The sequence below is a fragment of the Arachis hypogaea genome, chromosome 20, assembly GCF_003086295.3.
Source record: "Arachis hypogaea cultivar Tifrunner chromosome 20, arahy.Tifrunner.gnm2.J5K5, whole genome shotgun sequence".
NCBI lineage: Eukaryota > Viridiplantae > Streptophyta > Magnoliopsida > Fabales > Fabaceae > Arachis > Arachis hypogaea.
In genome coordinates this window covers 100,188,352-100,260,440 of record NC_092055.1, presented here as the reverse complement: position 1 = coordinate 100,260,440, position 72,089 = coordinate 100,188,352, and the positions used below count along the sequence as shown (strand labels likewise).

At 38.1% G+C, this 72,089-nt stretch overlaps 3 non-coding genes across 3 annotated transcripts; 2 read left to right on the top strand and 1 right to left on the bottom strand.

Annotated features, from left to right (window-relative positions):
• The first annotated feature begins 40,271 nt into the window (after positions 1-40,271).
• On the top strand, positions 40,272-40,379 carry LOC112787588 (small nucleolar RNA R71). Its single transcript, XR_003194994.1, has one exon. It is a non-coding gene; the product is annotated as a small nucleolar RNA R71 (small nucleolar RNA).
• Positions 40,380-51,349: 10,970 nt separating this feature from the next.
• On the bottom strand, positions 51,350-51,457 carry LOC112788314 (small nucleolar RNA R71). Its single transcript, XR_003195682.1, has one exon. It is a non-coding gene; the product is annotated as a small nucleolar RNA R71 (small nucleolar RNA).
• An 11,714-nt stretch (positions 51,458-63,171) lies between these two features.
• On the top strand, positions 63,172-63,279 carry LOC112788559 (small nucleolar RNA R71). Its single transcript, XR_003195919.1, has one exon. It is a non-coding gene; the product is annotated as a small nucleolar RNA R71 (small nucleolar RNA).
• Positions 63,280-72,089: the final 8,810 nt, after the last annotated feature.

Here is a 72,089-nt window from a genome sequence, read left to right as displayed (position 1 = left end):
CAATTCCTTAGATTTGGGTTCACACTAGTGTCATGGTTTTTAGTAACCCATGCATTAGCATAGAACTCTTGCACTATTAGAATCCCAACATCCTAAATGGGATTGGTTAGGACTTTCCAACCACTTCTCCGGATCCCTCTTCGGATTTCCGGATACTCATTCTTCTTGAGCTTGAAAGGGACCTCAGGGATCACTTTCTTCGCTGCCACTACTTCATAGAAGTGGTCTTGATGAGCTTTGGTGATGAATCTCTCCATCTCTCAAGATTCAGAGGAGGTGGCTACTGCCTTTCCTTTTCTTTTCGTAGAGGAGTCTCCAACCTTAGGTGCCATGAATGGTAATGGAAAGAAAAAAAGCTATACTTTTCCCATACCAAACTTAAAACTTTTCTCGTCTTCGAGCAAAAATAAAGAAAGGAGAAGAATGGAGTAGAAGAAGAAGAAAATAGACGGAGATAGAAGGAGAAAGAGGGCTCGGCCTCAGGGGTTTTATGAGTGTATGAGAGGTGTGTGTATGAAGGGTTATGAAGAGTGGTATTTATAAGAGTGGGGATGGGTACGGTTTGGCCATAGGGTGGGTTTTGGGTGGAAAATTTGATTTTGAAGTGGGTGGGATTGGTGGGGGTTATGATGGTTTTGGGTAAATGGAATGGATGTGATTGGGTTAGGGTTTATAGGGAAATGTGTGTGGGGAGTGTGAAAGTAAGTGGGGTAGATGGGGTAGGTGAAGATGCTGTGGGACCCACTAGTCCTGAGAGGCTAGGAAATTCCAGATTCCCTGCTCTCTGCACTGGCGTTTGAATGCCCAAGGTCTGCTCCCTGGCTGGCATTCAACGCCAGCAATGCTGCCCATTTGGGGGCGTTGGACGCCCAGCCAGAGCTCTCTGACTGGCGTTCAACTTTGATAACACTCCATCCAGAGTGTTTTGTTTTTATTTCTGTGAATTCTGTCTCTATTTTGAATGCTGCATATGATCATGATTCTAATAACTGAAAGAAAAACAAAATGAGAAAATAAATAACTAATTAAGGTTGGGTTGCCTCCCAACAAGCACTTCTTTAACGTCATTAGCTTGACAGTTAGCTCCTTAGGTAGGTGAGTATGGGCTCAAATTTTTGCCCCTTATAGTGAACTTTTTTCCTATCTTCTCATGAATGAGCTCCACATGCTCTAAGGATAGGATACGACTTACTGTATATGGTAAGACTGGTTTCTTAGTGAAGACAACTCTCATGCTAGGTGAGAGGCCTTCAGTTGGGACTTTCTTGTCCCTCCAGCCTTTAAGTACTTTCTGCTTAGTACCTTTGTGCTTAGAGCTTGTTGATGGCTACCCAACACCAAACTTAGAATTGGTGTCTGGGGGCTCTACAAAGCTCTGCATAGAAAGAGAGGGTAGGAACACTAAGTGTTTGATAAACCCCGTTTTCAGGGTTTATCATGCATAGAATCTAAGGATTTTATCAATGATCTTCCACACTTATTTGTATAAAACTGCATGATTTCGTGTCTCTTTCCTAATTTACCTCATAGATAAAAATATGCTTCTTTTGCATCAAAATTGAGATATTATAATCCTCCTCTATTAACATTAGATGCTTTGATCCGTTTGTTAAGTGATTTCAGAAGTTATAGGGTAAAAATGGCCAAGAGGAATAAAGGAAGCATGCATGAATGGAAGGAGCATGAAATAAATTAAAGAATGGAAGTTTGGACATGCACGCGCACGCGCACAGTGCGCGTACGCGTGGATGCGCCCATCCAGAGCCAGCGCGGTGGAGCCGAGCGAGGAGCCGGCGCGCCTATATGGCTGGGCCATATCCCTTATGATGCTCGCGCTCACCGTACGCCCAGATCGCAAAAGAGCCCAAGGACGCGTACGTGTGCAGTGTGCGTACGCGTCGATGTACGCACATAATTTTTTAAATGAAACACGTGCCCAGCGATTTCATTGGGTTCCCAGGCCTTGTTTTGGAGCAGATTTTGGAGGGAAAAGCTTAAGAAGACCAAGGATTAAGGGTGTTAGGACAATTAGTCATAATTCTAGATTTTTTAGCAAGTTAGTTACCTTTTATTTCTAGAGAGAGAAGCTCCAACTTCTCTCTAGGTTTTCATCCTCCATTGCAAGTTTCCTTGGAATTCTAGGTGAGATCTATTGATAATTGACTTTTTGTTTTACTACAAGTGTAGATCTACTCTTCCTCTACTCTTAATTGATGTTATTTTGATTCAATTCTTTAGATCTAGATTTGGTTCATTTTGTTACTTTGAATTTGGATTAATGAATTGAGGTTTCATTCAATTGTTTGATTATTGAAGATTGTTTGGATTAGATAGCTTTGATTCAATTCTCTTCTCTCAATTGCATCATGTTTTCTATAATTGCCTACCAATTGTTTGTGATAATGACAACCTTAGCTATGGAGTAGATTTCTCTCACTTGGCTTAGGGGTTGAGTTATTGGAGACACTTGAATAGTTGATATCAATTGTAGATTATGAGTTGAGAATTGCTAATTGACTTGGAGTGCACTAAAGCTAGACTTCCCTAGGGTGAGACTAGGACTTGTGACTCAAGTTAGTTACTCTCATTTGACTTTTCTCCATGGTTAGGGGGTTAACTAAGTGAAGCAACAATCAATTCTTATCATAATTGAAGGAGACTATAATGATGGAACTTCCAATGCTTACCCTTGGCCAAGGCTTTTATTTCAATTAATTGTTGATTGCCTTGCTAGTTTGAATTCTTGCACCAATTCTCAAAACCATAAAAGCTTTCCTAATCAATGATGCACATTCTAAAGCAATTCCTAGGGAGAACGACCCGGGACCAATACTCTCGGTCATAGATTTTAGAATTATTTGATGAGGTATTCGTGTGTTAGTTAGACTATACTCACGATCGAATTTATCACTAGTTTCTAACCGGCATAAGAATATTTACGTTCATCAAAATGGTGCCATTGCCGGGGAATTGCTTATGTGTGCCATTCTATTGGTTAGTGTGAATATGTTGATATGTGAATACTTGTATTTCTCTCTTAATTGATTGTTTGCTTGTTTGATTGTTAGTTAGGATTAGTCTTTGTTTAGATACCAATTGATGTCATGAGTTTCTTATCTCCTTCATTGTATGACGCGTTCACTACCAAATCCGAGCTTAGCACCTTTTGATTCGGAAATTGAAAGAACCTTGCTTCATATTAGGCAAGCTCGGAGGTGGTTGGTCTTTGAGGAAGGTGAAAAGGTTTTTACCAATTCACCAACCATATCATCGTCATCCAACAAAGGCACCAATTACTCTTCCATTGACACTACTAATAGTTTTTCTTTTGATCTAGGTTTTGACAACATGGCCGCTCCAAGGAGAGTTACTCTCAAGGAAGCAGGTGCACCGGATTTTGTTCTCCAACCTCTACATGTGCTTCATCCCAACTTGAATGCAAACTTTGAACTCAAGACCGCTCTCATCCATCTCTTACCAAAGTTCCATGGACTTCCCGCACAAGATCCAATTAGACACCAAAAGGACTTTCATGGTGTGTGCTCAACTACTAGGCGGGAAGGATCCGATGAAGTGGCTATATGGTTGTTCGCCTTCCCCTTTTCTCTTGAGGGAAGAGCCAAGGAGTGGTTCTATATGTTGCCTAGTGATGTTGTGTCCGATTGGGATTTGCTTAGGAGAGAATTCCTTGATAAGTTTATGTCTGTGGAAATGACGAACAAGCTAAGGAAGGAGATCTCATGTATTGTACAAGGCGAGATGGAAACTTTGTATGAATATTGGGAATGGCTTCGCAAACTTCTTGATTCATGTCCCAACCATATGATTGACACTCAAGTATTGCTTAGCTATGTGTGCCAAGGCATGAGGGAGCAAGATAAGAATTTGTTGGATGCTTCAAGCAACGGTTCTTTGTCAAAGTATAGGACGGCGGAGGAGGCATGGCAACTCATTACCCACTTGGCCGAGTCCACTCAACATGCTAGACGAAGAGTCAACCGTTCAAAGGCTGTAAATGAAGTTTCTTCTAGTGGTGAGACCGCTACCCTTACCAAGACCTTGTGTGAAATGACAAGCCTTCTAAAGCAACTCCAAGTGAATCAACAACAACCTCCATCTCAACAACAACCTTCTCCTCAAAACCAATAATGTCAACAATTGGTCCCCCAAAGAGTGTGTGGCATTTACTCATGCTACTCCCACTACACGGACGAATGTCCAAGTCTCCAAGAAGATAACACTCTAGCGGCTACCCACAAATTTTATGATCGCCCTTACTATGAACGTTCCAATCAAGGATACCATAACCAAGGGAGCAATTATAACCAAGGGTACCCTCAACAAGGAGGCAACTATAGCCCAGGGAGTAACAACTCCAATCAAGGATGGAGGGATAGCTCCAACCAAAGTTGGCGGGATAATTATCAACAAGGAGGAAGGGACAATGGAGGCAACCAAAGATGGAATAACAATACTTCACAAAATCGCTATTCACAAAACCCTCCAAACCAACAACCAAATCAAGGAAGGAACTATCAAACCTACATACCACCTCATAGACAACCACTTCCACCCAACCAACCCCAAGCACCACAAATTACCTACCCTTTCACATCTCCAAATCAAGATGACACACTCTGATCCATACTCCAAGGACAAAAGGAACTCCAAAACACCCTCAACTCAAGTCTTAATGGCCTCACTTCTACTCTCCAAGCTCTCATTGCTCGCATGGAGCCACCTTCTATTCCCACTCCTCAAGCCTCAACCTCTAGTGCCATACCCTCTCAACCTTTGCCCAACCCCAAAGGTGGCATCAACGCCGTAACCTTGAGGTCTGGAACGCAATTGAAGGAAAGAGATTCAAAGGCACCTAGTCCAATGAAAGTTGCTCAAGAGGAAGATGGAGTCGAGATGGAAGAAATTGAAGAGGAGGAGGAGTCACATGTAATAGTTGAAGATGAAGACCCTCAACCAAGGAGTGAAGTCCCTAGAAAGGAGCAAATCTTGGAGAAAATGGCTCCACCAATTCCATTTCCCACATTAGCAAGAAAGGCTAAGAAGCGTGTGGAACTTGACCCAACTATGGTGAAGATGTTCAAGAAAGTGGAGGTAACCATCCCCCTCTTTGATGCTATACATCAAGTGCCTAAATATGCGAAATTTCTTAAGGACTTGTGTATGAACAAAGATAGAATTCATGAGTTGGAAACCATTCCATTGGGTAGTTCCATTTCGGCTTTGATGGGATCCATTCCCGAAAAGTGTGTTGATCCGGGTCCTTGCTTAGTTTCTTGTATCATTGATGGAGTCCAATTCGTTGATTGTATGTGCGACCTTGGTGCATGCGTTAGCATTATACCTCTTTCCGTTTATCATTTATTGAAGCTTCCACCGTTGAAGCGGTCGGCGACTAGGTTTGTCTTGGCGGACAAGAGCATAATAACCGTGTCGGGTATTGCGGAAGATGTGTTGGTCAACATCAAGGGTTTGATATTTCCAATTGATTTCCATATCATTGAGATGCTACCAAGTGAATCCGAGAGGGCATCATCTATCCTACTTGGGAGGTCGTTTTTGAGGACCTCTAGATTCAAGTTGGATGCCCATTCGGGAACCTACTCATTCGAGATAGATGGGAGAGTTGTAAGTTTTAGCCTAGAAGAGGCAATGAGGCACCCACTGGAGAACCATTCTATATTCCGGTGTGATCTAATTGACAACATTGTGGCGGAAGTGTATTATGCAAAGCTAGAAGAGAAACATATGATTGAAGGAAATAGTGAAGATCCAAGTGAAGAAGTTCAAGTGACAAGCTAAGAGCAAAAGCTAGAATTGAAGCCATTACCACCCCACCTAAAGTACTCATACCTTGATGAAGCCCACAAGTTTTCGGTGATCATAGCAAGGGAACTAAATCCTCAACAAGAAGAGAAGTTGCTATGTGTTTTGAGGAAGAACAAAAGAGCAATAGGGTGGAGTTTGGCGGATCTAGTGGGGATAAGTCCCCAAGTGTATGAGCACTGGATCTTTTTGGAAGAAGAAGCTAGACCTGTAAGACAACCTCAAAGGCGATTAAATCCTACCATTTTGGAGGTTTTCAAGAAAGAGGTAACACAGTTACTTGAGGTGGACATCATCTACCCTATTTCGGATAGTGAATGGGTGAGCTCCATTCAAGTTGTACCTAAAAATTCCGGGGTAATCACAATCAAGAACAAAAGTGGGGAGCTCATAGCAACATGGGTGCAAAACTCTTGGCGCGTATGCATAGACTACCGAAGGTTGAATGCGGCCACTAGAAAAGATCATTTTCCACTTCCGTTTATCGATCAAATGCTCGATCGATTATCCGGTAAATCTCAGTGTTGCATAGTTATCTCTCTTTTATATGGAGAATTAGGATGAGGCATCTTGAAGAAGATGTGATCCTCCCCCAATTGTAGAGTCAGTTCTCCTTTAGCCACATCAATGATAGGATTGGCAGTGGCTAGGAAAGGTCTTCTAAGGATGACAGAGTCATCCTCATCCTCTTCAATATCCAAGACTATAAAGTTTGCAGGGATGTAGTGGCCTTCAACTTTTACCAAGACATTCTCTACTAAGCTATATGACTTCTTCATTGTCTTGTCTGCCATCTCTAATGAGATGTTTGCAGCTTGTACCTCAAGAATTTCCAGCCATTACAGAGAGTGGCATGAGGTTGATGCTTGAACCTAGGTCACACAGAGCCTTGTCAAAGATCATGGTGCCTATGGTGCAAGGAATTAGAAAGCATTTAGGATCTAGAAGCTTCTGAGGTAGTCTCTGCTGAACCATAGCATAGAGTTCTTTGGAAAGCAGTGGAGGTTCTTCCTCCAGAGGCTTTGTACCAAATAACTTGGCATTTAGCTTTATAAGAGCACCTAGGTACCGAGCAACTTGCTATTCCCTAGTATTTTCATCCTCATCAGAGGATGAGTAGTCATCGGAACTTATGCACTACAGGAGTGCATTCAAAGGAACCTCAATGGTTTTTACATGAGCATGGGCTTCCTTTGGCTTTGGAATAGTGGGTTCTTGAGTGGGCTTTAAGCACTCAAAGGGTGTGCTTTTGCTGGCGTTCAACGCCAGCTCTGATAGATCTTTGGGCATTGAACGCCCTTGCTGTCCACCATGACTGGCGTTAAACGCTAGTCACTCTAGTATTTTGGGCGTTGAACGCCCAGTAGGGGTATCCTTGCTGGCGTTCAATGCCAGCTTCCCTGGGTGTATGGGCGTTGAATGCCCAGTGAGGGGTTCCTCACTGGCGTTCAGCGCCAAGCTGCCTACATGTTTAGGCGTTGAACGCCCAATGAAGGGTTTCTCACTGGCGTTCAGTGCTAGAGTTCCTGGGTGTTTGGGCATTGAACACCCAGCTAGTGCCGCCAGCTCTGCTGCCAGGATGGGAATTGAACACCCAATGAGGGGTTCCTCACTGGCATTCAGTGCCAGGCTTGCTGCCATATTGGGCGTTGAACGCCCAGTGAAACCTTCTTCACTAGCGTTCAATGCCTTTCCAATCCTCTCAGATTCGGCTTTTACCTCCATAGTTATGGACTTGCACTCTTCTCTTGAATTCACCTCAATATTACTAGGAAGAGTTTCAGGAGGAATCTCAGGGATCCTCTTGCTCAGTTGACCAACCTGCACCTCCAAATTTCTAATGGGGGACCTTGTTTCATTAATGAAACTATGAATGGTCTTAGAGAGGCTAGAAACCAGAGTGACTAAGTCAGAGAGGCTCTGCTTAAAGGTTTTCATATTCCCTTGAGAAGATGGGAATGATGGTCTGTTGTTGAACCTATTTTGGTTCCTACCACCTTGATTGTTTTTGAAACCTTGTTGAGGTTTCTGTTGATCCTTCCATGAGAGGTTAGGATGGTTCCTCCATGAAGGATTGTAGGTGTTTCCAAAAGGTTCTCCCATGTAATTCACCTCTTCCAAGGTGGGTTGATCAGGATCATAAGCTTCTACATCAGGAGAAGCTTCCTAGGTATTGGCAGCTGCAGTTGGTAATCCAGTCAGATATTGAGAGATCATGTTGACTTGTTGGGTCAAGATCTTATTATGAGCCAATATGGTATTCAGAGTCTCAATTTCATAAACTCCTTTCTTCTGAGATATTCCATGGTTTACAGAATTTCTCTCAGAAGTGTACATGAATTGGTTATTTGCAACCATTTCAATGAGTTCTCTTGCTTCTGCAGGTGTTTTCTTCAAGTGGAGTGATCCACCTACAGAGTTGTCCAATGAAATTCTGGACATCTCAGACAGACCATCATAGAACATGCCTATGATAGACCACTCTGAGAGCATGTTAGGAGGACATCTCCTGATCAATTGCTTGTATTTTTTCCAAGCTTTATAGAGGGATTCACCTTCTCTTTATCTGAAGGTTTGAACTTCCACTCTAATTTTGCTCATCCTTTGAGGGGGAAATAATTTAGCTAGAAAAGCATTGACCAGCTTTTTCCAAGAGTCTAAGCTCTCCTTTGGTTGGGAATCCAACCATATCTTAGCTCTGTCTCTTACAGCAAAGGGAAAAAGCATAAGCTTGTAGACTTCAAGATTAACTCCATTAGTCTTTACAGTATCACAGATCTATAAGAACTCAGCCAAGAACTAATGTGGATCTTCCATTAAAAGTCCATGGAACTTGCAGTTCTGCTGTAGAAGAGAGACTAACTGAGGCTTAAGCTCAAAATTGTTAGCTCCAATGGCAAGTACAGAGATGCTTTTGTCATAAAAGTCAGAGATAGGCAAGGTGAAGCACCAAGGACCTTTCTGCCATCACCTTTAGGTTCGGCCATGTCCTCTATTTCTTGTTCAAATTTTCTGAAAAAGGTTTTTTCTGGAGTGTTGTGCTCTAGCTTGTTGTAAGCTTTTCTTCAGAGTCCTTTCAGGTTCAAGATCAAGATCAAAGGGGGGTTCTTTATCCCTGTTCCTGGTCATAAACAAGAAAAAAAAAGAAAGAAAGGAAGAAAACTTTTTGTACCACTTGGACCAAGAGCTTCCAGTGAGATATGAAGAAATAAAAAGAAGATAGAAAAGTGAAGATGGAGGATGGGAGACAAGAAGAGTTCAAATAATATAAATAGAAAAGAGAAGAATTAGAAATAGAAAAGATAAATAAGAATTAAAATATTTTTGTTTTTATTTTATTTATTAATTACTTTTCAAAAATTATGGTTAATAATTTAAAAAGAATTGAAAATTAGTTAATGAATTTTTGAAAATAGAAGAGAGAGAGGAAGAAAAAGTTTTCAAAAATTGAGAGAGAAGAGTTAGTTAGGAAGTTTTGAAAAAGAAGAGAGAGAAGATAGGTAATTAATTAAGAAAATATTTGAATTTAAAATAAGATAAGGGATAAGATAAGAAAAGATTTGAATTTTAAAAATTTCAAATTAAAAAGATAAGAAAAGAAATTGAAAAGATGTAAGAAAGGTTTAATTTTAAAAATTGAGACTAGAAAAGATAAGATAAGAAACAAAAAAGATTTGAAAAAGATTTTAAAAAAAGATAAGATTTTGAAATTTAATTTGAAAAAGATATGATTTTTAAAATTTGAAATTTGAAAAAGATAAGATTTTGAAAAAGATAAGATTTTTAATTTTGAAAAGATTTGATTTTTGAAAATTGAAAACTAGGATAAGATAAGATAAGATAAAAATTTAAAATTGAAATCTGAATTTTTATTTTAAAATTTTCGAAAATTTAATAAAAATAAAAATAGAAAGATATTTTTTTTGAATTTAATGAGGAAAGAGAAAAACAAGTAAAAGACACAAAACTTAAAATTTTTAGATCTAATGCCCCAAGTTTTAAAAAATTTGAAGGAAAAACACCAAGGGACACCAAACTTAAAAATTTTAAGATCAAAACAAAAAGAAAACACAAGAACACTTTGAAAATTGACAAGAACACCAAGAACAAGACTCAAAAACTCAAAGAACACAAGAACATAAAAAAACACCAAACTTAAAATTTTTAGAAAACTAAACACAAATTTTCGAAAAATTTAAAGAAAAACAAAAGAAGACACCAAACTTAGAAACTTGACATAAGATTTAACCAAAGAAAATATTTTTTAAAAATTTTTAGAAAGAAAGACTCAAAGAAAACAAAAAATTAACCAAGAACAAAATAAAAAGACTCAGATAAAGAACAAAGATTAAACAAAGAAAATAAAAATTTTTGAAAAAGGTTTTTAAAGTTTTAAAATTTTTTGTAATTGAAAAACAGAAACCAGGAAAGACTTAAACTAAGAACAAAGATTAAACAAAGAAAAGAAAAATATTTTTGAAAATTTTTTTAATAATTTTCGAAAAAAAGAAGAAGAAGAAAATAAAAACAAAAGACTCAAAAAAATAAAATAAATTACCTGATCTAGGGAGCAAGACAATCCGTCAGTTTGTTCAAACTCGAACAATCCTCGGCAACGGCACCAAAAACTTAGTAGCACGAATCCCCACACCTTCATATAACTATACCAGCAAGTGCACTGGGTCATCCAAGTAATACCTGAGCGAGTCAGGGTCGATCCCACGAGGATTATGGTTTTAAGCAAGCTATGGTTATCTTGCAGGTCTTAGTCAGGCGAAATCAGAAGTTGATAGATAAGTACTTGTGAGATCTAAACTAAGTTGGCATGTAAATAAAGAAAAGGGTAATCAGTAATAGGAATATGGTAAAGGATTGGAGTTGCTTTGTCTTTCTGAATTAACTCTGATAATACTGTCTTCTTTGCTTGTGAGTGATCTCTTCAATGGCAGGCTGTATGTGATCAATGCCTTTATTGAGAGGTCATCAATACTCCTCCGGATCTGAACCCCCGGGTTTGTGTGGATCCATCTCTACTTGAGGGTGAAGTGCGTACAGTCTATTCTCCTTAATGATCCTACTCAAAATGCCACAGAAAAGGTCAGATCTTCTGAATCAGAGAATGCTGTATCTTTGGGTTCTAGCCTCTACCACAGAGACCCTAATCTCCCTGTAAATTGGCTGAACTGGTGTCTCGAGAAATCCCCAACGAAGTCGTGGATTAGCCGTCTGAGAGATGTATAATCAAGCTGGTGGTCCGTGCTTTCCACTGAAGTATTCACACGAACCTAAGTAGACGCGAGTGTTTGTCAGGCACGTTCTTCTTAGTATGATGAACAGAGCTGATTGTCACTGATCATCCTATTCACCATGTTGAAGAACGAATATACATCTTAGAATTAATCACACACGGATCGAAGAGAAACAGTAATACTTTTATTAATTCATAGGATTCAGCAGGGCTACTCCCCTCAACCTAGGAGGTTTAGAAACTCATACTGAAAGGAAAATACAAAGTGATAAATAAAAAAAGGCTAAATGATGGGCGAAGATCCTTAACAAAGTGTGATATTCTACTTTAAATACTAGACTAATTACTAGTAAGGGTAAAACAGTCTTTCTAGTGCCAAAATCCACTTCTGGGGCCCACTTGGTGAGTGATTCGGCTTAGCTTTGATGAGATCCACGTGCTATGAGGCTCCTAGGGCATTGAACACTGGCTATGGACTCTGCTCTGTGGGCGCTAGACGCCTGGAAGGGGGCAGGTGGCTGGCGTTGGACGCCAGTTTTGGGACTTTTAATCTAAAGCAAAGTATGGACTATTAAACATTACTGGAAAGCTCTAGAAGTCAACTTTCCATAGCCATTAAGAATGCTCCATTTGGACTTCTTTAGTTCTAGAAAAACTCTTCTGAGTGCAAGGAGGTCAGATCCGGACAGCATCTGCAGTGCTTTCTCTGTCTCTGAATCAGACATTTGCTCCAGCTCCTCAATTTTAGCCAGAAATTACTTGAAATTACACAAAAACTCATAGTAGAATCCAAAAATGTGAATTTAATACTAAAATCTATAAAAACTTAATAAAAACTAAACAACACATGCTAAAAATTATATGAAAATGATGCCAAAAAGCGTATAAAATATCCGCTCATCAAGCAACACAAGGTATAAAAAAAAACAACAAAGAAAAAAAATACTAACAGATCATACAAAAAGGATAAAAAACACAAAATAGACAATGCATCACTAGCTAGTGGCAATCATGCAGTATTATAACATTGAGCATGTGTCTCCCCTGACCTTATCCATGACACTAAATCTCTACTCCATTGGTAGGGAAAGAACTTCACTTCCTCCTCCACTTTCTTTATATTTATATTATAGTTATTAAAAACTATCTGATTTTTGTGCTTTCAGACACACCAGATTATGCTAAAAAAAATATCAACCAATTCTGCCAAACATTCTTTCCAATCCTTATACCCACCCAAGACTCAAACTCTATCCTTGGAGAGATAGATCACACCCATCTCAAATTACAAGAACCCCAGACCGAGCCCTATAACCTGCAAACAATTTTACATGTGAAAAACGAGTGCTGAATAGTCTCGATGCTTGTTGATGCAAAACACAAAATGCCTTAGATTTTGGTATTGTTACATCTATATAGTCTGTCCTTTTGGTGTATTTCATATAAACCGAAAAAATAAAAAGATGTATTTTGATTCTTGATTTCTTATTGAAAACACGCATGTTTTTTACGAAAACAAAAAAAATGTGTTCAATCAATCATATAATTTTTTTTTAAAATAACATACTTTAAATATTAAATTAATATAGAAAAAATTGTATAATTAGAACTAAAATATTAAAACCATGTTATAAAAACACTTGTATTTAACATGTAAAAAATAGAATTAAAATTAGTGTATCCAAAGATATTAAGAATTTTGAATTAAAAAGAATAAAAAACCTTGTGAAGGGACTAATTTGGTGTACGACATTCAATTTCAAGAAATAAAACGAATCACTTAATGCAAAGTCAGGGACTAATTTTGTGCAACTACAATGATGATAGTAGCGGATGACATGTAGCATAAGCTAACACATGGCCAAATAGTATTGTGACATATGGCACATCCATCCACGATAGCATGTCACGTGTCACTAATCGACCTGTCATTGTATCATTATACGTGGCAAAACCATGAAGTAACACGTGTCACTAATGGTCCACGTCATCAAGTTACATCAACACGCTGTTAACAAAAAATGGGTCAAGGACTAACGAAGTATACATTTGCCAATCTCAAGAATGTAATTATTACAATTGAAATTTCAAAAATGATTTTGGTGCACGAGACCAATTTCAGGAACCACGTTGGAGCATAACTCATTATTTACAAATTACACAACTATATCTGGTATTAATAAATTTATTTTATTAGAATTTTGATACTTTTTCTTTCCTTTACTATTCTACATATGGTTTTCAATTTAGTCCATGATTCCAAGTATATCTTCATGGGATTGATTGTAATATAATAACCCTAATTAAGCAAATTTTGATCAACTGGATAAACATTAGGATTTCTGAAAATTAAATAAATAAATTGGATAAAGACTTGATGTCTTGATTGATCTAAAAATGGTTTCATGGTTGTTCCATTGACTAGGACCGACATCAAAGCCATAGTCATAGATGACTAGATCTATGATCTCCATAGTGTCCTAAATTCTATTGCTTTAAACCAATCTACAAAAGTCCAATTTGACCAACCATAATAAGTATTACTTTTTTCACAATGCACAACCTCGATATTATTAAGGCACCATCCAATATACTTCTGCTCCCTTCCCTCCCCTCCCCCCTCTAAAAAGCCTAAACGTTATAGAAGTCTTAGAGAAAGAGGGGTTTGAATCTATGGCCTTCTTTTACTTTGTTTAATTTATCCTTAAAACCAGAACTGAAATTTGATTTCTATTTGAATGGAGTAGTGAAGTATTCAAGAGAGAATTTGGTTTTGTCTCATGAAAATCAGAAAACAGAACAAAAATAGAGAGGAAGAAGTTGACATAGTCATGTATCCTGGTTTAGTTGCCTTGTGCAATGCAACCTACATCCAATCTCTACCAAAACGTTGGTGGAATTTTCACTATAGTCAAAGTATTACATACACCAATTCTCTAGGACTCAACATCATCCTATCTGGACACACAAGTTTCAACCTAAACTAGACTTGGTTATGCTAATACCTAAACTCAATACACTAAGTGCTTACCTAACTTATCAAGAGACACCTCTCAGGTACAGGACACAAGACAAAAAATACAACCAAATGAAATCTGAAATACCTCTTGGCTTTTCTCTCAAGTGTTTCTCTCAGCCTTTTTCACTCTATAGAATTTTCTCAATGCCTCTCTTTCTTGCCTTTTTCCTCTCAAGGAAAATACAGAAAGATATACATTGAAACTAAAATACAAATCTGTAAACCATGAAGGAGATGATGAATAGCAGCATTAACACTATGAATTAAACCCAACAACTGAACTCAAGACTTTGTTCTTCATCTTGGCAGAGTGCTCCCTTTAGTGTAGATGCAATACTTCCAAGACTTTAAACTCAGTAGTGAGGTTTCACACATAGCTCTCAATTTGGGTTCTCTTTCCTTGAGCTCCAACTAGAATCCAACTAGAATCATTTCCCCTTTTGTACCTTATTCTGAGTCACGGTTAGAGTTATTTCAGATTCAACTTCTTGGACTTTGAGCTTTCAGAGATTATCCATTCTCTTTCTTCAATCAACCCCAAAAATTAAGGATTTTGAAACTGGTCTTAACACCGTAGCAGACACAGTAGTAGCACCAATTAAATTTTTCAATGAGCTTAGCAACGTCCAAACCATCAGATTTGTGCTTTGGCTCCAAGAAACATTTTTTACCATTGATATACAGCAGGGATGTTCAGCCACCATTTTAACTTTAATTTTCCTAAAATGGTATCGCAGAGAGTAGGAAAAGAAGTAAAGAAATCAACTTCCATGCAAAAGAAAATTATTTACTTTTAACCTCTGACTTAGCTTAACATGCCTTTGATTAGTGTGATTTGACAACGCTTTCTTGGTTAACCTTTCTCTTTCTTTCTTCTCTGGTGTATGAACTAGAGAAAGAAGCTTTTTCTCTCTCTATCTCTTGCATTTGTCTGAATGGAAATAATGTTGAGACTTAGTGATGCACCACTATTTCGTGGTGCATCTTATGCTGAATTAAGGGAATTTAATCACCTTTTCTCACACTTATTCAATGAAATAGCATGGTTTTGTAAATTCTCCTTAATTTGTGCTTAAGAGTGAAAACATGCTTTTTAGGCCTTTAATTTGTTAATTTTAATTCATCTTTGATTCCACTAGATGTCTTGATGTATTTGTTGGTGAATTCAGGTTGAAAAGGCTAGGAATGGATCAAAGGAGTGAAGAGAAAAGCATGCAAAGTGGAGAACTCATGGAAAATCAAGGATTGGGAGTGCAATCATCGACGCATAAGCGTGGCTTACGCGCACACATTGAATATGAAGTCGCATGGCGACGCGTACGTGTGACATGACGCGTACGCGTGGGAGTAAAATGCCAAACGACGCGTATGCATGACCCATGTGTACGCGTCGTAGCTCGCACGTGACCTCATTAAAGTGAAAATGCTGGAGGCAATTTCTAGGCTTCCTAGGCCCAAATCAAACTCATTTCTGAGCCTATTACATGCAGAAATTAAGAGGAGTCAAGGAGGGGGGAGCACATAGTGGAGTTTTCATCATGTTTTAGTTAGTTTCTAGAGAGAGAAGCTCTCTCTTCTCTCTAGAATTAGGTTAGATGTAGATTAGGATTTCTTAGATCTAGGTTTAATTCATGCTTTGATTTACTTTTCCTTTCTAATTTCTTGTTCCTTTAGCTTTGCTTTCCTAGTTTAGTATTTTAATCCTTTTATTTATTTACTTTGTTGTTGATACACTCTTGTTCCTTTTATTTTCCTTTAATACAATTTATGTTTGATTTCTTCTATTGTTGATTTGAATTGTTCTTGTTAATTTTCTTGCAATTAGTAGTTGTAGATTTACACTTCTTACAATTTTATTTTACCTTCCTTTTATGCCTTCCAAGTGTTTGACAAAATGCTTGGAAGGATGTTAGAATAGATTTTTGTGTTCTTGGCTTGGGATGGTAAGTTAGGTGAAATTGAGTTGCTAATGTCCAAGTCTTGATAATTGGTGTCCATTGACTCTAGCTTCCACTAAGTTAATTAGTGATGTGGCTAGAACTTATGGATTGAAATTGGTGTGGCTCATTTGACTTTCCTCCATTCGTTAGAGGATGACTTAATGGGATTAATCCTTGTAATTATCATGTTGTGGTTAGTAACAAGGATAAAGATCCTTAACCATCAACCCTTGCCAAGACCTTTTTATCATTTGAGTTTTATTTACTTTCTTGCAATTTAGGTTTCATGTCTATTATCACAAAACCCCAAATACTTGTCCCATAACCAATAACAAGAACACTTCCCTGCAATTCCTTTGAGAGACGACCCGAGGTTCGAATACTTCAGTTATTTTATTGGGGTTTGTACTTGTGACAAACAATTTTTTTATTGAGGATTGTTTGTTAGTTTAGAAACTATACTTGCAATGAGAATTTATTTGTGAAATTCTAAACCATACGAAAAAATCCATTCATCACTTAGCTTTGGGGTTATGATAAACCCCAATTTTGTGGTTTATCTTGTGCTTAATTTATGAAATTTTATCACCTTTTCTCATATTTATTCAATGAAATAGCATGATTTTGTAATTCTCCCTTAATTTGTGCTTAAGTGTAAAAATATGCTTTTTAGGCCTTAAAATTGGTGATTTTAATTCACCTTAATTCCATTTGATGCCTTGATGTGTTTGTTGAGTGATTTTAGGCTCATAGGCATGTATTGGATGGAACATTTCCCTGCAATTCCTTTGAGAGACAACACGAGGTTCGAATACTTCGGTTATTTTATTGGGGTTTGTACTTGTGATAAAAAATTTTTGATTGAGGAATTGTTTGTTGGTTTAGAACTATACTTGCAACGAGATTTCATTTGTGAAATTCTTTACCGACACACAATTTTCCGTTCATCAAAATGGCGTCGTTGCCAGGGAATTGCAAATGTGCGCTTGTTATTGGTTATTGTATATATGTGAATATTGTGAATATGTTTTCCTTTTGTCTCTTTGTTAGTCTTTGCTAGTTTTAGGATTTAGTTTTCTTGTTTCTTATTTGATTTTGTTTTCATTTGCTCTTGCTATCATGAATTCTCACCCTTTTGGCTATGAGTTTGGTTACAACTATGTTGTAGGAAGTGGAGATTACAATGATAATATGCATCAAGGATGGAATAATCAAAGGTGGGAGGAGCCTCAAGTATATGCTCAACCTTCATGGCAACAACCTCCTCCGGTCCCTTATAGATATAATTCCACTCCTTATGCATATTAATCTAGTGGATGTGGTAATCTTCATTGCACTTGTCAACAATCACCACCACATGCCTATGAGCCCCATCCTCAACATAGTCCCCAACCATACTCACAAGCCCCTTTTCACCAAATACCTTCCTATGACCCTTATCCATCATATAACCAATCACCTTTACATCATCCTTGTGACCATTATGTTAGAAAATCCATAGAGCCATCATAATTCCAACATCAATATTCCCAAGAACCACAAATTCCACATACACCACCTCCATACCCTTACCAAGAAGAAACACCTTCCTATTATGAACCCTTTCTCCCAAATACTCAACCCTCCTATCCACCCCAAGCCCCAAATGGATGATTCTCTCACTTTGTTACTTCAAGGGCAAGAAAAGATGAAAAGGAAGGTACTAGAATTTACGGCCGCCTTAAACGAGGTGGTAAACCGATTAGCCTCCCAATGCTTGAACACTCAAGGAACTCTCATGGCCATATGTGGAGAATCAAATGAAGAGCATAGCATGAAGGAGAGATTAGAAACTCCAGTGGAGAATAAGGAGTGGGATTTTGTATTGGAACAATTGGAGGAACCTATGATTGTTGAAGAAAAGGAAGAAGTGGTTGAAGATTTAGGAGATGTTGAAAGTCCATGGGAATGTAGAATCATGGAGTCCTCTTCCAAGAAGCTTGAAATTGATGTTGAGAAGGGTGTATAACCTCCAAAGAAAATCATATATGGAGATTTTGAAGAGGTTTATCAAGAGATGAATTCAATCATTGGTGAATTCTTAGCCACAATTGAATTCTTCCTCATTGGACTTGACATGGAGATTAAAGAAGAAGAGGCACAACCTCCCATGCTTTTGGTAAGCAATAAAGAAGAAATTGAATTGGAACAAAGCTACCAAGAGGAAGAGGTTGAAATTGAAGAAGCTTGCTTAGAGGTGGAGCTAATCAAGGAAGAACACAAGGGAGTGGAGCTTGCAAGGACATTGGAACACCTCTCCCCACCATCACCATCCATTCTTACATTCAGGTGGATAAATCTTTCATATCTAAGCTTAATTAGCCCACTTGAATATGATTTTCTTGAGACGGATGGACAACTTAGAGTTCTTGGCGGCTTTAAGAGCAAACGGAGATGGTTGGTGGTTGGCATTGTAAATCAAAGTCCATGATGGTTACATGCTCAAGGCTTAAAAGCAAGGGTTGGTGTAGGAATAGATTGCTTGGGTCTAGGAGGATGTTTGGTCGCTTAAGTGAGAATTCTAAGGTCATGCCACCCGGATGGACTAATGATGATCAATTTAAAGACAGGTGTCAAAACAAAGTGTGGGATCCCGGATCCCACAAGGAGAATCAATTTTGGAAGCTCATGGTTTGTGAAGAACTCCATCAAAGCTTGAAGCTATTGATTTTGAAGTATGGAGCTTATTGGAGACTCAAGCATTGGTGGATGTTTGATGAGTCCAATTCACACCCCCATTCAAAAAGTGGTGAATCAGTTCTTTTGGCAAGCGCACCAAAATTATCGTCAAGTAATAACCCACAGTGGAGTGGGATCGTATCCACAGAGATTGGAAAATTTGAGCAATTTTAATCAATTGATGAATTAGTCAAGCGGAACAAATAGATTATGATTTGCAGAATTATAAATGACAGAAATGTAAATGGCTAGAATGTAAAGGTAAGCAATAAAGTGCAGAAATGGAAATGACAGAATGTAAAGTGCAGAATCATAAATGGCTTAATTGTAAATGGGAATGGGGAATTGTAGAATGTAAAAGCAAGTTATAAAGAAAGTGGTAGATAATAATGGGGAAATTCATTGAGATCAGGAGATGTTGTCTCTTTGGATCAATTTCAGCTTATATCCTCTTCAATCGTACAACTCATTGACCTCTTAGCAATCATGATTGATTGAGCCCCAATCCCTTGGTGACTCAATCTCTCAGATCTTGATCAATAGCCAATTCTTTGGTCTAATTGTTCATGAAGAGAGATATGCTTGGTCCCTGATTATACCACACATCATCGTAGGTCCAAGTAGAGGGAGGATTATATGTCACCATATCTAAACACCAAAACTCAGATCCTACTCAAGTGTGAGAAGGGATTTCAAGCATGGTTTCATGTTTCCTTTCCCAAGGTTCCCATAAAACCCATTTTGCATTCAATCTCTTTTCCAAGATAATTGAACACTAAGCATTAGAAACGAAATTCCTTCTAGCAAATCAAAGAGAAGATGAAGAGAAGAAGAATTTTACTATCATCAATCCATTAAGTACAACAGAGCTCCCTCTCTCAATGAGAGGGAATTTAGCTACTCATAGCTCAAAGAAAAGTACTCCAAAGTAAAGAAGATGATGAAGTCTAAAAGTGAATCCAAGACTAATCTCTCTAACTGCTTAACCCCCTCTTCAGTACTTCTTGGGGGTATATAATACTCATAGCTCTTAAAATAAAAGAATTACAAAAGTGAAAAAGGAAAATTACAATTTGGAGGGAAAAGAAACTCAATAAGCATGACTTCCCAGCTGGCGTGTGGTTGGCGCTTCAGTGGCGCATCACATGCTCCTTCAATTCTGACTTGGCGTGCCAAACCCAGTCCCTTAAGTGGCACGCTCTTCTTTAGTAACACCTCTGGCGTGCCACGCCTTCGAGCTCAAGTGGCACGCCCAGGGTCTTTTAATGCCCATGTAGCATGACGTGCCACGCCTTCGAGCTCAAGTGGCACGCCCTAGCCTTTTTCCTCTTCGTCTTGCCTCTGGAGACTTGAACTAGCGTGGCACGCCCAGGGTATGGCGTGCCACGACCTTGTTGTATGCTTGATCAAGCTCTCTGGGAAGTTGAACTGGCATGGCATGGGCAATGTTTGGTGTGCCACACCCTTTGGAGGCAAGTGATCCTTCTGTTTGGCGTGCCACACCACGAACTCAAGTGGCACGCCCCAATGGCTCTTGCTTTCTGAATGACAATGGCATGCCACGCCTGGGGTTCAAGTGGCACGCCTAAGTAAGGAATAGTGGGTGGCGTGCCACGCCCTCGACACCAAGTGGCACGCCTATGTGTTTGGCCTCCTTCATCCTCTCTGGAAACTTATACCAGCGTGCCACGCCTTGAGGCTGGCGTGCCACGCCCTTGATCTTGCCTTGGTTCCAACAGCTAGCGTGCCACGCCCAACACTCAAATGGCACGCCATAGTGAGATTCTTGCGCTGGTGTGCCACGCCTTCGATACCAAGTGGCACGCTTAGCCCTTGCTTTGGCCTCTTTGTGCATTGGCGTGCTACGCCTGGTTGCTCAAGTGGCACGCTAAAGTGAGAATGAGAGCCTGACATGCCACGCCTTCGATACCAAGTGGCACGCCCAGACCTATATGGCCTTCAACTCCTTTCTCTGGAATTTTGTACTAGCGTGCCACGCCATGCTCTTCAAGTGGCACGCCAATACATTTGTAGACTTCTCAAGCTTGGCGTGCCACGCCTGGTTTCTCAAGTGGCACGCCCAAGTGACTTCTTGGGGCTGGCGTGCCACGCCTTCGATACTAAGTGGCACGCCATAGTAGTGGTTCCTCCTGGAGTGATGAGCTGGCGTGCCACGCCCCTTGGCTCAAGTGGCACGCCTGATAAACCCCATTTGTAGGGTTTATCTTGTATTGATTTTAGGGGGTTTTATTACCTTTTATCCACATTTATTCAATGAAATAGTATGGTTTCATGATTGTCTTCTAATTTGTGCTTGAGTGTGAAAACATCCTTTCTAGGCCCTTAATTATTTAATCTTGGTTCAACTTTGATTCCACTAGATGCCTTGATTTGTTTGTTAAGTGATTTCAGATTGGAAAGGCTAGGAATGGATCAAGTGAATGGAAAAGAAAGCATGCAAAATGGAGAAATCATGGAAAAGCAAGGATTTGGGATAAGATCAACGACGCGCACGTGCAGCTGACGCGCACGCGTGGATTGTGAGGTCGCATGGCGACGCGTACGTGCACATGACGCGTATGCGTGGGTGGAAAATTGTCAAGCGACGCGCACGCACACTGTACGCGTACGCGTTGATATCCGCACGTGACCCACTTAAAGTGAATCCGCTGGGGCGATTTCTGGGCTTTCCAGGCCCAAATCCAACTCATTTCTGATGCTATTTAAGCCAAGGATTGAGGGGGAATTAACATACTTTCACACATTAGTTTAGTTTAGTTTAATTTTTGGAGGGAAAGTTAGTTTTAGAAAGAGAAGCTCTCTCTTCTCTCTAGAATTAGGAATAGGTTAGATCTAGATTAGGAATTCTTAGATCTAGGTTATTTTCATGCTTAGATTTACTTTTCCTTTATCAATTCTTCTTCTTCTACATTTCCTCTCTCTAGTTTAGCATTTAATTCATGTAATTCTTTACTTTTATGTTGATGCACTTTTGTTCTTCCATTTTTCTTTAATGCAATTTATGTTTTCATGTTCCTTTATTGTTCATTTGATTTGTTGTCGTTTAATTCCTTGCAATTGAGTAGTATAGATTTACATTCCTTTCAATTTTACTATGTTTTCCTTTTTATGCCTTTTAAGTATTTGATAAAATGCTTGGTTGGATTTTAGAGTAGAATTTTATGCTCTTGGCTTGGGAAGGTAACTTAGGAACTCTTGAGTTACTAATGTCCAAGTGATTGACGATTGGGAGCCATTAACGCTAGATCTCACTAATTGATTTGGTGGAGAACTAGGACTTATGGTCTTGGATTGACATAGCTCACTTGACTTTCACTACTAAAAAAAATAGTTTTAGCGACTAACTTTTAGCGGCAATAGCTTAATGGCTGCTGTTTATTTTATTTAAGTTATGTTTTTATGGCAATTATCATTATTGCCACTAAAAAATTACATAAAAGATACTCTTAGTTAGAAATTTTAGTGGCTATAGTGTTATGGCAACTAGTATTTTTACTAAAACATTATTTCCGTAACAATTGGCCAATTAACAAATGGAAAGACAGATTGCGTGAAACACAGATAAAAGAGAGAGCTCACCGCCGAAACTCTGAATCGTCGCCGTCGGCATCGCTGTTGCAGTTACAAAGGCTTCTAGAATCGAGCAAAGGCTCCTCTTCCGTTCTTGCTTGCTTTGTGTTCCAAATCCTAATTTTTTGTTTGTTCTGTCTTCTCCGTTCTTGCTTGCTTGTGCTGTTCTTGCTTGCGTGCTCTGTTTATACTTGGATTTTGGTTCAAATGTTTGAAGTTTATCCTATATTGCTCCGTTCTTCATGCTTCTAATTCTGGTGTTTAAGTGTTTGCATTCTCTTTAGTTTTTTTTTGTGATAATTATATTTCAAGTCCGAAACTCTAACATTGGCATTTTTCTCCTCTCTATTTCTCTATTTTATTTATCAGCAATTTCTTTTTAGCTTTTAAATTTGAAGATTCTACTGCTGATATTTGTGAACAATTGTGTTAATTGTGCAAATGTTGTAGGATTTCAAATTTGCGATTGTGAGGGACTCAGGAAAATTGGAATTAGAATATAATAGTAATAAATTGTATAATCTTTGTGATGTCTTCTGGTGTTGCATCTGATGAGTCTGGTGAATGTGGCAATGTTGGCACTAATGGCTTTGGTGACGGTGCTTTTTTTGTAGTTGCCTTTGGTGGTGATGCTGCTGCTTTTTGAGCTGGTTTTGGGGACACTGCAGGTGTTTGTGAAAATGCCTGAATGATGGTGCAGCACAACACTAGCAAGACAAGGTACAATCCTGTTACCTCCTGCTTCTTCATCTTTTTATATTCAGTTGCTTATTCAATTATTAGCCTTTAGTGTTTAGAGATAGATACACTCTTTGAAGAATTGTGTTATGTGATGATTGGAATGAGTGTGTTGGATTGGTGGAGACAAGTGTGTGTATATATATAGGGGGTTATATTATTGCTTTCAGGCATATAAGATTATGATTGGTTGGTGAAATGTTTATTATGGTTATGTGAGATTAGATTTGTTGTTATATATATGAGGATTAACTCTACTTGCATTATATTCTTTCATCCGCAACAAAGTTCACATCTCAAGCTAGCTTTGAGGACTTATTTTTCCAATTTTTTTCTTTGCTTCAACACAACCTTTCAAAGACATGATTGAAGGAATGAGAATGGATCTTCCGAAGTCTCGATACAAGAATTTTGACAAACTATATCTCTACTGTCAATATATCAGTCTTTAGCATTTTGACTATTTAATGTGAATATTTTTTACCTTTCATTTTTATTTGGTGTCACCATTTTAAAAAAGATTGCTGCACCGATAGCTTCTTGGTGGATGGGTGTGTTTTCCTTATTCCTCAATTACAACTTTAGATGAATTGTGACAACTTTGAATTCCTTATCTTCCAGGCTACGGCTTAAAAATGATTTAGTTGTTGCATACCCTGATATTTATCAAGTAGATCTTGGCTCAGATGCAGAGTTTATAGTATTAGTATCAGATGGCTTATGAGATTATATGAGCAGGTCTATTGCATGATAGCTAGACTCATTTCTCTACCATTTTTCTTTCTTGGTAGATTAGAAAATTACCTTCACATTCTTGCTACATTGCAGCTCAGATGCAGTTTTCTTTGTGTTTTTAACTTGAAGAGATCTGCACATGAATAATCACTTAAATATCACTGACTAATGTATTAAGAACTGCTTAGATGAGTATAATTTGAGTGACTTTATATTTAGAGATTTACTAATTGTTTCTTTTATTTGAATTTGACAAGTGTGTTTAATAGGTTCCAACAAGTTATTGCATATTGGTCATGAAAGAGAGAGAGAGTGATTAATAGTGCAAGATGGTGTTTGTTATTAGTATAGTATTATTAAAGAGTGAAAACAGAGGAAGCTGCAGTGTTAAGCTCAGTCCTCAGGTTTATAATGTTGAGGTGCGTGCATTTAATAATGTCACATATATATGCATAATGCATGCTTAGCTTCTCAGTTCTTACACTATAATTGACTTCCCTACAATATGAGCCAAACCATGTGTTGGCTACCTAACTAATAGTAATTATAAAAAAAATATAATGGGTTGATTTTGAAAATCCATTAGAATATAATGATGGTATGTTTTGAGAGTCAGTGTGTTTTTGTTATTACTTGCTTTGGTAGTTGAGAAGGCTTGAAAGATTCCATATGAATTGGACAAGAGACAATGGTGTCAATGGGGAATCAAAGGTACCGTTCTTGTAAAAATTGTCTTTTATACATTTTTTTCAATCCTAATTTAATTATTCTTGCCCTAACAAGTCTCCTTCATCAATCACCTTCCTATTCCTAATTTAATTTCTTGTCTTTCTATTGGAATACAATGAATTTCCTTCACTATAATAAAAATTTAGCTACATACATATATGCTACATGCTATAATACTATGGCTATATAGATGGTCAATGAGATAGATACATCTCAATGCAAGTTCTTGTTTGTTGTTCATTAGATATTCATATCCTTATTGGTCACTGTTTTATTAGATATTCATATCTTTAATTGTTGCTGTTCATCCATGATGTTAAAGTTTCTGACATGGTTAATTATCGTCAGTATTGCAAAGATCATCTAGTTCCATGGAGGTGGATGAACTTGTTTTCCCCAAGATGATGCTTTAAGTTTTGCAGAGACACGTCAAATGCTCAGGAAAAGTTTTGAAATGGTGAGCCTAATATCTCCAACTACTGGCAGAGCTCTTTTGATGGTGTACCTCTCTTAACTCTCTCTCTCTCTCTCTCTTACTTATTATTCTTTCTTTGCTTTTAGCTTCAAACAAAACATAACCCACCATTTAAATCTTGCTTCTATTGTTTATGTGTACCTATCTCATGATTGATTGATTCATTCCAATCTTTCTTTTCTTTTTGGACTTATTTATTGCAGCTTCCTCCTCAATGGACCGACCAGTTTGATTCTGGCATTCAGGTCACTCCTGTAGGAAGCTCATTTTGAGATAGAAGGGGACATAGCAATCCTGCAGGAAGCTCATTTTGAGTTTACAGACTTATAGTATTTTTTGTTGTTTAGATTTGTAACATAATTTATTATTTTTCAAGAGAAATTTGTGTATCAAAATTTTGAGTTTAATAAAATATCTCATTTTGTAGTAATTAATTTCAGTATATTTATATTATGCATAACGATAATAATTGTTAGCAAAAACAATTGAGACTCTAAAAAAAAGGTAATTTGTTGCTTTTAAGAAAATGAGTATAATATAACTAAAAAAAGTCTTAAAATTTTAGCGGCAATAGTAATGGCCGGTAAAAGTAAGTAACATTACAATTTTAGAATTATTTTTAGTGGCTATATAAATTGCCGGTAAAATGGGTTTTGGCGGCAATAGTAATGGCCGCTAAAAATGAATAACATTACAATTTTAGAATTACTTTTGGTGGCCATATAAATTGCCAAGAAAATGGCCGCTAAAAATTACATACTTTTTGCGGCCATCAAAAAAGTCTTTACCGGCAAATATTATAATTGCTGCTAAAACCTTTTAGCAACAGAGCATAAGACGGCTAATGTCTAATTGCCGGTAAATATGTTAGCGGCTATTTTTATTGCCGCTAAAAGCAAAATAAATGGCCGCTAAAAGTAATTTTTCTTGTAGTGTTTCCTCCACTATTACTTAGGGGTTAACTTAGTGGGGTTGGTCCTTGCCAATTCTCATGTTGTGGTTAGTGATAAGGATAGAGATCCTTGACCACCAAACCTTACCAAGACCTTTTTAGTTGTTAGTTTATTTCATTGCCATTTACATTTCATGTCTCTTATTCCAAAAACCCCAAACATACTCCATAACCAATAACAAGACATTTTATTGCAATTCTTAGGGAGAACGACCCGAGGTTCAATACTTCGGTTTATAAATTTAGGGATTTGTTACTTGTGACAAACAAATTTTGTATGAAAGGATTATTGATTGGTTTGGAAACTATATTACAACGAGACTTATTGTGAATTCTAAACCACACAAGAGTCCTCTCACCAAAATGGCACCGTTACCGGAGAATTGTAATGGTGTTGTGTTATTGGTTATTGTATATATGTAAATAGTGTGAACATGTTTGCTTTTGTTAGCTCTTGCTAGTTTTAGGATTTGGTTTTCTTTATTTCTTATTTGAGTTTATTTTCCTTTTCTCTTGCTATCATGAATTCTCACCTTGGCTATGAGTTTGGTTCTAACTATGTTGTAGGAAATGAGAGCTTCAACGAGGATGTGTATCAAGGATGGGACCATCAAAGGTGGGAGAAGCCATATGCATATGATCAATCTTCATGGCAACAACCTCCACCAATGCACTATGAAGAAGAGCCATTCTATGATGCGTATCAATCCAATGGCTATGGTGAATCCCCTTGTGACTTTCAAGAACCACCGCCATATGCCTATGAATCATATCCTCAACATGAACCTCAACTATACTCACAAGCCTATTTTCACCAAACACCTCCATATGACCTTGACTCATATCCACCATACCAATCACCTTTTGAACCACATGAGCTATACATGGAACCACCATTCCAATGCCCATACTCCCAAGAACCACCTCAATATACACCACCATGCCCTTACCAAGAAGAACCACCTTCCTATTATGAACCCATTCTCCAAGACATTGAACCCTCCTATCCACCTCAATTCTCAATGGATGAAATCCTTAGCCTTATACTTCAAGGGCAAGGAGAAATGCGAAGGGAGACACTAGAATTTGTGGCTACTTTGACTAAGGTAGTAAGCATTTTAGCCTCCCAATACTTGAGCACTCAAAGTACTCCCATGGTCACATGTGGAGAATTAATTGAAAAGCATAACATGAAGGAGAGATTGGAAACTCCGGTGAAAAGTGAGGGATGTTATTTTGTATTAGAGCAATTGGAGAAGCCTATGATTATTGATGAAGAGGAAGAAGTGGTTGAAGACTTAGGAGATACGGAACCTCCATGGGAAGCTAAAATCATAGAAAATCCCCCCAAGAGGATTGAATTTGATGTTGAGGAGGAGAGTGCACAACCTCCAAAACAATTTTTGAGTGAAGACTTGGAAGGAGTGGAGCAAGAATTGAGTTTCCTTGGTGATGAAGATCATGCATCCAACCTTCTTGGTGGTGAATCCTTTGAATTTAAAGAACCTTCTCCCAATAAGATAGAAAGCAATGTAGAGGTAGATTTCTCTCTTCCTCCTATTTATGATTTGAGTGAAGGAGAAGAGTTAGATGAAATTGATGAACAAAGGATTGAGAAGGAAGAAGTTTGTAAAGAGGTGGAAATAATCAAGGAAAAGCACAAAGGAGTAGAGCTTGCAAAGACATTGGAAACACCTCTCCCCAAGTCACCACCATCCATTCTTTCATTCAAGTGGGTAAATTCCTTATACTTGAGCTTTATTATTCCCCTTGAATATGGTTTGCTTGGAACGGATGGTCAACTTAGATATATTTGTGGCTTTAAGAGCAAAAGGAAGATGGTTAGTGGTTGGCAATGTAAATCAAAGTTCATGATGGTTGCATGCCCAAAACTTAATAGCAAGGGTTGTTGTAGAACTAGATTGTTTGGGTCTAAGATGATGTTTGGTCACTTGAATGAGAATTCCAAGATTATGCCACCCGAATGGAATAATGATGATCAACATGAAGATGGGTGTAGAAACAAGATATGGGATCCCGGCATACATGAGGATCAACTTTGGGAGCCCATAGTCTATGAAGAACTCCATCAAAGCTTGGGAGAATTGAACTTGAAGAATGGAGCTCATTGGAAATGCAAGCGTTGGTGGATGTTCAAGGATGGCTTCAAGCACAAGCCACCTTGACGGAGCTCCCCATAAGTCCAACTTAAGGATAATAAACAAAAGTGCTAGGTGGAAGACACCCCACCATGGAAATATCTTTTCACTTTCTCTTTTTGTACATATTGGTAATTAGTTTAATTTTATGTTTTGTTGAGTTTGTTGAGTATAATTGGTAGTTTAGTATGTTAAATAAGGTTTTAAGGTGTTTTGATAGTTGTTTAGAGGTTTGGAATGCTTGGATTGGTGCAAAAACATAGAAAAAAATTTGAAAAAAAAAAACAGAGCACCATTCGCGCATACGCGCACTGCGCGCGTACGCGTGCATCAAGCATTTTCACCTATCCGCGCGCACGCGCCATGTACGCGTACGCGTGGATTGAGAAATTCCACCCCAAGCCAAAAACCTGAGTTGTGCGAACGTTGCACGCGCATTGTGCCTTTCGCACAAACCAACTCGCGCGTACGCGCACATGACGCGTACGCGTCACTCTCGAAATAAGCCATCGACGTGGATGCACCATGTACGCGTACGCGTCGCATCCATTACACCACCATCTGCGCGCGCACGCCATGCGCGCGTATGCGCGGATGTCTCTCCTTCAACACATTTCTTTTCTTCTCCTCTTTCTATTTCTTTCCTTCTTCTTTCTTCTTCCCTTCTTCTACCCCTCATCCAACACCCCCAAACACCATTGATAACCATTTATTTTAGTTAGCTAATTTTTTAGTTAGTTAGTTAATTAGTCAGTTAGTTAACTAATCAGTTAGTTAGTTAGTTGATTAGTTAGTTTTAGTTAGTTTTCATTTCATTTTCTCCTTTTCATTGTAAGTGTTGGATTGCTATTCTCTTTTACCATTAATTACTGCTGAGTGTTAAAAAGGGATGTTATCTTAACATCATTATGTTTATAATCTTTGTTGGATTCTATTATTGAGGTTATATTTTGCTACTTGGTTTTGAGTTTTTCATGCTTACCTTTTAAGAATACCAAGTGATGAGAACTGCCTTCGAGCTTGTAACTCTTCTTGAATTGCATGTTTTGGCCACCATGTAATTTCAAACCCTTCCCTTGATTTGGCAATTTCTTGATATTGGATGTTGAGCATTTATCTTAATGCATTGTGTTTCATGATTATATGCATCCATATGCTTTTAGCTTGAATGCTTTCATGCTTCTTTAATGCTTGTTTTACCTTACAAGTTTACTTAAAGCATCTCAAGCACACTAGGATAAGTGAAATGCATGCTTCTTTTGTGACATCGCCTTTTGTGCTAGTGTGTGTTCTAAACGGCGCCTAATTTAGAATTCACACACTCATTTGTCATTACTGTCACACTAATTCACTCACTCAATTCTAGTGATTATTTCCTCATTCCAACAATGTATGCTTCCTTGCTTTTGTTATATTTTTGTTTTTCATGAATGATGCACCACAAGCAAAAATGGAAGCGGAAGAAAGGACACGCAACAACCGGTTGATCTACCAGCTGAAGGTAGCAATCCAGAGAGTCGCCGTACCCCCTTGCTCATCTTTGAATGCACCGAGGACGGTGCAAACTTTTAAGTGTGGGGAGGTTGTCCGACCGTTCGGCAATTTTGGGTGACAAATTTATAATCCCAACACTTTTGCATTTCATACTTTTAGGTTTTTAGGATTTTTGTTGCATTTTCTTATTTTTGCATACATATACATAATAAGCTTAGTCAAAATAATGAAAATTTTCAAGATTTCTATCTATAGGACACCAATTGATTTGAGTGAAAAATTTTCATTAAAACTTGCTTGAATTACATATATTGTGGAACATGTTTTGAGCTAAGAACACAAGCTTGTGAGATTTGAGCCTAATGGTGTGGTTACATCTTATAACCACTTATTTTTCCTTCTTGTGTACATCATTCTCTTTCTATGATTGTAATCTTTGATTTGTTTGATTCTTTATGTCCATTATTTTGTGTATTCATCCATTTATATGATTGAGGCCATCATTTCATTTAGCTTACTTACCCAAAGAGCCTTACCTTTTATATTCTATTGTTAGCCAATTTGAGCCTACGCTTAACCCACTTTGTTCTTTAATTTAGCACATTACAAGCCTTAAAGTGAAAAACAATAAAAGTTCTTATTTGGATCTTTGATTGGCTTAGGCTAGTGAGTGTATATCATTCAAGTGTGGGAAAACTTGGGACATTGGGGGAATAAAAGGGGAGTTTTATATTTTTATTGTAAATATTGGGAATTGGGTACATGCTCATTTCTAATGAATGTATAGACCTTATGCATTGATGTTCATGTATATAGTTTGAAAGGAAAAAAAATGAGAAAAACAAAAGAAAAAGGAAAAGAAACAAAAAGAAAGAAAAGAAAAAGAAGAAAAAAAATAGAAAAAGAAAGAAAAAAAAGAAGAAAAGAAAGAAATAAAAAGGAAACAAAATGCCCCAAAGTAAAGTAAAGTTCAATAAAGATCAATGCATATGAGTTGTGAAATGAAAAGGAAACGCATGAGTATGTGAAAAAGTGAGAAAATGGGTAGTTAGGTTAGCTTTAAAATTGTATAGGATGTCATAGGTTAGGTGGGAAGTTTAAGCTTATCAAAGATTCAAATTTTAAGCTCACTTGACCAAATATGCATCCTTACCTTGACCCTAGCCCCATTACAACCTATGAAAAGACCTCATGATACTTGTATGCATGCATTGAATAAATGTTGATTGTTAGAAGAAAAACAAATCTTGGAAAACATCATTAGGGGAGAATTTAGTGAATCAACCCTAAACACTTGAGTGAAGAGAGTGCAAACACATCCGGTGAGGGTTTGATGCTCAATTACATGTTTTCACCCATGATCATCTCCTTTCATGCAAGTTTGTAAAAATATTTAATAACTCAAATTCAATTGTGAATTAGACTTGCTAGTCATTAGCCCTTGTGCATATATGCTTCTTGGAAATTGATTTATTTTAACCAAGCAATTTCATTCATGTAGATAGTTGCATATAGGTAGGGTGCATTTAGTTAGATTTTATTGAATAAATGTTGATACCCTTTGCTTCCTTCTTGGTCTAAGCATGAGGACATGCTTGGTTTAAGTGTGGGGAGGTTGATAAACCCCATTTGTAGGGTTTATCTTGTATTGATTTTAGGGGGTTTTATCACCTTTTATCCAAATTTATTCAATGAAATAGCATGGTTTCATGATTGTCTTCTAATTTGTGCTTGAGTGTGAAAACATGCTTTCTAGGCCCTTAATTATTTAATCTTGGTTCACCTTTGATTCCACTAGATGCCTTGATTTGTTTGTTAAGTGATTTCAGATTGGAAAGGCTAGGAATGGATCAAAGGAATGGAGAAGAAAGCATGCAAAATGGAGAAATCATGGAAAAGCAAGGATTGAAGGGAAATTAACATACTTTCACACATTAGTTTAGTTTAGTTTAATTTTTGGAGGAAAAGTTAGTTTTAGAGAGAGAAGCTCTCTCTTCTCTCTAGAATTAGGAGTAGGTTAGATCTAGATTAGGAATTCTTAGATCTAGGTTAATTTCATGCTTAGATTTAGTTTTCCTTTTTCAATTCTTCTTCTTCTACATTTCCTCTCTCTAGTTTAGCATTTAATTCATGTAATTCTTTACTTTTATGTTGATGCACTTTTGTTCTTCTATTTTTCTTTAATGCAATTTATGTTTTCATGTTCCTTTATTGTTCATTTGATTTGTTGTTGTTTAATTCCTTGCAATTGAGTAGTGTAGATTTACATTCCTTGTAATTTTACTATGTTTTCTTTTTTATGCCTTCCAAGTATTTAATAAAATGCTTGGTTGGATTTTAGAGAAGAATTTTATGCTCTTGGCTTGGGAAGGTAACTAAGGAACTCTTGAGTTACTAATGTCTAAGTGATTGACGATTGGGAGCCATTAACGCTAGATCTCACTAATTGATTTGGTGGAGAACTAGGACTTATGGTCTTGGATTGACATAGCTCACTTGACTTTCCTCTACTATTAGTTACAGGTTAACTTAGTGGGGTTGGTCCTTGCCAATTCTCATGTTGTGGTTAGTAATAAGGATAGAGATCCTTGACCACCAAACCTTGCCAAGACCTTTTTAGTTGTTAGTTTATTTCATTGCCATTTAAATTTCATGTCTCTTATTTCAAAAACCCCAAACATACTCCATAACCAATAACAAGACATTTTATTGCAATTCCTAGGGAGAACGACCCGAGGTTCAATACTTCGGTTTATAAAGTTAAGGGTTTGTTACTTGTGACAAACAAATTTTTGTATGAAAGGATTATTGATTGGTTTGGAAACTATATTACAACAAGACTTATTGTGAATTCTAAACCACACAAAAGTCCTCTCATCAACACCCACAGTAGGTGATGGTTTAGGCGTGCCATGCCCCTTTAGTGTCCTCCATTGTTGCTTCTCTGGAACTTTGTTCTAGCGTGGCACGCCAGGGTGCCACGCCCCTGTGAATGCTTGAGAATTATCCTCTGAATATCCGTATTTTCACTTTAGCGACTAATTAGCAAGGAACACTTTCCTAGCTGAATGATATATCCGTTGCGACGAGTTAGCGACGACTATTTTCTGTCGCTACCCTAATTTTAAATTTTACAATATTATGCGACAAATTAGCGAGAAACGAATTGCTCGCTAAAAATAAAAACTTTAGCGACAAATTAGCTATGAATTTGTCCATCGCAGAATGCATTTCAAGTCTTTGTGACAGATTAGCTAGGGACATTGTTCCTCACTAGTTAACCTTTTCACACAAAGTTTATTTAGCGACAAACTAGTGAGTGAATTGTTTCTCGCTAATTGTATAGCAAACACTTGCGACGGAATAGTGACAATAATATCCCTCGCTACTTTACTTTTATTCGATTGAACTCCTAAGTGACTGATTTGCTAGAATATTGTCAGTCGCTAATTAATTTGCGAGAAATTAGCGAGAAAATTTTCCTCGCTCTTTTTTTAGCTACAAAAGTCAATCTGCGGAAACAAACTTACTCGTAAATCTCTCGCTAATCAATCGTTTTTCTCAAGTTCGGATATTTTGTGACCGCTCATTAATTTTGTCGTTAGTGCGTCACTAATTCCTCGCAAGTTAGTGACGGATTAGTGACAAAAAATATTTCTCACAAAAATTCGTCACTAATTTGTCAAATTCTTGACGTGCACGCCCAGCTTCTTTTTTGCTTTTCTTCCCATTTTTGATGTCTTTTTCACCTGAAATTTAGCACAACTCATCTCAAAGCAATGTACCATAATATTCATCAATTAATTCATGCAATGATCAATTGAGATTTATGCTCTTTTATGGTCCTCTTTATGCAAGAAAGAAGGGTAGATGATGCAAGTCATCACAACACCAAACTTAAGCTTTGCTTGTCCCAAGCAAATCAATGTGAGTAGGCTTTTTATAATTTGAGACCTTGGCCTTTGAATGAATGCAACATAACTAAGGGTAGGATTAAGTGTTCAACACATGTATGAATGTTTGAATGTCATAAAGAGCTCTTAGATCTTTGAGGGTTCTTTCAAGTATAAGCTTCAGGGGTCCTTTCTATTGATTGTCACCTTGAAGTAGTAAGAGTTGTTTCACTTTCTTTTTGGTTGTGCTTTTCTTGACCACTGGTGCGTAGAAATCGTGACGGTTCATTCCTTGGTAACGGCGCTGAAAACTTAATACGCACGTACATAATCTTAGTTCTTTGTCACAACTTCGCACAACTAACCAGCAAGTGCACTGGGTCGTCCAAGTAATATACCTTACGTAAGTAAGGGTCAAACCCACAGAGATTGTCGGCTTGAAGCAAGCTATGGTCATCTTGCAAATCTCAGTCAGGCAGATTCATATGGTTATGGATATTTGATAATTAAAATATAAATAAAACATAAATTAAAGATAGAGATACTTATGTAATTCATTGGTGAGAGTTTCAGATAAGCGTATGAAGATGATTGTTCCTCCTGAACCTCTGCTTTCCTATTGTCTTCATCCAATCATTCATACTCCTTTCTATGGCAAGCTGTTTGTTAGGTGTCACCATTGTCAATGGTTACATCCTATCCTCTCAGTGAAAATGGTCCAATGCGCTGTCACTACATGGCTAATCATCTGTCGGTTCTCGATTATACTGGAATAGGATCCATTGATCCTTTTGCGTCTGTCACTACCCCCAGCACTCGCGAGTTTGAAGCTCGTCGCAGCCATCCCTTCCCAGATCCTACTCGGAATACCACAGACAAGGTTTAAACTTTCTGGATCTCAAGAATGGCAATCCATGGATTCTAACTTATACCACGAAGACTCTGATTAAGGAATCCCAGAGATATTCATTCAATCTAAGGTAGAACGGAAGTGGTTGTCAGGCACGCGTTCATAGGTTGGAAATGATGATGACTGTCACGATCATCACATTCATATTGAAGTGTGAATGAATATCTTAGAATCAGAATAAGCTTGAATTGAATAGAAAAACAATAGTACTTTGTATTAATTCATGAGGAACAGCAGAGCTCCACACCTTAATCTATGGTGTGTAGAAACTCTACCATTGAAAATACATAAGAAAAAGGTCCAGGCATGGCTGAGTGGCCAGCTCCCATAAAGGTCTAAGATAGCATAAAACTGATCAAAGATGTCTAATATAATAGTAAAAGGTCCTATTTATATCAGACTAGTTACTAGGGTTTACAGAAATGAGTAAATGATGCAGAAATCCACTTTTGGGGTCCACTTGGTGTGTGCTTGGTCTGAGCGTTGAGCTTTACACGTGTAGAGGCTTCTCTTGGAGTTGAACGCCAGTTTGTAACCTGTTTCTGGCGTTTAACTCCACTTTGCAACCTGTTTCTGGCGTTTAACTCCAGAATGCAACATGAAACTGGTGTTGAACGCCAGTTTGCGTCGTCTAAACTCGAGAAAAGTATGGACTATTATATATTTCTAGAAAGCCCTAGATGTCTACTTTCCAACGCAATTGAGATTTTGCCATTTGGAGTTCTGTAGCTCCAGAAAATTCACTTTGAGTGCAGGAAGGTTAGAATCCAGCAGCATCTGCAGTTCTTTTTCAACCTCTGAATCTGATTTTTGCTCAAGTCCCTCAATTTCAGCCAGAAATTATCTGAAATCACAGAAAAACACACAAACTCATATTAAAGTCTAGAAATGTGATTTTTATTTAAAAACTAATAAAAATATACTAAAAACTAACTAAATCATACTAAAAACTATGTAAAAACAATGCCAAAAAGCGTATAAATTATCCGCTCATCACAACACCAAACTTAAATTGTTGCTTGTCCCCAAGCAACTGAAAATCAAATAGGATAAAAAGAAGAGAATATATTATAAACTCCAAAATATCAATGAAACTTAGCTCCAATCAGATGAGCGGGACTTGTAGCTTTTTGCCTCTTAAATAGTTTTGGCATCTCACTTTATCCTTTGAAGTTCAGAATGATTGGCATCTATAGAAACTTAGAATTCAGATAGTGTTATTGATTCTCCTAGTTCAGTATGTTGATTCTTGAACACAGCTACTTTATGAGTCTTCGCTGTGGCCCTAAGCACTTTGTTTTCCAGTATTACCACCGGATACATAAATGCCACAGACACATAACTGGGTGAACCTTTTCAGATTGTGACTCAGCTTTGCTAAAGTCCCCAATTAGAGGTGTCCATGGTTCTTAAGCACACTCTTCTTTTGCTTTGGACCTCGACTTTAACCGCTCAGTCTCAAGTTTTCACTTGACACCTTCACGCCACAAGCACATGGTTAGGGACAGCTTGGTTTAGCCGCTTAGGCCAGGATTTTATTCCTTTAGGCCCTCCTATCCACTGAAGCTCAAAGCCTTGGATCCTTTTTATTACCCTTGCCTTTTGGTTTTAAGGGCTATTGGCTTTTTGCTCATGCCTTTTGGTTTAAATTTGGCTTTTTCTGCTTGCTTTTTCTTTTTCTTTCTCTTTTTTTTTTGCCATATTTTTTTTGCAAGCTTTTGTATTCACTGCTTTTTCTTGCTTCAAGAATCATTTTTATGATTTTTCAGATCATCAAATAACATTTCTCCTCTTTCATCATTCTTTTAAGAGCCAACATATTTAACATTCATAAACCACAATATCAAAAGACATATGCACTGTTCAAGCATTCATTCAGAAAACAAAAAGTATTGTCACCACATCAAAATAATTAAACTAGTTTCAAGGATGAATTCGAAACCAAGTACTTCTTGTTCTTTTGTAATTAAAACAATTTTCATTTAAGAGAGGTGATGGATTGGACATTCATAACTTTAAGGCATAGACACTTAAATACTAATGATCATGTAATAAGACACAAACATAAACATAAAGCATAGTAAACGAAAAACAGGAAAATAAGGACAAGGAGATTAAGGAACGGGTCCACCTTTGTGAGGGTGGCGTCTTCCTCTTCTTGAAGAACCAATGGTGCTTTTGAGCTCTTCTATGTCTCTTTCTTGCCTTTGTTGCTCCTCCCTCATAGCTCTTTGATCTTCTCTAATCTCATGAAGGATGATGGAGTGCTCTTGGTGTTCCACCCTTAGTTGTCCCATGTTGGAACTTAATTCTCATAGGGAGGTGTTGATTTGCTCCCAATAGTTTTATGGAGGAAAGTGCATCCCTTGAGGCATCTCAGGGATTTCATGGTGGGAAATTTCCTCATGCTCTTATTGAGGTCCATGATCTCTTATTTGCTCCATCCTTTTCTTAGTGATGGGCTTGTCCTCTTCAATGAGGATGTATTCCTCTATGTCAATTCCAGCCGAATTGCAGAGGTGGCATATGAGGTGAGGAAAGGCTAACCTTGCCCAAGTGGAGGATTTGTCAGCCACCTTGTAAAGTTCTTGAGGTATAATCTCATGAACTTCCACTTCCTCTCCAATCATGATACTATGGATCATGATGGCCCGGTCTATAGTAACTTCAGACTAGTTACTAGTAGGAATGATTGAGCGTTGAATGAACTCTAGCCATCCCCTAGCCACTGGTTTGAGGTCATGCCTTTTTAATTGAACCGGCTTACCTCTTGAGTCAAATTTCCATTGAGCTCCTTCCTCACATATGTCTATGAGGACTTGGTCCAACCTTTGATCAAAGTTGACCCTTCTTGTGTAGGGGCGTGCGTTCTCTTCCATCATTGGCAAGTTGAACGCTAGCCTTACATTTTCCGGACTGAAGTCTAAGTATTTCCCCCGAACCATGGTGAGCCAATGCTTTGGATTCGGGTTCACACTTTGATCATGGTTCCTAGTGATCCATGCGTTTGCATAGAACTCTGGAACCATTAAGATCCCAACTTGTTGAATGGGGTTGGTGAGAACTTGCCAACCTCTTCTTCGGATCTCATGTCGGATCTCTGGATACTCATTCTTTTTGAGCTTGAAAGGAACCTCAGGGATCACTTTCTTCTTGGCCACAACTTCATAGAAGTGGTCTTGATGGACCTTTGAGATGAATCTCTCCATCTCCCATGACTCAGAGGTAGAAGAAATTGCCTTCCCTTTCCTCTTTCTAGAGGTTTCTCTGGCCTTAGGTGCCATAAATGGTTATGAAAAAACAAAAAGCTATGCTTTTACCACACCAAACTTAAAATGTTTGCTCGTCCCCGAGCAAAAGAAGAAAGAAAGAAGGAGAAGAAGAAAAAGAATGGAGGAGAGGGGGAGAGGTGTGTATTCGGCTAAGGGAAGAAGAAAGGGTTGAGTTGTATGAAAATGAAGAAGGAATGAGGGGTTTATATAGGGGTGGGATGGGATTTAGGGTTCGGCCATTAGGGTTGGGTTTGGGAGGGAAAATAGTTTGAATTTTGAAGCTAGGTGGGGTTTATGGGGAAGAGAGGATGGATGTGAGTGGTAAAGAGGTGATGGGAAAGAGTGATTGAGGTGATTGGTGAAGGGTATTTGGGGAAGAGAGTTATGAAAAGGAGTGAAGAGGAGAGAAGAAGATGTGGGGATCCTGTGGGATCCACAGATCAAGTGGGGTCAAGGACTTAACATCCCTGCTCCAATTAGGCGTGTAAAATGCCTATGTTATGCAATCCTGGCGTTTAACGCCAGATTGCTGCTTGTTGCTGGCGTTAAACGCCCAAATGTAGCCTGTTTCTAGCGTTTAACGCCAGCTTGGTGCTTGTTTCTGGCATTAAACGCCAGACAGATGCTTGTTTCTGGCATTTAAACGCCAGACTGCTCTCCTCCAGGGTGTGCTATTTTTAATGCTGTTTTTCATTTTGCTTTTGATTTTTTAGTAGTTTTTGTGACTCCACATGATCATCAACCTAATAAAATACAAAATAACACAAGGAAAATAAAATAGATATAATTAAATAACATTGGGTTGCCTCCTAACAAGCGCTTCTTTAACGTCAATAGCTTGACAGTGAGCTCTCATGGAGCCTCACAGATGTTCAGAGTATTGTTGGGACCTCCCAACACCAAACTTAGAGTTTGACAGTGCGGGTTCAACACCAAACTTAGAGTTTGGTTGTGGCCTCCCAACACCAAACTTAGAGTTTGACTGTGGGGGCTTTGGTTGACTCTGCAGTGAGAGAAGCTTTTCATGCTTCCTCTCCATGGTTATAGAAGGAGATCCTTGAGTTTTAAACACAAGGTTGTCCTCATTCAGTTGAAGCACTAGTTCTCCTCTGTCCACATCAATCGCCGCTCTTGCTGTGGCTAGGAAGGGTCTTCCAAGGATGATGGATTCATCCTCTTCCTTCCCAGTGTCTAGGATTATAAAATCAGCAGGGATGTAAAGGCCTTCAACCTTTACTAACACTTCCTCTACTTGTCCATAAGCCTGTTTTCTTGAGTTTTCTGCCATCTCTACTGAGATTCTGGCAGCTTGCACCACAAAGATCCCAAGTTTCTCCATTACAAAGAGTGGCATTAAGTTTATTCCTGACCCCAGGTCACACAGAGCATTCTCAAAGGTCATGGTGCCTATGGTATAGGGTATTAAGAATTTTCCAGGATCCTGTTTCTTTTGAGGTAATTTCTGCCTATCCAATGCATTCAGTTCATTAGTGAGCAAGGGAGGTTCATCTTCCCAAGTCTCATTATCAAATAATTTGGCATTCAGCTTCATGATTGCACCAAGGTACTTAGCAACTTGCTCTTCAGTAATTTCTTCATCCTCTTCAGAGAAAGAATACTCATCAGAGCTCATGAAGGGCAGAAGGAGGTTCAATGAAATCTCTATGGTCTCTAGATAAGCCTGATATTCCTTTGGTTCCTCAAAGGGAAACTCCTTATTGATCACTGGACGTCCTAGGAGGTCTTCCTCACTAGGATTCACATCCTCCTCCTCCCTTGTAGGTTCGGCCATGATGGTTAAATCAATGGCGTTGCACTCTCTCTTTGGATTTTCTTCTGTATTGCTTGGGAGAGTACTAGGAGGAGTTTCAGTGACTCTTTTACTCAGCTGGCCCACTTGTGCCTCCAAATTTCTAATAGAGGATCTTGTTTCATTCATGAAACTTATAGTGGCCTTAGATAGATCAGAGACTATATTTGCTAAGCTAGATAGATTCTGCTCAGAATTCTCTGTCTGTTGCTGAGTGGATGATGGAAAAGGCTTGCTATTGCTAAACCTGTTTCTTCCACCATTATTAAAGCCTTGTTGAGGCTTTTGTTGATCCTTCCATGAGAAATTTGGATGATTTCTCCATGAGGGATTATAGGTGTTTCCATAGGGTTCACCCATGTAATTCACCTCTACTATTGTAGGGTTCTCAGGATCATAAGCTTCTTCTTCAGAAGATGCCTCTTTAGTACTGTTGGATGATTCCTTCAATCTATTCAGACTCTGAAAGATCATATTGACTTGCTGAGTCAATATTTTATTTTGAGCTAATATGGCATTCAGAGTATCAACTTCAAGAACTCCCTTCCTCATAGGCATTCCATTACTCACAGGATTCCTTTCAGAAGTGTACATGAACTGGTTATTTGCAACCATGTCAATGAGTTCTTGAGCTTCTGCAGGCGTTTTCTGTAGGTGAATGGATCCACCTGCAGAATGGTCCAATGACATCTTTGATAATTTAGACAGACCATCATAGAATATATCCAGGATGGTCCATTCTGAAAGCATGTCAGAAGGACACTTTTTGGTCAGTTCCTTGTATCTCTCCTAAGCTTTATAGAGGGATTCACCTTCCTTCTGTCTGAAGGTTTGAACATCCACTCTAAGCTTGCTAAGCTTTTGAGAAGGAAAGAACTTGGCTAAGAAATATGTGACCAGCTTATCCCAAGAGTTCAGGCTGTCTTTAGGTTGAGAGTCCAACCATATTCTAGCTCTGTCTCTTACAGCAAATGGGAAAAGCATAAGCCTGTAGACCTTGGGATCAACCCCATTGGTCTTAACAGTATCACAGATCCGCAAGAATTCAGTTAAGAACTGAAAGGGATCTTCGGATGGAAGTCCATAAAACTTGCAATTCTGTTGCATCAGAGAAACTAATTGAGGTTTCAGCTCAAAATTGTTTGCTCTAATGGCAGGGATTGAGATGCTTCTTCCATGTAAATTGGAATTAGGTGCAGTAAAGTCACCAAGCATCTTCCTTGCATTGTTATTATTTTCGGCCATGTCTCCTTCTTTTTCAAAAATTTCTGTCAGATTTTCTCCAGAGAGTTGTGCTTTAGCTTCCCTTAGCTTCCTCTTCAGAGTCCTTTCAGGTTCAGGATCCGCTTCAACAAGAATGTTCTTATCCTTGTTCCTGCTCATATGAAAAAGAAGAAAACAGAAAAGAAGAGGAATCCTCTATGTCACAGTATAGAGATTCCTTTATGTGAGTAGAAGAAGAAAAGAAATTCGAACACAGAAAGGGAGAGAGGGTTCAAATTTTTAGATGAAGAGAAGTGTTAGTAAGTAAATAAAATAATTAGAAAGAGATGAGGGGGAGAGAATTTCACAAATTAAATAAATTAAAATAAAAATATTTTTTTTTAAAATTAAAATTAAAATTAAGAATTCGAAAATTAAAAAAAAAGTGAAATTAAATAAAAAGTTAAAACAATTAGTTAATTAAAAAGGAATTTTGAAAAAGAGGAAGGTGATTTTCAAAAATTAGAGAGAGAGAGAGTTAGTTAGGTAGTTTTGAAAAAGATAAGAATCAAACAAAAAGTCAAGTGGTTAATTGAAAAAGATTTAAAAATCAAATTTTGTAGAGATAAGAAAATAGAAAAGATTTTGAATTTAAATTTTGAAAAAGATGTGATTGAAACTTAAATTGAAAAAAGATTTGAAAAAGAAATTTAAAAAGATTTGATTTTGAAATTAAAGTTGATTACTTGACTAACAAGAAACTAAAAAGATATGAGTCTAGAGTTTAAAGATTGAACCTTTCTTACTAGGCAAGTAACAAACTTAAAAATTTTGAATCAATCACATTAATTGTTAGCATTAATTTTGAAAAATATGAAATAAAAATAAGAAAAAGATTTTGAAAATCAATTTGAAATTTTTGAAATTATGAAAGAAAAAAAATGAAAAAGATTTGAAAAAGATAGAATTTTTAAATTGAAAATTTGATTTGACTCATAAGAAACAACTAAATTTTAAAACGTTTTGAAAAAGTCAACTCAAATTTTCAAAAATTTATGAGTGAAAAAGGGAAAGATATTTTTTTTATTTTTGAATTTTTAATGATGAGAGAGAAAAACACCAAAAAGACTCAATGCATGAAAATTTTGGATCAAAACAAATGATGCATGCAAGAACACTATGAATGTTAAGATGAACACCAAGAACACTTCGAATGTCAAGATGAACATCAAGAACATATTTTTGAAAAATTTTTAAGAAAAGAAAACATGCAAGACACCAAACTTAGAAATTTTTAAGCTTTAGACACTAACAAATTGAAAATGCATACGAAAAAATAAGAAAAGACACAAAACAAGAAAAATTAAAGATCAAACATAGAAAATCATCAAGAACAACTTGAAGATCATGAAGAACACATGCATGAATTTTCGAAAAAAAGCAAGAAAATTATAAAAACATGCTATTGACACCAAACTTAAAAGTTGACACTAGACTCAAACAAGAAACATCAAATTATTTTTGGTTTTATGATTTTATTAATTTTTTTTGGTTTTTTTTTTTGAAAATTATTTGGAAAAAACAAAAAAGAAGAAAAAAAAAAATTTTTTGAATATTTTTCGAAAATAAAAAGAACAAAAACAAAAGGCTTAAAATTAAAATAAAATTACCTAATCTGAGCAACAAGATGAACCCTCAGTTGTCCAAACTCGAACAATCCCCGGCAACGGCGCCAAAAACTTGGTGCGCGGAAATCGTGACGGTTCATTCCTTGGTAACGGCGCTAAAAACTTAATACGCACGTTCATAATCTTAGTTCTTTGTCACAACTTCGCACAACTAACCAGCAAGTGCACTGGGTCGTCCAAGTAATAAACCTTACGTGAGTAAGGGTCGATCCCACGGAGATTGTCGGCTTGAAGCAAGCTATGGTCATCTTGTAAATCTCAGTCAGGCAGATTCATATGATTATGGATATTTGATAATTAAAATATAAATAAAACGTAAATTAGAGATAGAGATACTTATGTAATTCATTGGTGAGAGTTTCAGATAAGCGTATGAAGATGCTTGTTCCTCCTGAACCTCTGCTTTCCTATTGTCTTCATCCAATCATTCATACTCCTTTCTATGGCAAGCTGTTTGTTAGGTGTCACCGTTGTCAATGGCTACATCCTGTCCTCTCAGTGAAAATGGTCCAATGCGCTGTCACTGCATGGCTAATCATCTGTCGGTTCTCGATCATACTGGAATAGGATCCATTGATCCTTTTGCGTCTGTCACTACGCCCAGCACTTGCGAGTTTGAAGCTCGTCGCAGCCATCCCTTCCCAGATCCTACTCGGAATACCACAGACAAGGTTTAGACTTTCCGGATCTCAAGAATGGCCGTCCATGGATTCTAACTTATACCACGAAGATTTTGATTAAGGAATCCCAGAGATATTCATTCAATCTAAGGTAGAACGGAAGTGGTTGTCAGGAACGCGTTCATAGGTTGGGAATGATGATGACTGTCATGTTCATCACATTCATATTGAAGTGAGAATGAATATCTTAGAATCGGAATAAGCTTGAAATGAATAGAAAAACAATAGTACTTTGTATTAATTCATGAGGAACAGCAGATCTCCACACCTTAATCTATGGTGTGTAGAAACTCTACCGTTGAAAATACATAAGAACAAGGTCCAGGCATGGCTGAGTGGCCAGCCCCCATAAAGGTCTAAGATAGCATAAAACTAATCAAAGATGTCTAATACAATAGTAAAAGGTCCTATTTATATCAGACTAGTTACTAGGGTTTACAGAAATGAGTAAATGATGCAGAAATCCACTTGTGGGACCCACTTGGTGTGTGTTTGGGCTGAGCATTGAGCTTTACATGTTTAGAGGCTTCTCTTGGAGTTGAACGCCAGTTTGTAACCTGTTTCTGGCGTTTAACTCCACTTTGCAACCTGTTTCTGGCGTTTAACTCCAGAATGCAACATGGAATTGGCGTTGAATGCCAGTTTTCATTGTCTAAACTCAGGCTAAGTATGGACTATTATATATTGCTGGAAAACCCTGGATGTCTACTTTTCAAAGCAATTGAGATCGCGCCATTTGGATTTCTATAGCTCCAGAAAATCCACTTTGAGTGCAGGAAGGTCAGAATCCAGCAGCATCTGCAGTCCTTCTTCAACCTCTGAATCTGATTTTTGCTCAAGTCCCTCAATTTCAGACAGAAATTACCTGAAATCATAGAAAAACACACAAACTCATAGTAAAGTCTAGAAATGTTATTTTTATTTAAAAACTAATAAAAATATACTAAAAAACTAACTAAATCATACTAAAAACTATGTAAAAATAATGCCAAAAAGCGTATAAATTATCCGCTCATCAACCACGATTCTAAGTGTTCTATCTCAAGACAACCCTTTAATTAGGCTTTCAATTAGCACTCTCAAACCAGTTGGTTTTAGGGTACTAGGTGTTGAAGCACCCCTAAGAATTTACTTGCCCATGTCTCTTCTTGACACATCTTCACCACAAGCATCTACTAGAATCTTTGACTCTTTTTGAGCTTTTTAATGTTTCTATCTCATCCTAGTAGTTGATGCTCAGAGTCTTGGGTCTTTGTTGCTTACTACTTCTTGGTTATATGGATATTTAAGGAACACCCCTTAACCTTTTCTTGTTATTCATTCTAAGACTAGTTGCTTTCCATGACTCATTTTCTTTTTTTGTTCATTCAAGGTTCTACACTTAGTTCCTTGTTTCTTAGTTTGTTGAATGATCTCTCTTGGCCTTGGTTTCTCTTACTCTTGTTTTTGCATAGCTCACAGCAATTCTTATGGAGACAAGCTCTACTTTATTCATGTTGAAAAAGAAGACTTGAAATACATTGCCTTTTCTTTCTTGTAGTTTAGAGGACTCATAAAGGACTCCAAACATGAAATAAAACTAATCATAAAACATAAACTACCCTAGCATGATTTATTTATTTTTGAAAGAAAGTAAATCAAACAAAAGCTTAAACATGATTCAGAAATTAGAGGGTGTCAACCATGGGACTTAACAACCTTCAGCAGCTTAGATCTTCAGTTCATTGGCCCCTTTCCTTTGTCCTTCTTCTTGGAAGGGGATGGTTCATCTTCTTCCTTCTTGGAGGATCTTTCTTGCGCTTGAGTGTCCTTAGGCTTCAAAAATCCTAGCCTTCTCATATAATTTCTTTCATCCTCCTTATGTTTGGCTAGAATCTCTTCTTCTCTGGCGCTTAATTCCTCCATCCCTTGCATGAATGTGGGGTATCCGGGGTTAATAGCAGCCACAGCATTGCACAAGTGATTCAGTTTCGCTTGTGTGTTGATATCATACTGCCTCCTCAAAATGGTTCTGGCATCATAAAGATTTCTGAACACAGCGAGGTTCCTTTGTTGCCATTTGTTCTGCTCCACTATTTTGTCAAGTGCACTTCTCATTTCTCCCCAGTCGAACTGTTCCTGCTACTCGCTCCTCATTTGCTCCCAACTCCCTTGGAGTTGTTGGATGTTCCGGTTGACTTGGTTCCATTGTTGTTGCTGAGTCTCCTTGAATTGGTTAACATCCTCCCTCAAGTGGTGTAGGTCTCCCTTCATTTGGTGTACATCTCCTTACAATTGTTCCCAGTTGAATCCTCTAGGAAATTGTTGGTATTGGTAGTGTGGTGGTGGTTGAAGTGCTAGAAAGTGTGGTTGCTCTTCTACCTCTTCTTGTTGTTGTTGTTGTTGTTGTACATGTGGCTCATGAGCATGAGCTCTTTGTTCTTTGGCCCTCTGAAGTGGGTTAACAGCCACCACCTTGGCCATTTTCTTGGCAGTTATGAATTTGTCTTGCTTTACTAGCACCTCATCAATGATCTTTTCAACTCCAGCTTCATCACATAACCTCTGTATGATACTGGGGAATGCCAACCTTGTGTTGTCACTAGTGCTTTTCAGCACCTTGTTAATGTTGTTGGCAATCATCTCCCCCACATTGACATTCTCACCTTTCATGATGTTGTATATGAGCACAGCTCTCTCCTTGGTCACCTCTGAAGTGTTGGATGTGGGGATTAGGGACCTCCTTACAAATTCCAGCCACCTTCTAGCTTGGGGGCTCAGATCCCTTCTTCTCAATTGGTTGGGTATCCCATCCTTGTCCTTCATCTATTGCACGTTCAGCACGTAAATCTCGTTCAGGATTTCATCAAACCTAGGGTCTTGCTGCTTCATTCTTTCTTCATAGCTCCGAGTGGAGCTTGTCCTCTTCACCATTAGAATCCTCTCTATGCTGGATGGACTATAATCAATGGACTTTCCCCTCACATAGCTAATGTAGCCATAGTGTTGTCCTGGTTGAGGCACAGCGTTAGCATAAAACTCCCACACCAAGCTCTCAACTACCTTCCTTGGTGGGTTGCATAGGAGTGACCAGCCCCTACTGTTGATCTCAATGTTGATCTCAAGATGCTCGTTCCTCCCTAATTGGAACCCAACCTCTGGAATGATTTCCCTCTCACTCACCTAACCATAGAATTGATTTTGGTTGAATGCGAAGAGAAACTTGTATTCATTGAAAGATAAGCTTGAGGATCCAGAGGTTGGTTCCTTGGTTTTTCTTTTCTTTGAGCCTGATCCTTTTTGTGGTACTATTAGATTGAGAGAGTGTGTTTGAGGTTGTAAAAAAAATTGGGGGAGGGGGGGAGGGAGGTTGCAAAAGAGGCAAGCAAAACAAGGTTTTGCTTCAACACCAAACTTAGGACTTGATTGTCCCAATCAAGAGAAAGGAAAGAAGTAGGGGAAGAGAGGTAGTGGAAGGCGAAAAGAGAAAAGAAGAAGAAAGGTGTTTGGATTCTTTTTCGTGTGTGATAAGGGGTTTGAAGTGGGAGAAGAGTTTGGGAAGGTGAGGCTTTTATAAAGGGTGAAGGGTGTGATTTGAATGGTGGGAAATAAAAAGGATTCAATATTTTCCCACTTGGGGAGTGGCGCCTAGCGTGGGAAGAGGCGCCAACCTTTTTCTCACTGCGCCTTCTGCATGTGTTGAGTTCCAAAGTGTAAGTACACTTTGACTCCCTTGCTTTAAGAGTGATTCTCCATGTGGGTCCCATCTTTTCTCCTTAAAATGAAACTGAAACCTGTTAATAATGACAAAAGAATCTTTCACATTCCTTCCTGTTACGGGTAAGTGGGATTGCAACTGATGGGTGTCCCTTGGGACACCAAACTTAATCCTCTTGCATCTTAATAAATTGGTTTTATCATTGTGTTTTTAATGTGTTCATAAGAATGAAATAACTCCAATCTTTTCATTTTCTTTTGTTTCTATCCTCTTTTGAACTCATTAAACCACATTCATGCTTTCAACAAAATATTAAGTGCTTTCAGATTGAGTAGAATTGGGCTTGCTAGGTGATCCTTGTATTGCACCAAACTTAATCTCTGGGCTTACTCTTTGATGAGCGGATAATATATATGCTTTTTGGCATTGTTTTTTACATAGTTTTTAGTATGATTTAGTTAGTTTTTAATATAATTTTATTAGTTTTTAAATAAAAATCACATTTCTTGACTTTACTAGGATTTTGTGTGTTTTTCTGTGATTTCAGGTAATTTCTTGCTGAAATTGAGGGACTTGAGCAAAAATCTGATTCAGAGGCTGAAGAAGGACTACAGCTACTGTTGGATTTTGACGTCCCTGTACTCGAAGTAGATTTTCTGGAGCTACAGAAACCCAATTGGCGCGCTCTCAATTGCGTTGGAAAGTAGACATCCAAGGCTTTCCAGCAATATATAATAGTCCATACTTTGCCCGAGTTTTGATGACAAAAACGGGCGTTCAAACGCCAACTTCCTGCCCTATTCTGGAGTTGAACGCCAGAAACAGGTTACAAATGAGAGTTAAACACCAAAAACAGGCTACAACCTGGTGTTTAACTCCAAAAAGAGTCTCTACACATGAAAGCTCATTGCTCAGCCCAAGCACATACCAAGTGGGCCCGGAAGTGGATTTCTACATCATTTACTTATCTTATGTAACCCTAGCTACTAGTTTAGTATAAAAACTACTTTTAGTGATTTATTTTACATCTTTTGATCATCCTTGATCAGGGATCGATCTTTTCCCCTATCTTTCGAATTCATATGCCATTTGGGGAGGCTGGCCATTCAGCCATGCCTAGACCTTGTTCTTATGTATTTTCAACGGTGGAGTTTCTACACACCATAGATTAAGGTGTGGAGCTCTGCTGTTCCTTGAGTATTAATGCAAAGTACTATTGTTCTTCTATTCAATTTACGCTTATTCTTATTCTAAGATATTCATTCGCACACAAGAACATGATGAATGTGATGATTATGTGACACCCATCACCATTCTCACCTATGAACACATGCCTGACAACCACTTTCGTTCTACATGCAAACAAGCTTGAATATGTATCTCTTGGGTTTCTAATCTAAGATTAAAACCTTCGTGGTATAGGCTAGAATTATTGGCGGCCATTCTTGAGATCCGGAAAATTTAAACCTTGTCTGTGGTATTCCGAGTAGGATCTGGGAAGGGATGACTGTGACGAGCTTCAAACTCGTGAGTGTTGGGCGTAGTGACAGACGCAAAAGGATCACTGGATCCTATTCTAACATAATCGAGAACCGACAGATGATTAGCCATGCAGTGACAGCGCATTTGGACCATTTTCACTGAGAGGACGAGATGTAGCCATTGACAACGGTGATGCCCAACATACAGCTTGCCATGGAAAGGAGTATGAATGATTGGATGAAAGCAGTAGGAAAGCAGAGGTTCAGAAGGAACAAAAGCAACTCCATACGCTTATCTGAAATTCTCACCAATGAATTACATAAGTATTTCTATCCTATTTTATATTTTATATCATAATTATCAAAATCTCCATAACCATTTGAATCCGCCTGACTGAGATTTACAAGGTGACCATAGCTTGCTTCAAGCCGACAATCTCCGTGAGATTGACCCTTACTCACGTAAGGTTTATTACTTGGACGACCCAGTGCACTTGCTGGTTAGTTGTATCGAAATTGTGAAAAAGAATTCAAGATTGCAAACGTGCGTACTAAGTTTTTGGCGCCGTTGATGGGGAATGAACAATCATGATTTCATGCACCAAGTTTTTGGCGCCGTTGCCGGGGATTGTTCAAGTTTGGACAACTGACGGTTCATCTTGTTGCTCAGATTAGGTAATTTTATTTTAATTTTAAGCTTTGTGTTTTTATTATTTTTATTTTCGAAAAAAATTTTCAAAAAAAAATAAATTCTTCTATGACTTCAGAATTTTTAAGAAGGAATTCTAGAGTTTCATGAGATATGTTGAATCCTGGCTGGCTGTTAAGCCATGTCTAATCTTTTGGACCAAGGTTTCAACTATCCTTAGAAGAGCTTCTTTGTCTTTCTCAGCAAATTAGCTGTTGTATGTAATGATCTGCTAAAGCTTGGCTGGCCATTGGCCATGTCTAGTGTTTTGGACCGGAGCTTTCACTGAAAGCTTGGCTGACTAGTAAGCCATGTCTAATTCCTGGATCGGAGTTTTAGGCTGACATTGCATGATTCCTGGAATTCTCATTAAAAATTTTGAAATCCTTATTTTTCTTTTTCCAAACAATTTTCGAAAAATACAAAAATAAATTAATAAAATCATAAAACCAAAAAAAATTTGATGTTTCTTATTCGAGTCTAGTGTCAATTTTTAAGTTTGGTGTCAATTGCATCTTTTTAATTTCTTTAAATTTTCGAAAACTCATGCATAATGTTCTTCATGATCTTCAAGCTGTTCTTGATGAATTTCCTTGTTTGATCTTTGCATCTTCTTGTTTGGTGTCTTTTCATATTTTTCATATGCATTTTAGAATTATTAGTATCTATAGAGTAAAATTTTTTTAAGTTTGGTGTCTTGCATGTTTTTCTTTTCTTAAAAATTTTCAAAAATAAATTCTTGGTGTTCATATTGATCTTCAAAGTGTTCTTGGTGTTCATCTTGACATTCAAAGTGTTCTTGCATGCATTGTGTGTTTTGATTTATAATTTTCATGTTTTGAGTCTTTTTATTGTTTTTCTTTCTCTTCATAAAAATTCAAAAATAAAAAAATATCTTTCCCTTATTCTTCTCATAAATTTCGAAAATTTTGAATTGATTTAGTCAAAAAGTTTTAAAATTTAGTTGTTTCTTATTAGTCAAGTCAAAATTTTCAATTTAAAAATCCTATCTTTTCAAAACTTTTTCAAAAAATCAAATCTTTTTCAATTTTCTTCTTAATATTTTCGAAAATTTCAAAATGATTTTCAAAAATCTTTTTCTTATTTTTGTTTCATATTTTCGAATTCATTGCTAACTTTTAATATTTTGATTAAAAAATCTCAAGTTGTTACTTGCCTATTAAGAAAGGTTCATTCTTTACATTTTAAAATCCTATCTTTTAGTTTCTTGTTAGTCAAGTAATCAACTTTAATTTTCAAAAATCAAATCTTTTTAATTTCCTTTTTAAATCTTTTGCAAATTAAATTTGAATCATATCTTTTTCAAAATCAATTTCAAAATCTTTTCTAACTTCTCACCCTTTCAAATTTAATTTTCAAATCTTTTTCAATTAACTACTTGACTTTTTGGTTTATTTTTAAAAGTTTTCTATTTCAATCATATCTTTTTCAAAACCACCTAACTAACTTTTTTCTCACCAATTTTCGAAAACCCCTCCCCTCTTTTTCAAAATTTCTTTTTAATTAACTATTTGTTTTAAATTTTAATTTAATTTTATTTTCCTTCTTAAATTTCGAATTCTAATTAATAGTCAAAATAAAAACAAAAATATTTTTATTTCATTTTATTTAAATTTCGAATTCTTCCCTCTATCATCTCTTTCTATTTATTTATTTATTTACTAACACTCCTCTTCCACTCAAAATTCGAACCCTCTCTTCTTCTCTGTGTTCGAGTTTTTCTCTTCTCCTCCTTCTATTCTTCTTCTCTTATACTCACATAAGGAATCTCTATACTGTGACATAGAGGATTTCATATTTTCTTTTCTGTTCTCTTCTTTTTCATATGAGCAGGAACAAGGATAAGAACATTCTTGTTGAAGCTGACTCTGAACCTGAAAGGACTCTGAAGAGGAAGCTAAGGGAAGCTAAGGCACAACCCTCTGAAGAGGATCTGATAGAAATTTTCGAAGAAGAAGGAGACATGGCCGAACCTAATAAGATGGTGGAGATGCAAGGAAGATGCTTGGTGACTTTATTGCACCCTCTTCTAACTTCTATGGAAGAAGCATCTCACTTCCTGCAATTGGAGCAAACAACTTTGAGCTTAAGCCTCAATTAGTTTCTCTAATGCAGCAGAATTGCAAGTTCTATGGACTTCCAATGGAAGATCCTCATCAATTTTTAGCTGAATTATTGCAAATTTGTGACACTGTCAAGATCAATGGAGTTGATCCCGAGGTCTACAGGCTTATGCTTTTCCCTTTTGCTGTAAGAGATAGAGCTAGAACATGGTTGGATTCACAACCTAAGGATAGCCTGAACTCTTGGGATAAGCTAGTCAGTGCTTTCCTGGCCAAACTCTTTCCACCTCAAAAGATGAGCAAGCTTAGAGTGGAAATCCAAACCTTCAGACAGAAGGAAGGAGAATCCCTCTATGAAGCTTGGGAAAGATATAAGCAACTGATCAAAAGGTGTCCTACTGACATGCTTCCAGAATGGAGCATCATAAGTATATTCTATGATGGTCTGTCTGAGTTGTCAAAAATGTCATTGGACCATTCTGCAGGAGGCTCTCTTCACGTGAAAACCCCTGCAGAAGCTCAGGAACTCATTGAAATGGTTGCAAATAACCAGTTCATGTACACCTCTAAGAGGAATCCTGTGAACAATGGGACGCCTCAGAAGAAGGGAGTTCTTGAAATTGATACTCTGAATGCCATATTAGCTCAGAACAAAATATTGACTCAGCAAGTCAATATGATTTCTCAGAGTCTGAATGGATTGCAAGCTGCATCCAACAGTACTAAAGAAGCATCTTCTGAAGAAGAAGCTTATGATCCTGAGAACCCTGCAATAGCAGAGGTGAATTACATGGGAGAACCCTATGGAAACACCTATAATCTTTCATAGAGAAATCATCCTAATCTTTCATGGAAGGATCAACAGAAGCCTCAACAAGGCTTCAATAATAATGGTGGAAGAAATAGGTTTAGCAATAGCAAGCCTTTTCCATCATCTTCTTAGCAACAGACAGAGAATTCTGAACAGAGCCATTCTGGCCTGGCAACCATAGTCTCTGATCTATCCAAGACCATACTAAGTTTCATGAATGAAACAAGGTCCTCCATTAGAAATTTGGAGGCACAGGTGGGTCAGCTGAGTAAGAAGATTACTGAAACTCCTCCCAGTACTCTCCCAAGCAATACAGAAGAAAATCCCAAGAGAGAGTGCAAGGCCATAACTTTACTTGGTGTGACCGAATGCCCAGAGGAGGAGGAAGACGTGAATCCCAGTGAGGAAGACCTCTTAGGACATCCTCTGGAAAGAAAGGAGTTCCCTTTTTAGGAACCAAAGGAATTTGAGGCTCATACAGAGACCCTAGAGATTCCATTGGACTTTCTTCTGCCATTCATGAGCTCTGATGAATACTCTTCCTCTGAAGAGGATGAAGAAACCATTGCAGAGCAAGTTGCTAAGTATCTAGGAGCAATCATGAAGTTGAATGCCAGTTTATTTGGTAATGAGACTTGGGAGGATGAACCCTCCTTGCTCACCAATGAACTGAGTGCACTAATGAGGCAGACATTGCCTCAGAAGAAACCGGATCCCGGAAAGTTCTTCATACCTTGTACCATAGGCACCATGACCTTTGAGAAAGCTCTGTGTGACCTTGGGTCAGGGATAAACCTCATGCCACTCTCTGTAATGGAGAAACTGGGAATCTTTGAGGTACAAGCTGCAAGAATCTCATTAGAGATGGCAGACAAATCAATGAAACAGGCTTATGGACTAGTAGAGGACGTGTTAGTAAAGGTTGAAGGCCTTTACATCCCTGCTGATTTCATAATCCTAGACACTGGGAAGGATGAGGATGAATCCATCATCCTTGGCAGACCCTTCCTAGCCACAGCAAAAGCTGTGATTGATGTTGACAGAGGAGAGTTGGTCCTTCAGTTGAATGAGGGCTACCTTGTATTTAAGACTTAAGGTTCTCCTTCTGTAACCATGGAGAGGAAACATGAAAAGTTTCTCTCAATATAGAGTCAAACAAAACCCCCACATTCAAACTCTAAGTTTGGTGTTAGGAAGCCACGACCAAACTCTAAGTTTGGTGTTAAGAGGCCCCAACATTGCTCTGATTTTCTGTGAGGCTCCATGAGAGCTCACTGTCAAGCTATTGACATTAAAGAAGTTCTTGTTGGGAGGTAACCCAATGTTATTTAATTATATCTATTTATTTTCCATTGCTATTTTATGTTTTGTTTAGGTTGATGATCATGTGAAGTCACAAAAACTACTGAAAAATCAAAAACAGAATAAAAAACAGCATTAAAAACAGCTCACCCTGGAGGAAGAGCTTACTGGCGTTTAAACGCCAGTAAGAACCACCAGACTGGCGTTTAACGCCAGAACAGAGCATGGAATTGGCGTTTAACGCCAAGAATGGGAGAAAAGCTGGCGTTAAACGCCAGAAATAAGCAGCAAACTGGCGTTTAATGCCAGACATGCATTCTAAGGGCGTTTTGCACGCCTACTTGGAGCAGGGATGCTAAGTCCTTGACCCTTTAGGATCTGTGGACCCCACAGGATCTCCACCTACCACACCTCTTCTTCTCTCCTCTTCACACCTTCTCATAACACTCTTCCCCAAATACCCTTCACCAATCACCTTTTTACCTCTTCCCCATAAACCCCACCTACCTCCAAATTCAAATTCCTTTCCCTTCCAAACCCAACCCTAATGGCCGAAACCTAACCTTCCCCCCACCCCTATATAAACCCCTTAAAACTACTCTATTTTCACACATCCCAACCACTACTTCTTCCTCTTGGCCGAATACACTCTCTCACTCCATCTCCTCCATTTTTTTCTTCTTTTACTACTTTCTTTCTTCTTTTGCTTGAGGACGAGCAAACCTTTTAAGTTTGGTGTGATAAAAGCATTGCTTTTTGTTTTTCCATAACCATCAATGGCACCTAAGGCCAGAGAAACCTCAAGAAAGAGGAAAGGGAATGCAATTGCTTCCACCTCTGAGTCATGAGAGATGGAGAGATTCATCTCAAAGGTCCATCAAGACAACTTCTATGAAGTTGTGGCCAAGAAGAAGGTGATCCCTGAGGTCCCTTTTAAGCTCAAAAAGAGCTAGTATCCAGAGATCTGACAAGAGATTAGAAGAAGAGGATGGGAAGTTCTCTCTAATCCTATTCAACAAGTCGGAATCTTAATAGTTCAAGAGTTCTATGCAAACGCATGGATCACTAGGAACCATGATCAAAGTATGAACCCAAACCCAAAGAACTGGCTGACAAGTCCTCTACTTTGGCAAGGTTAGCCTTTCCTCACTTCATTTGCCACCTCTGCAATTCGGCTGGAATTGACATAGAGGGAGATATCCTCATTGATAAGGACAAGCCCATCACTAAGAAAAGGATGGAGCAAACAAGAGATCATGGACCTTAATAAGAGTATGAGGAAATTCCTCACCATGAAATCCCTGAGATGCCTCAAGGGATGCACTTCCCTCCACAAAACTATTGGGAGCAAATCAACCCCTCCCTAGGAGAATTAAGTTCCAACATGGGACAACTAAGGATGGAACACCAAGAGCACTCCATCATTCTCCATGAGATTAGAGAAGATCAAAGAGCTATGAGGGAGGAACAACAAAGACAAGGAAGAGACATAGAGGAGCTCAAGAACACCATTGGTTCTTCAAGAGGAAGAAGATGCCACCCTTACTAAGGTGGACCTGTTCCTTAATCTCCTTGTCTATTTATTTTTTATGTTTTCATTCTCTATGCTTTATGTTTATTTATGTTTGTGTCTTTACTATATGATCATTAGTGTTTAAGTGTCTATGTCTTAAAGCTATGAATGTCCTATGAATCCATCACCTCTCTTAAATGAAAAATGCTTTTAATCACAAAAGAACAAGAAGTACATGATTTCGAATTCATCCTTGAAACTAGTTTAATTATTTTGATGTGGTGACAATACTTTTTGTTTTCTGAATGAATGCTTGAACAGTGCATATGTCTTTTGAATTTGTTGTTTATGAATGTTAAAATTGTTGGCTCTTGAAAGAATGATGAAAAAGGAGAAATGTTATTTGATGATATGAAAAATCATAAAAATGATTCTTGAAGTAAGAAAAAGCAGTGAATAGAGAAAACCTTGCAAAAAAAAAAGAAGGCGAAAAAAAAGAAAGAAAAAGAAAAAAAGCAAGCAGAAAAAGCCAATAGCCCTTAAAACAAAAAGGCAAGGGTAAAAAGGATCCAAGGCTTTGAGCATCAGTGGATAGGAGGGCCCAAAGGAATAAAATCCTGGCCTAAGCGGCTAAACCAAGCTGTCCCTAACCATGTGCTTGTGGCGTGAAGGTGTCAAGTGAAAAGCTTGAGACTGAGCGGTTAAAGTCGAGGTCCAAAGCAAAAACAGAGTGTGCTTAAGAACCCTGGACACCTCTAATTAGGGACTTTAGCAAAGCTGAGTCACAATCTGAAAAGGTTCACCCAATTATGTGTCTGTGGCATTTATGTATCCGGTGGTAATACTGGAAAACAAAGAGCTTAGGGCCACGACCAAGACTCATAAAGTAGCTATGTTCAAGAATCAACATACTGAACTAGGAGAAACAATAACACTATCTAAATTCTGAGTTCCTATAGATGCCAATCATTCTGAACTTCAAAGGATAAAGTGAGATGCCAAAACTGTTCAGAGGCAAAAAGCTACTAGTCCCGTTCATCTGATTGGAGCTAAGTTTCATTGATATTTTGGGATTTATAGTATATTCTCTTCTTTTTATCCTATTTGATTTTCAGTTGCTTGGGGACAAGCAACAATTTAAGTTTGGTGTTGTGATGAGCGGATAATTTATACGCTTTTTGGCATTGTTTTTACATAGTTTTTAGTATGATTTAGTTAGTTTTTAATATAATTTTATTAGTTTTTAAATAAAAATCACATTTCTAGACTTTACTAGGAGTTTGTGTATTTTTCTGTGATTTCAGGTAATTTCTGGCTGAAATTGAGGGACATGAGCAAAAATCTGATTCAGAGGCTGAAGAAGGACTGCAGATGTTGTTGGATTCTGACCTCCCTGCACTCGAAGTGGATTTTCTGGAGCTACAAAAACTAAATTGGTGCGCTCTCAATTGCGTTGGAAAGTAGACATCTAGGGCTTTCCAGCAATATATAATAGTCCATACTTTGCCTGAGTTTTGATGACAAAAATTGGCGTTCAAACGCCAACTTCTTGCCCTATTCTAGAGTTAAACGCCAGAAACAGGTTGCAAATAAGAGTTAAACGCCAGAAACAGGCTACAACCTGGCGTTTAACTCCAAAAAGAGTCTCTACACATGAAAGCTTAATGCTCAGCCAAAGCACACACTAAGTGGGCCCAGAAGTGGATTTCTACATCATTTACTTATCTTATGTAACCCTAGCTACTAGTTTAGTATAAAAACTACTTTTAGGGATTTATTTTACATCTTTTGATCATCCTTGATCAGGGATTGGTCTTTTCCCCTATCTTTCGAATTCATATGCCATTTGGGGAGGCTGGGCATTCGGCCATGCCTAGACCTTGTTCTTATGTATTTTCAACGGTGGAGTTTCTACACACCATAGATTAAGGTGTGGAGCTCTGCTATTCCTCGAGTATTAATGCGAAGTACTATTGTTCTTCTATTCAATTCATGCTTATTCTTATTCTAAGATATTCATTCGCACACAAGAACATGATGAATGTGACGATTATGTGACACTCATCACCATTCTCACCTATGAACACGTGCCTGACAACCACTTCCGTTCTACATGCAAACAAGCTTGAATGTGTATTGGTGCGCAGAAATCATGACGGTTCCATTCCTTGGTAACGGCGCTAAAAATACTCCATACGCACGTTCATGATCTTAGTTCTTTGTCACAACTTCACACAACTAACCAGCAACTGCACTGGGTCGTCCAAGTAATAAACTTTACGTGAGTAAGGGTCGATCCCACGGAGATTGTCGGCTTGAAGCAAGCTATGGTCACCTTGTAAATCTCAGTCAGGCGGATTCAATTGATTATGGAGATTTAGTAATTAAAAGATAAATAAAATATAAAATAAAGATAGTGATACTTATGTAATTCATTTGTGAGAATTTCAGATAAGCATATAGAGATGCGTTCGTTCCTCCTGAACCTCTGCTTTCCTATTGTCTTCATCCAATCATTCATACTCCTTTCTATGGCAAGCTGTATGTTAGGCATCACCATTGTTAATGGCTACATCCTGTCCTCTCAGTGAAAATGGTCCAATGTGCTATCACTGCATGGCTAATCATCTGTCGGTTCTCGATCATACTGGAATAGAATCCATTGATCCTTTTGCATCTGTCACTACGTCCATCACTCGTGAATTTGAAGCTCGTCGCACCCATCCCTTCCCAGATCCTACTCGGAATACCACAGACAAGGTTTAGACTTTCTGGATCTCAAGAATGGCCGTCCATGGATTCTAACATATACCACGAAGATTCTGATTAAGGAATCCAAGAGATACTCATTCAATCTAAGGTAGAACGGAAGTGGTTGTCAGGCACGCGTTCATAGGTTGGGAATGATGATGACTGTCACGATCATCACATTCATATTGTAGTGCGAATGAATATCTTAGAATCAGAATAAGCTTGAATTGAATAGAAAAACGATAGTACTTTGTATTAATTCATGAGGAACAGCAAAGCTCCACACCTTAATCTATGGTGTGTAGAAACTCTACCGTTGAAAATACATAAGTGATAATGGAGTTCATTGGTCTCGGCCCCAGAGGGGAACCAGAGTCCCCAAGACTTCGAATACAATAATAAAGAGTGCTATTTATACTAAACTAGTTACTAGGGTTTACAGAAATGAGTAAATGATGCAGAAATCCACTTCCGGGGCCCACTTGGTGTGTGCTTGGGCTGAGAATTGAGCTTTACACGTGTAGAGGCTTCTCTTGGAGTTGAACACCAGTTTGTAACCGGTTTCTGGCATTTAACTCCACTTTGCAACCTGTTTCTGGCGTTTAACTCTAGTTTTCGTCGTCTAAACTCGGGCAAAGTATGGACTATTATATATTTCTGGAAAGCCCTGGATGTCTACTTTCCAACGCAATTTAGAGTGCACCATTTGGAGTTCTGTAGCTCCAAAAAATTCACTTTGAGTGCAGGGAGGTCAGAATCCAACAGCATCTGCAGTCCTTCTTCAACCTCTGAATCTGATTTTTGCTCAAGTCCCTCAATTTCAGCCAGAAATTACCTGAAATCACAGAAAAACACACAAACTCATAGTAAAGTCCAAAATAGGATAAAAAGAAGAGAATATACTATAAATTCCAAAATATCAATGAAACTTAGTTCCAATCAGATGAGCGGGACTTGTAGCTTTTTGTATCTTGAATAGTTTTGGCATCTCACTTTATCCATTGAAGTTCAGAATGATTGGCATCTATAGGAACTCAGAGTTCAGATAGTGTTATTGATTTTCCTAGTTTAGTATGTTGATTCTTGAACACAGCTACTTTATGAGTCTTGGCCGTGGCCCTAAGCACTTTGTTTTCCGGTATTACCACCGGATATATAAATGCCACAGACACATAACTGGGTGAACCTTTTCAGATTGTGAGTCAGCTTTGCTAAAGTCCCCAATAAGAGGTGTCCAGGGTTCTTAAGCACACTCTTTTTTTGCTTTGGACCTTGAGTTTAACCGCTCAGTCTCAAGTTTTCACTTGACACTTTCACGCAACAAGCACATGGTTAGGGACAGCTTGGTTTAGCCGCTTAGGCCAGGATTTTATTCCTATAGGCCCTCTTATCCACTGATTCTCAAAGCCTTGGATCCTTTTTATTTACCCTTGCCTTTTGGTTTTAAGGGCTATTGGCTTTTTGCTCTTGCCTTTTGGTTTAAAGAGCTTTTGGCTTTTTCTGCTTGCTTTTTTTTTTGCTATTTTTTTCTGCAAGCTTTTATATTCACTGCTTTTTCTTGCTTCAAGAATCATTTTTATGATTTTTCAGATTATCAAATAACGTTTCTCCTTTTCATCATTCTTTCAAGAGCCAACATATTTAACATTCATAAACCACAATATCAAAAGACATATGCACTGTTCAAGCATTCATTCAGAAAACAAAAAGTATTGTCACCAAATCAAAATAATTAAACTAGTTTCAAGGATGAATTCGAAACCCTGTACTTCTTGTTCTTTTGTTTTTAAAACAGTTTTCATTTAAGAGAGGTGATGGATTCATAGGACATTCATAGCTTTAAGACATAGACACTTAAACATAAATGATCATATAGTAAAGACACAAACATAATTAAACATGAAGCATGGAAACCGAAAACAGAAAATAAATAGACAAGGAGATTAAGGAATGAGTCCACCTTAGTGAGGGTGGCGTCTTCCTCTTCTTGAAGAACCAATGGTGCTTTTGAGCTCCTCTATGTCTCTTCCTTGTCTTTGTTGCTCCTCCCTCAGAGCTCTTTGATTTTCTCTAATTTCATGGAGGATGATGGAATGCTCTTGGTGCTCCATCCTTAGTTGTCCCATGTTGGAGCTTAATTCTCCTAGGAAAGTGTTGATTTGCTCCCAATAGTTTTGTGGAGGAAAATGCATCCCCTGAGGCATCTCAGGGATTTCATGGTGGGGAGTTTCCTCATACTCTTGTTGAGGTCCATGATTTCTTGTTTGCTCTATCCTTTTCTTAGTGATGGGCTTGTCCTCTTCAATAAGGATGTCTCCCTCTATATCAATTCCAACCGAATTGCAGAGGTGGCATATGAGGTGAGGAAAGGCTAACCTTGCCCAAGTGGAGGACTTGTCAGCCACCTTGTAAAGTTCTTGAGGTATAATCTCATGAACTTCCACCTCCTCTCTAATCATGATACTATGGATCATGATGGCCCGGTCTATAGTAACTTCAGACCGGTTACTAGTAAAAATGATTGAGCGTTGAATGAACTCTAGCCATCCCCTAGCCACTGGTTTGAGGTCATGCCTTCTTAATTGAACCGGCTTGCCTCTTGAGTCAATTTTCCATTGAGCTCCTTCCTCACATATGTCTATGAGGACTTGGTCCAATCTTTGATCAAAGTTGACCCTTCTTGTGTAGGGGCGTGCGTTCTCTTCCATCATTGGCAAGTTGAACACCAGCCTTACATTTTCCGGACTGAAATCTAAGTATTTCCCCCGAACCATGGTAAGCCAATGCTTTGGATTCGGGTTCACACTTTGATTATGGTTCCTAGTGATCCATGTGTTTGCATAGAACTCTTGAACCATTAGGATCCCGACTTGTTGAATGGGGTTGGTGAGAACTTCCCAACCTCTTCTTCGAATCTCATGTCGGATCTCCGGATACTCATTCTTTTTGAGTTTGAAAGGAACCTCAGGGATCACTTTCTTCTTGGCCACAACTTCATAGAAGTGGTCTTGATGGACCTTTGAGATGAATCTCTCCATCTCCCATGACTCAGAGGTGGAAGCAATTGCCTTCCCTTTCCTCTTTCTAGAGGTTTCTCTGGCCTTAGGTGCCATATATGGTTATGGAAAAACAAAAAGCTATGCTTTTACCACACCAAACTTAAAATGTTTGCTCGTCCCTGAGCAAAAGAAGAAAAAAAAGTAGTAGAAGAAGAAGAAAATGGAGGAGATGGGGGAAGAAGATGTATTCGGCCAAGGAGAAAAAGAGAGGGTTGTGTTGTGTGAAAATGAAGAAGGAGTGAGGGATTTATATAGGAGTGAGGGGGTGTAGAGTTCGGCCATTAGGGTTGGGTTTGGGAGGGAAATTAGTTTGAATTTTGAAGGTAGGTGCGGTTTATGGGGAAGAGAGGACGGATGTGAGTGGTGAAGAGGTGATGGAAAAGAGTGATTGAGGTGATTGGTGAAGGGTATTTGGGGAAGAGAGTTATGAAAAGGTGTGAAGAGGAGAGAAGAAAAAGTGGGGATCCTGTGGGATCCACAGATCCTGAGGGGATCCTGTGGGGTCCACAGATCAAGTGGGGTCAAGGACTTAACATCCCTACTCCAATTAGGCGTGTAAAACGCCCTTGCTGTGCAATCCTGGCATTTAACGCCAGACTGCTGCCTGTTTATGGCGTTAAACGCCCAAATGTAACTTGTTTCTGGTGTTAAATGCCCAAATGTAGCTTGTTTTTGGCGTTTAACACCAGGCAGATGCTTGTTTATGGCGTAAAACGCCAGCTTGGTGCCTGTTTCTGGCGTTAAACGCCAGACAGATGCTTGTTTCTAGCGTTTAAACGCCAGACTGCTCTCTTCCAGGGTGTGCTATTTTCAATGCTGTTTTTCATTCTGTTTTTGATTTTTCAGTAGTTTTTGTGACTTCACATGATCATCAACCTAATAAAACACGAAATAACAAAAAGAAAATAAAATAGATATGATTAAATAACATTGGGTTGCCTCCTAACAAGCGCTTCTTTAATGTCAATAGCTTGACAGTGAGCTCTCATGAAGCCTCACAGATAATCAGAGCAAGGTTGGAACCTCCCAACACCAAACTTAGAGTTTGAATGTGGGGGTTCAACACCAAACTTAGTGTTTGGTTGTGGCCTCCCAACACCAAACTTAGAGTTTGACTGTGGGGGCTTTGGTTGACGCTGTAGTGAGAGAAGCTTTTCATGCTTCCTCTCCATGGTTACAGAAGGAGATCCTTGAGTCTTAAATATAAGGTTGTCCTCATTCAGTTGAAGGACCAATTCTCCTCTGTCCACATCAATCACAGCTCTTGCTGTGGCTAGGAAGGGTCTTCCAAGGATGATGGATTCATCCTCATCCTTCCCAGTGTCTAGGATTATGAAATCAGCAGGGATGTAAAGGCCTTCAACATTTACTAACACGTCCTCTACTTGTCCATAAGCCTGTTTTCTTGAGTTGTCTGCCATCTCTAATGAGATTCTGGCAGCTTGCACCTCAAAGATCCCAAGTTTCTCCATTACAGAGAGTGGCATTAAGTTTATTCCTGACCCCAGGTCACACAGAGCCTTCTCAAAGGTTATGGTGCCTATGGTACAGGGTATTAAGAATTTGCCTGGATCCTGTTTCTTTTGAGGTAATGTCTGCCTATCCAATGCATTTAGTTTATTGGTGAGCAAAGGAGGTTCATCTTCCCAAGTCTCATTACCAAATAATTTGGCATTCAACTTCATGATTGCACCAAGGTATTTAGCAACTTGCTCTTCAGTAATGTCTTCATCCTCTTCAGAGAAAGAATACTCATCAGAGCTCATGAAGGGCAAAAGGAGGTTCAATGGAATCTCTATGGTCTCTAGATGAGCCTCAGATTCCTTTGGTTCCTCAAAGGGATACTCCTTATTGGTCACTGGACGTCCCAGGAGGTCTTCTTCACTAAGATTCACATCCTCCTCTTCCCTTGTAGGTTCGGCCATGATGGTCAAATCAATGGCCTTGCACTCTCTCTTTGGATTCTCTTTTGTATTGCTTGGGAGAGTACTAGGAGGAGTTTCAGTGACTCTTTTACTCAGCTGGCCCACTTGTGCCTCCAAATTTTTAATGGAGGACCTTGTTTCATTCATGAAACTTACAGTGGCCTTAGATAGATCAGAGACTATATTTGTTAAGCTAGATGGATTCTGCTCAGAATTCTCTGTCTGTTGCTGAGTGGATGATGGAAAAGGCTTGCTATTGCTAAACATGTTTCTTCCACCATTATTAAAGCCTTGTTGAGGCTTTTGTTGATCCTTCCATGAAAAATTTGGATGATTTCTCCATGAGGGATTATAGGTGTTTCCATAGGGTTCACCCATGTAATTCACCTCTGCTATTTCAAGGTTCTCAGGATCATAAGCTTATTCTTCAGAAGAGGCCTCTTTAGTACTATTGGATGATTCCTTCAATCCATTCAGACTCTGAGAGATCATATTGACTTGCTGAGTCAATATTTTGTTCTGAGCCAATATGGTATTCAGAGTATCAATTTCAAGAACTCCTTTCCTCTGAGGCGTCCCATTACTCACAGGATTCCTTTCAGAAGTATACATGAACTGGTTATTTGAAACCATGTCAATGAGTTCTTGAGCTTCTGCAGATGTTTTCTGTAGGTGAATGGATCCACCAGCAGAATGGTCCAATGACATCTTTGATAATTCAGACAGACCATCATAGAATATATCCAGGATGGTCCATTCTGAAAGCATGTCAGAAGGACACTTTTTGGTCAGTTCCTTGTATCTCTCCCAAGCTTCATAGAGGGATTCACCTTCCTTTTGTCTGAAGGTTTGAACATCCACTCTAAGCTTACTAAGCTTTTGAGGAGGAAAGAACTTGGCTAAGAAAGCCGTGACCAGCTTATCCCAAGAGTTCAGGCTGTCTTTAGGTTGAGAGTCCAACCATATTCTAGCTCTGTCTCTTATAGCAAATGGGAAAAGCATAAGCCTGTAAACCTCGGGATCAACCCCATTGGTCTTAACAGTATCACAGATCTGCAAGAATTCAGTTAAGAACTGAAAAGGATCTTTTGATGGAAGTCCATAAAACTTGCAATTCTGTTGCATCAGAGAAACTAATTGAGGTTTCAGCTCAAAATTGTTTACTCTAATGGCAGGGATTGAGATTCTTCTTCCATGTAAATTGGAATTTGGTGCAGTAAAGTCACCAAGCATCTTCCTTGCATTGTTATTATTTTCGGCCATGCTTCCTTCTTTTTCGAAAATTTCTATTAGATTTTCTCCAGAGAGTTGTGCTTTAGCTTCCCTTAGCTTCCTCTTCAGAGTCCTTTCAAGTTCAGGATCAGCCTGAACAAGAATGTTCTTATCCTTGTTCCTGCTCATATGAAAAAGAAGAAAACAGAAAAGAAAATTTGGAATCCTCTATGTCATAGTATAGAGATTCCTTTATGTGAGTAGAAGAAGATATGAATAGAAGAAGGAGAATTCAAACACAAGGGTGAGGAGTAGGTTCGAATTCTTGGGTGAAAAAGGGATGTTAGTAGATGAATAAATAAATAGAAGGAGGTGAGGGAGAAGAATTTTCGAAAATTAGATAAAATAAGATAAAAGTATTTTTGTTTTTAAATTAAAAATTAAAATTAAAAATTCAAAAATTAAGCAAGGAAAATTAAATCAAATTAAATTAAATTTAAAACAAATAGTTAATTAAGAAGGAAGTTTTAGAAAAAGGGGAAGGTGATTTTCGAAAATTAGAGAGAGAGAATTAGTTAGGTAGTTTTGAAAAAGATATGATTGAAACAAAAGGATAGGATTAATTGAAAGAGATTTGAAAATTAATTTTGAAAAGATAAGAAGTTAGAAAAGATTTTGAAATTGATTTTTGAAAAAGATATGATTGAAACTTAATTTGAAAAAGATTTAAAAAAAGAAATTTGAAAAGATTTGATTTTTGAAATCAAAGTTGATTACTTGACTAACAAGAAACTAAAAAGATATGATTCTAGAGTTTAAAGATTGAACCTTTCTTATTAGGCAAGTAACAAACTTAAAAATTTTGAATCAATCACATCAATTGTTAACATTAATTTCGAAAATCTGAAATAAAAATAAGAAAAATATTTTGAAAATAATTTTGAAAGTTTCGAAATTTATAAAAGAAAAATGAAAAAGATTTGATTTTTGAAAAAGATTTGAAAAAGATAGAATTTTTAAATTGAAAATTTGATTTGACTCATAAGAAACAACTAAATTTTAAAAAGTTTTGAAAAAGTCAACTCAAATTTTCGAAAATTTATGACAGAATAAGGGAAAGATATTTTTTGATTTTTTTTTTTTGAATTTTAATAAGGAAAGAGAAAAATATCAAAAAGACTCAGGACATAAAAATTTTGGTTCAAAACAAAAGAAACATGCAAGAACACTTTGAATGCAAAGATGAACACCAAGAACACTTTGAAGATCATGATGAACATCAAGTATGTAGTTTTGAAAATTTTCAAGAAAAGAAGAACATGCAAGACACCAAACTTAGAAGTTTTCAAACTTTAGACACTAACAAATTAAAAATGCATATGAAAAACTAAAAAAGACACAAAACAAGAAAATATGAAGATCAAACAAGAAGACTGGCCAAGAACAACTTGAAGATCACGAAGAATGCAATGCATGAAATTTTCGTAAATTGTTTTCAGAAAATTAAAAAGATGCAATTGACACCAGACTTAAAAACTGACACAAGATTCAAGCAAGAAACACAAAAATTATTTTTGATTTTATGATTTTATACTTTTTTTTGGATTTTTCGAAAATTATTTTGGAAAAACGAAAAAGAAGAATTTTTTTTTTGAAAATAAATAAAAGTAAAAAGCTTAAAAATAAAATAAGATTACCTAATCTAAGCAACAAGATGAACCGTCAGTTGTCCAAACTCGAACAATCCCCGGCAACGGCGCCAAAAACTTGGTGCGCAGAAATCGTGATGGTTCCATTCCTTGGTAACGGCGCTAAAAAAACTCAATACGCACGTTCATGATCTTAGTTCTTTGTCACAACTTCGCACAACCAACCAGCAAGTGCACTGGGTCGTCCAAGTAATAAACCTTACGTGAGTAAGGGTCGATCCCACGGAGATTGTCGGCTTGAAGCAAGCTATGCTCACCTTGTAAATCTCAGTCAGGCGAATTCAATTGATTATGGAGATTTAGTAATTAAAAGATAAAAAAATATAAAATAAAGATAGTGATACTTATGTAATTTATTGGTGAGAATTTCAGATAAGCATATAGAGATGCGTTCGTTCCTCCTGAACCTCTGCTTTCCTATTGTCTTCATCCAATCATTCATACTCCTTTCTATGGCAAGCTGTATGTTAGGCATCACCGTTGTCAATGGCTACATCCTGTCCTCTCAGTGAAAATGGTCCAATACGCTGTCACTGCATGGCTAATCATCTGTCGGTTCTCGATCATACTGGAATAGAATCCATTGATCCTTTTGCGTCTGTCACTACGCCCAGCACTCGCGAGTTTAAAGCTCGTCGCAGCCATCCCTTCTCAGATCCTACTCGGAATACCACAGACAAGGTTTAGACTTTCCGGATCTCAAGAATGGCCGTCCATGGATTCTAACTTATACCACGAAGATTCTGATTAAAGAATCTAAGAGATACTCATTCAATCTAAGGTAGAACGGAAGTGGTTGTCAGGCACGCGTTCATAGGTTGGGAATGATGATGACTGTCATGATCATCACATTCATATTGAAGTGCGAATGAATATCTTAGAATCAGAATAAGCTTGAATTGAATAGAAAAACGATAGTACTTTGTATTAATTCATGAGGAACAGCAGAGCTCCACACCTTAATCTATGGTGTGTAGAAACTCTACCGTTGAAAATACACAAGTGATAATGGAGTTCATTGGTCTCGGCCCCAGAGGGGAACCAGAGTCACCAAGACTTTGAATACAATAATAAAAAGTCCTATTTATACTAAACTAGTTACTAGGGTTTACAGAAATGAGTAAATGATGCAGAAATCCACTTCCGGGGCCCACTTGGTGTGTGCTTGGGCTGAGTATTGAGCTTTACATGTGTAGAGGCTTCTCTTGGAGTTAAACGCCAGTTTGTAACCTGTTTTTGACGTTTAACTCCACTTTGCAACCTGTTTCTGGCGTTTAACTCCAGAATGCAGCATGGAACTGGCGTTGAACGCCTGTTTGCCTCATCTAAACTCCGGAAAAGTATGGACTATTATATATTTTTGGAAAGCCCTGGATGTCTACTTTCCAACACAATTGGAAGCGCGCCATTTCGAGTTTTGTAGCTCCAGAAAATTCACTTTGAGTGCAGGGAGGTCAGAATCCAACAGCATCTGCAGTCCTTCTTCAACCTCTGAATCTGATTTTTGCTCAAGTCCCTCAATTTCAGCCAGAAATTACCTGAAATCATAGAAAAACACACAAACTCGTAGTAAAGTCCAGAAATGTGATTTTTATTTAAAAACTAATAAAAATATACTAAAAATTAACTAAATCATACTAAAAACTATGTAAAAATAATGCCAAAAAGCGTATAAATTATCCGCTCATCATGTATCACTTGGGTTTCTAATCTAAGATTAAAACCTTCGTGGTATAGGCTAGATTTATTGGCGGCCATTCTTGAGATCCGGAAAGTCTAAACCTTGTCTGTGGTATTCTGAGTAGGATCTGGGAAGGGATGACTGTGACGAGCTTCAAACTCGCGAGTGTTGGGCGTAGTGACAGACGCAAAAGGATCACTGGATCCTATTCCAACATGATCGAGAATCGACAGATGATTAGCCATGCGGTGACAGCGCATTTAGACCATTTTCACTGAGAGGACGGGATGTAGCCATTGACAACGGTGATGGCCATCATACAGCTTTCCATGGAAAGGAGTATGAATGATTGGATGAAAGCATTTGAAAAGCAGAGGTTCAGAAGGAACAAAAGCAACTCCATACGCTTATCTGAAATTCTCACCAATGAATTACATAAGTATTTCTATCCTATTTTATATTTTATATCATAATTATCAAAATCTCCAAAACCATTTGAATCCGCCTGACTGAGATTTACAAGGTGACCATAGCTTGCTTCAAGCCGACAATCTCCGTGGGATTGACCCTTACTCACATAAGGTTTATTACTTGGACGACCCAGTGCACTTGCTGGTTAGTTGTATCGAAATTGTGAAAAAGAATTTAAGATTGCAAACGTGCGTACTAAGTTTTTGGCGCTGTTGATGGGGAATGAACAATCACGATTTCGTGCACCACTCTTAAAAATCAAGTTATCTAAATGATTGTAAGCCTAGATTAAGTGGGTGATTGGCCACACCAAACTTAGCCTGTTAGCTACTTCTCAGCCCATTTACTCTTCATTAGTAATCATTCATCAAGTTGCAATTCCGGAACAAAAGAATGTAAGGGTATCCTAATTACCAAAGATGATATTTAAACTTCGTATCCTACCACTTGCAATCTAATTCTAAATGGTAATGCAACACAAGTGTGAAACTGAAATTTAAACTATCTAAAGCAATAAAATTTAAACTATTTCTAAAGAAACAATAAATCAAAAGGATAAAGTGTTGGGGTGCCTCCTAACTAGCACTTCTTTATTATCACTAGCTTGACACTCCTCTATCTTTAGTTGAGCTTGTAGCTCACTCTCTGCTCCTCTAAAGAGCCTCCAAGGTAGTGTTTAAGTCTATGGCCATTGACAGTGAAATTTCTCTGAGTCTTGTCCTCCATGAGCTCTACATGACCATAGGGAAACACCTTGAGTAAGGTGAAGGGTCCTGACCATCGAGACTTAAGCTTCCCAGGAAAGAATTTGAGTCTTGAGTTGTACAGCAGCACTTTTTGTCCTTCAGTGAACTCCCTTCTTGCTATCTTTTGATCATGCCACCTTTTTGTGTTTTCTTTGTAGATTTTTGCATTCTCATATGCTTGATTTCTAAATTCCTCCAACTCATTGAGTTGCATTAATCTTCTTTCTCCAGCAGCTTGCTCATCATAGTTTAGCATTTTTAGAGCCCTAAAAGCTCTATGCTCAAGTTCAACTAGTAAGTGACAAGCCTTGCCATATACCAGTTGGTATGGGGACATCCCAATGGGTGTCTTGTAGGCTGTCCTGTAGGCCCACAATGCATCATCCAGCTTCTTAGACCAATCCTTTCTTGAGCTTCCAACAGTTTTTTCAAGAATTCTCTTTAGTTCTCTGTTTGAGATTTCAGCTTGCCCGTTGGTCTGTGGATGGTATGGAGTTGCCACCATGTGCTTGACTCCATATCTGAGAAGGAGTGTTTCAAGTTGTTTATTGCAGAAGTGTGTCCCTACATCAGTGATGAGAGCTCTAGGAACTCCAAATCTGCTGAAAATATTCCTTCTCAAGAAGCTTATCACAACTTTGTTGTCATTTATTGCAGTGGCTATGGCTTCTACCCATCTGGAGATATAATCAACAGCCACCAATATGTAACTGTTTGAGTAGGAGGTTGGGAAGGGTCCCATGAAATCAATTCTCCATACATCAAATAGTTCTAGCTCTAGTATGAATTGTGGCATCTCATTTCTCTTGGTTAGATTACCGGCTCTTTGGCACTCATCACATCTTGACACCAATTCCTTGGCATCCTTAAACATTGTTGGCCAGTAAAATCCAGATTAAAGCACTTTTGCTGTTGTTGTTTCTCCACTGAAGTGGCCACCATATGCGGATCCATGGCACTGCCACAGTACTTCCTGCCCTTCTTTATGGGAGATACATCTTCTCAAGATTCCATCATCACACTTTTTGAACAAATAGGGGTCATCCCAGATGTAGTGTTTGGCATCCTTGATTAGCTTTCTCCTCATGTGTTTGTTGATGTTGGTTGGTAGTTTCCCAATAGCTTTGAAGTTAGATATGTCTGCAAACCAAGGAGCTACTCGGATCATCATCAACTGCTCATCAGGGAAGCTTTCATTTACTGCAACTTGGTGTGTCTCTTCATCTTCTTGTGGAATCCTTGAGAGATGGTTAGCTACTTTGTTCTCTGCTCCGCTCCTATCTTTAATTTCAATGTCAAACTCTTGGAGCAGCAGAATCCATCTTGTTAATCTGGGCTTAGATTCTTGTTTGGTAAGCAAGTATTTGAGTGCTACATAATCAGTGAATACAATTACTTTAGAGCCAATAAGATATGATCTAAACTTATCAAAAGCAAAGACTATGGCTAAAAGTTCTTTCTCCGTGGTGGTATAGTTCCTTTGATTCTCATTAAAGACTTTGCTAGCGTAGTAAATAACATGTACTAGCTTGTCTTTCCTCTGTCCTAGAACAGTACCAACAGCGAAATTAGATGCATCACACATTAATTTAAAGGAAAGATCCCAGCTTGGTGGTGCTATAATAGATGCAGAGGAGACTCTCTTCTTAAGCTCATCAAAGGCTACCATACACTCTTTATCAAAAACAAAGGGAGTATTTGAGACAAGTAGGTTGCTAAGAGGTTTTGCAATCTTTGAAAAGTCTTTGATAAACCTCCTATAGAACCCAGCGTGTCCCAAAAAACTTCTGATTGCCTTGACATTGCACGGTGGAGGTAATTTCTCAATTACTTCCACCTTTGCCTTGTCTACTTCTATACCATTTGTTGAAATCTTGTGACCAAGAACCACCACCTCAGTTACCATAAAATGGCACTTCTTCCAGTTCAAAATCAGGTTGGTTTCTTGGCACCTTTTTAGAACAAGAGAAAGATGGCATAGGCAATCAGAATATGAGTTTCCAAACACAGAAAAGTCGTCCATGATTACTTCTATGAACTGCTCAACCATGTCCAAAAAGATGGAGAGTATACACCTTTGGAATGTTGCAGGTGCATTGTACAATCCAAAGGGCATTCTCTTGTAAGCAAAAACACCATATGGACAAGTAAATGAAGTTTTTTCCTGATCTTTGGGGTCTACAACAATTTGATTGTAGCCTGAATACCCATCCAGGAAGCAATAATATTCATGTCCTACCAATCTTTCAAGCATCTGGTCCATGAAGGGCAGGGGAAAGTGGTCTTTCCAGGTGGCTTCATTAAGTTTCCGGTAGTCAATGCACATATACCATCCGGTCACTGTTCTTGTGGGTATCAATTCGTTCTTTTCATTTGACACAACAGTGATCCCTCCCTTCTTTAGGACTACTTACACCGGGCTTACCCAAGGGCTGTCTGAGATTGGGTAGATTATGCCTGCCTGCCACAATTTCAACACTTCTTTTTGAACCACTTCATTCATGGTTGGGTTCAGCCTCCTTTGTTGTTGCCTTGAAGGTTTGGTATCTTCTTCAAGTAGGATTTTGTGCATACACATTGAAGGACTAATCCCTTTTAAATCTGCAAGTGTCCAGCCTATGGCATCCTTGTATTGTCTCTGCACTTGGATAAGCTCCTCTTCTTGCTCCTCACTCAGACTTGAATTTATGATTACTGGGTGAGTGTTGTTGGCACCCAAATATGCATATTTCAAGCTGGGTGGTAATGTTTTCAATTTTAGTTTTGGTGCCTCTGCTTCTTTGTTATCTGTGGTGGTTGGTATGATTGGATTCTTCATGGTGCCTTGTGGTAGTTCTCTATTTGATGCTTGTTCCAGCTCAATAGTTCCTTCACATTGTTCTTCTTCCAAGACCCCTTGAACTATCTGTTCCATGGTTCTACCATCATGCATTCTCCTATGGATTCTTTGGGGTAACTCATTGCTTTAAAGACGTTGAAGACCATCTTCTCTTCATGCAATCTCAAGACTAGTTCCCCTTTTTGCACATCAATGATGGCTCTAGCAGTAGCTAGGAATGACTTTTCTAGGATGATTGATATATTGGCCTCTTCTTCCATGACCAGCACAACAAAATCAGCTAGGAAAATGAATTCTCCCACTTTTACTAACAAGTCTTCCACTACCCCATGTGAAAACTTAAATGTTCTGTCAGCCAATTGGAGTTCCATTTTTGTTGGCTTGGCTTCTTCAATCTTCATTCTTCTCATCATGATTAAGGACATGAGATTTATGCTAGCTTCCAAGTCACACAAGGCTTTCTCAATAGTGATATCCCCTATGATGCAGGGGATTTGGAAACTCTCTGGGTCCTTCATATTTTAAGGTAGCTTCTTTTGTATGATGGCGCTACATTCCTTAGTTAATACTATGGTCTCCTTTTCCTCCCAGTTCCTTTTTCTTGTTATAAGTTCTTTCAAGAATTTGGCATAGAGTGGCATTTGCTCTAATACCTCAGCAAATGGTATATTGATTTGGAGCTTCTTGAAAATCTCTAGGAACTTAGAGAATTAGACATCCTTTCTATCTTTTCCCAGCCTTTGCGGGTATGGTGCCTTTGGCACATAGGGCTTCAGGACTAGTTTTGGTGAAGATGGAGCAGGGGTCTCTTCTTTATTCTTATTCCCATGCTTGTCTGCAACTTCTTCTTCATGGTTGTCTTTGCTTGGGGTTCCTTCCTCCACAACTTTTCTACTTCTAAGTGTAATGGCCTTGCATTCCCCTCTTGGGTTGGCCATGGTATCACTGGGAAATGTGTGTGTGGGTAGTGGGATTTGCTTGGATAAAATCCCCACTTGTGCTTCCAACTTTGAGATTGCTGC